The following is a 72,089-nucleotide window of genomic DNA, read 5'->3' as shown; positions in this document are numbered from 1 at the left end:
TCCAGCCCCACTAAACAAAGAAATGGTCTCTTTCCTGGGAGTATATCCAACATTACTCCTCAATTGACTATTTCAACAAACTACCAATGTTGATCTCAAACTAATATTATTGGAGTCCAAACCTCAGAAATGATTTCTTTCTTGATATTGGGTTTATATTGAAAATAATTTTGTCTTACACTTATAATCTCTTGCTTTCGTAAGCGTTGCTTTTGCAAATTTTCACTTTGCTCCAGAGATCTAGAAAGAAGTGCTTGACTTCTTTTAAATCACTCATTACTTAAGAAATAAAACCTCTTACAAAGGCGTTATGACTATATCTTTTCAGCAATTGTGGCAAGACATATTTTGCTTATATTTTCTGGAAGCATTGCCAAATATATTATCTTCCCAAGTGTATGGCAGGTATTCTATCTTTTCTTCCTTGACCTACATTATATATATGCTATCAATCATTGGCTATTTCACATATATTATAAAGACTTCTTTGAGATTATATAATTTTGGTGAAGACTTTATTTTATACAATCATTTTATACTAGGTAAATCACATCATGTCATTCTCTGTAATAATATCTTCCCATGATTTGCATTAGATTTGTTATCCATGGTACTTTAAAAGCCTTTGTATAACTTTCACTTTTTAGAATTTCCAGTTAGAATGCAACATGCCATACTGGGTACATAATGAAATGAAGGCAGAAATAAAGATGTTTTTGAAACCAACGAGAACAAAGACACAACATACCAGAATCTCTGGGACACATTCAAAGCCGTGTGTAGAGGGAAATTTATAGTACTAAATGCCCACAAGAGAAAGCAGGAAAGATCCAAAATTGACACCCTAACATCACAATTAAAAGAACTAGAAAAGCAAGAGCAAACACATTCAAAAGCTCACAGAAGGCAAGAAATAACTAAAATCAGAGCAGAACTGAAGGAAATAGAGACACAAAAAGCCCTTCCAAAAAATTAGTGAATCCAGGAGCTGATTTTTTGAAAGGAACAACAAAATTGACAGACCGTTAGCAAGACCAATAAAGAAGAAAAGAGAGAAGAATCAAATAGACCCAATAAAAAATGATAAAGAGCATGTCACCACCAATCCCACAGAAATGCAAACTACTGTCAGCGAATACTACAAACACCTCTATGCAAATAAACTAGAAAATCTAGAAGAAATGGATAAATTCCTCAACACATACACCCTCCCAAGACTAAACCAGGAAGAAGTTAACTCTCTGAATAGACCAATAACAGGCTGTGAAATTGTGGCAATAATCAATAGCTTACCAACCAAAAAGGGTCCAGGACCAGATGGATTCACAGCCTAATTCTACCAGAGGTACAAGGAGGGACTGGCACCATTCTTTCTGAAACTAATCCAATCAGTAGAAAGACAGAGAATCCTCCCTAACTCATTTTATGAGGCCAGCATCATCCTGACAACAAAGTCGGGCAGAGACACAACCAAAAAAGAGAATTTTAGACCAATATCCTTGATGAATATTGATGCAAAAATCCTCAATAAAATACTGGCAAACCAAACCCAGCACCACATCAAAAAGCTTACCCACCATGATCAAGTGGGCTTCATCCCTGGGATGCAAGGCTGGCTCAATATATGCAAATCAATAAATGTAATCCAGCATATAAACAGAACCAAAGACAAAAACCACATGATTATCTCAACAGATGCAGAAAAGGCCTTTGACAAAATTCAACAACACTTCATGCTAAAAACTCTCAATAAATTAGGTATTGATGGGATGTATCTCAAAATAATAAGAGATATCTATGACAAATCCACAGCCAATATCATACTGAATGGGCAAAAACTGGAAGCATTCCCTTTGAAAACTGGCACAAGACAAGGATGCCCTCTCTCACCACTCCTATTCAACATAGTGTTGGAAGTTCTGGCCACAGCAATTAGGCAGGAGAAGGAAATAAAGTGTATTCAATTAGGAAAAGAGGAAGCCAAATTGTCCCTGTTTGCAGATGACATGATTGTACATCTAGAAAACCCCATTGTCTCAGCCCAAAATCTCCTTAAGCTGATAAGCAAGTTCAGCAAAGTCTCAGGATACAAAATCAGTGCACAAAAATCACAAGCATTCTGATACACACCAATAACAGACAAACAGAGAGCCAAATCATGAGTGAACGCTCATTCACAATTGCTTCAAAGAGAATAAAATACCTAGGAATCCAACTTACAAGGGACATGAAAGACCTCTTCAAGGAGAACTACAAACCACTGCTCAATGAAATAAAAGAGGATACCAACAAATGGAAGAACATTCCATGCTCATGAGTAGGAAGAATCAATATCGTGAAAATGGCCATACTGCCCAACGTAATTTATAGATTCAATGCCATCCCCATCAAGCTACCAATGACTTCCTTCACAGAACTGGAAAAATCTACTTTAAAGTTCATATGGAACCAAAAAAGAGCCTGCATCACCAAGTCAATGTTAAGCCAAAAGAACAAAGCTGGAGGCATCACGCTACCTGACTTCAAACTATACTACAAGGCTACAGTAACTAAAACAGCATGGTACTGGTACCAAAACAGAGATATAGATCAATGGAACAGAACAGAGCCCTCAGAAATAACACCACATATCTACAACTATCTGATCTTTGACAAACCTGAGAAAAGCAAGCAATGGGGAAAGGATTCCCTATTTAATAAATGGTGCTGAGAAAACTGGCTAGCCATATGTAGAAAGCTGAAACTGGATCCCTTCCTTACACCTTACACAAAAATTAATTCAAGATGGATTAAAGACTTAAACGTTAGACCTAAAACCATAAAAACCCTAGAAGAAAACCTAGGCGTTACCATTCAGGACAGGCATGGGCAACGACTTCATGTCTAAAACACCAAAAGCAATGGCAACAAAACCCAAAATTGAGAAAGGGGATGTAATTAAACTAAAGAGCTTCTGCACAGCAAAAGAAACTTCCATCAGAGTGAACAGGCAACCTACAGAATGGGAGAAAATTTTCACAACCTACTCATCAGACAAAGGGCTAATATCCAGAATCTCCAATGAACTCCAACAAATTTACAAGAAAAAAACAAACAACCCCATCAAAAAGTGGGCAAAGTACATGAACAGACAATTCTCAAAAGCAGATATTTATGCAGCCAAAAAACACATGAAAAAATGCTCACCATCACTGGCCATCAGAGAAATGCAAATCAAAACCACAGTGAGATACCATCTCACACCAGTTAGAATGGCAATCATTAAAAAGTCAGGAAACAACAGGTGCTGGAGAAGATGTGGAGAAATAGGAATACTTTTACACTGTAGGTGGTACTGTAAACTAGTTCAACCCTTGTGGAAGTCAGTGTGGTGATTCCTCAGAGATCTAGAACTAGAAATACCATTTGACCCAGCCATCCCATTACTGGGTATATACCCAAAGGACTATAAATCATGCTGCTATAAGGCACATGCACATGTGTGTTTATTGTGGCACTATTCACAATAGCAAAGACTTGGAACCAACCCAAATGTCCAACAATGACAGACTGGATTAAGAAAATGTGGCACATATACACCATGGAATACTATGCAGCCATAAAAAATGATGAGTTCATGTCCTTTGTAGAGACATGGATGAAATTGGAAATCATCATTCTCAGTAAACTATCACAAGAACAAAAAGACAAACACTGCATATTCTCACTCATAGGTAGGAACTAAACAATGAGAACACATGGACGCAGGAAGGGGAACATCACACTCTGGGGACTGTTGTGGGGTGGGGGGAAGGAGGAGGGATAGCTTTAGGACATATACCTAATGCTAAGTGATGAGTTAATGGGTGCAGCACACCAGCATGGCACATGTATACATATGTAACTAACCTGCACATTGTGCACATGTACCCTAAAACTTAAAGTATAATAATAATAAAATAAAAAATAAAAAATAAAAAAAAAAGAAAACAAAGACAGACTCTGAAACGTAGAAAGAGGAAGACAATTTCTCTCAGGACTTCACGACTTGAAGTGTGATAGTATGATAAATTTACTGGATCCTTTTAGGTCTTCCGTATATCCCAGATGATGGACTGTGGGAGCTTTTAATCGAGAATCTCCAATAGGCAAAGATAAAAAGCGCTTCAAGGAAATCCTGTTCTCTCCCAGTCAAAATACCAGGAGAGTATGACTTTCCCAATACACAAATCCAAAAAACACTTCTAGAAGGAATAATGAAGCTATTCCAGAACAATGGAACCTAAGGGGTTACAGGACTATGCCACGCACAGCATGCTGCTGAACCATGGGAAGGTTTCGGGCCCAAGGAAGGACCCATCCCATAAAGATGGTATGGGAGCCTGATCACCTCCCAGCGTGTGTCTAGTTATCTGACCCAGGAAGCAAGATTTGCTCACTAATTCAAATGAAACCTATACCCCAACCTATGAAGAGGAACTGAGAGTGGGAAAGTGTGTGAATGCGTGTGCAAGAGTAGGGTGATATGTGTGGGGTTGCTGGCCTCTTAGCATAGAACGTACATCCTGAGTGAAGTGTGGGACTGACCAGAACTACTGGCAAATGTCCTCTGGAACTAGCACATATGGTTTAGTGAGGCACCCCACAATTTAGTGATTGTGGTGGTGCAGGGTTTATACAAACCCTCCGTTAAAGTTAAGCAGCACCTGAAATACTCCTGCAAGGGAGCCTGTCTAATAAGTCTGAAGAAAAAGTAAAAGTGTAAGTGCATGGCACCATAACTGCGAGGAAATGGGAGGGAAGTCGTCAAAACCTACCCCATTATAATGTGTGTTAAAAAGTTTAAGAAGGGAATTATAGGATCAAGTTGACTCCCCAGAGATACAAGACTCTTTGTGAAATAGAGTATCCCTCTTTTAGTGTCATGTGGCCAGCTGAAAGAACAATAGATAGGGGAACAATTGGCCATGTACATCGAGTGGTGACTGGGGTCGGAGGACAGCCAGGGCATCTAGACTAATTTTCTTATCTTCACTCATGGCTAAATATCCTCCAAACTCCAGCAGGATGGCTGCGGTCCTGCCTGATGGCTTGTTGCAAAACACTTGTGGCTCGAGCTGAGCCTAAAGTAAAAGAGGAATCAGCTTCACCAGCAGCTATGGAGAAAAAGGAAAAGCCACCAGAAGGGCAAGAAAAACTGGCTTTACAGAAACCACAAGAGGAGACAGAAATCCCTCCTCCCTATACCCCTATCTGCCTCCTTTTACCAAGGCCAATGGCATCTGGGGAGTCAGTTCAGAAGATGACACACCCCAGGTTTCACCCCAAAGGGAGAAATCAGAGCCCCTGCCTCAAGGGGTCAAGGAGGACTGTCGAAATAATCAAGAGAGCTGCCTCTGGTCTGGCCATGCCCTGGTTCTGCAGATGCCTCTCAAGGAGACTTGGGGACCCCTCTACTATGAAGAACATGGCCATATTCAAGGGGGGCAATGGACCTCCATCTACCAGCCTATTTCAAACACTGATCCCCTAAACTGGCAACCCCAGATTCCCTCTTACACGGAGAAGCCCCGGGCCCTCTTAGATCTGATGCAGTCTGTTTTCCAGACACATAGTCCAACTTGGCCAGATAGTGAACAGCTTCTCTTGCTGCTGTTTAACACCAAAGAGCACCGATGGATGGCTCAGTCAACCCTCCACTGGCTAGAAGCCAAAGTGCTATTCCAGGCATATGCTCAGGTCTGGTTCCCGGAAGAAGACCCTCAATGGGACACACATGCTTTGACCCAGTTTCAGCACCTGCAGAGGTACTGAGAAGCACTCCTGCAAAGTCTAAAGGAAGGCAGAAAACAGACAGTCGATATAGGAAAAATCTCAAAAGTGCTTCCGGAAACTGATGAGAGCCCTAGCAAATTTTATTAGAAACTCTGTGAGGCATTCTGGCTTTACACTCCATTTGACCCTGAGGATACTAAGAATCAGCAGTTGGTAAATACAGCATTGGTAGGACAAGCCCAAGGGGATATCAGGTAAAAACTGCAAAAGCTAGATGGTTTTGCAAGAATAAATGCAATCCAGCTTTTAGAAGTGGCCACCAAGGTGTACGTTAATTGTGACCAGGAGGCACAAAGGAGGCTGATTGGAGACTCAGGAAGAAGACCAATCTGCTAGTGGCAGCCCTTATGGAAAGGGATGCTCTCATCACAAGCAGACGCAGATGCAGATGCAGATGTGGAAGGGGCCAAATAGGGCAGAGACTCAAAAGTCAGCTGAGACTAGATAGGAATCAATGATACACAATGCAAAAAGAGGGGACACTGGAAAAATAAGTGTTTAGAGGGCAATAAAAGAAATAACAGTGGACATAAATCTATAAAACGGCCAGCCAAGGACCACCACACCCTAAGGGGGCCAGGCATCAACTCGATCAGGCTGGCAGAGACTGAAATACATGAAGACAATGCAAGACTGGACTCCATCTCCCAAGGACCCCAGGAGCCCATGATCACAGAAGAAGTAGGGGAGCAACGGATGGACTTTATGGTGAACACTAGCGCTAAACACTCAGCAGTGACACAGCCCATAGAGCCACTATCTAAACATGATGCAAATGTTATTGGGGCTACAGAGGTCCCAGAAAAGAGGCCATTTTTCTGGCCAAGGAGGTGTGTCATAGGGGGACAAGAACTCCAACATGAATTCCTATACCTCCCAAATTGTGGAGTTCCCCTACTTGGAAGGGACCTGCTCCAGAAACTGCAAGCACAGATTGCTTTTGGGACACACTAGGATATAACTTTACACCTAACTCACCCAAAGGTCATGGCGTTAACCCTCATCGTTACTCAGGCTGAGGAATAAAGAATATACACATAACAATCACCAGAACTGTCTCATAAGCCAGTTATTTAGGCTACCTAGTAAAACTTTTGGAGTATGGGCTAAGAATAACCCACTGGGGCTGGCCGTAAATCAGGCATCGGTAATAGTAAAGCTAAAACCGGGAGCAACTACACTTGAGGTTTACCAATACCCATTTCCCTGAGAAGACACACGGGCATTCACAAACATTTAAAGTGACTCTTCAAACACAGAATCTTATTCTGGTGCCAGTCAACCTGGAACACTCTACTCCTACCAATACAAAATCCAGGATCTGGTAAACATAAGCCAGTGCAAAACTTACATGACGTGAACCAGGCTACTGTAACCATCCACCTGGTGGTACAAAACCTGTACACACTACTAGGACTCATTCTGGCAAGTGCTGCCTAATTTACTAGCCTAGACTTAAAGAATACTTTTTTCTGTCTTCATCTGGCACCAATTAGTCAGCCCATCTTGGCATTTCAATGGCACGATTCAGTCACAGGCATGGGGGAGCAGCTCACATGGACTAGATTCCCACAGTCTTTGGAAACACACTGGCATCAGACCTCAAGGCCCACACCCCACCAAATGACAACTGCGCCTTGCTACAATATATAAACGACCTTCTCCTGGCAGACCCAACCCCAGGGGACTGCTACCAAGGAACCCAAGTCTTCCTCCACCATGTTTATGGAAAACTGGTTGTAAGGTATTCAGAAAGAAGGCCCAATTTTGCCAAGAAAGCATCCAATATTATCTCGGCTGCATAGTAAGCCAAGGGGAACACTGGCTTAACAGTGAGCAAAAGCAATGGGTTTATGCACTCCCAACTCAGGCCACCCAGTGCCAAATAAGAAAATTCTTGGGGAAAGCAGGGTTCTGCTCTATGTGGATCCCAAATTTCTTACTAATGGCCAAGCCCTTATATAAAGGCACAAAGAGGGGGGAAAGGGAACCCCTCCTTTGGGAGGTTGTCCAGGAGAAGAAGGTGTTTAAACAACCCAAAGAAGCCTTAACTTAGGCCCTAACCATAGGACTGCCAAATATAATCAAGACTTTCTTCCTGAACAAAAGGGATTGGCTATAGGGGTCCTGACTCAAGTCGTGAAATCACAACATCACCCAGTGATGTACTTATCCACACAATTGAACTCCGTGGCCCTAGGGTAGCCTCCTTGCCTTAGGGCACTAGCTGCCACCTCTCTATTGGAACAGGAAGCTAAAAAACTGACTCTAAGACAACAAGTGACCATCCGGGTACCACATTCAGTTCTAACTTTAATGGATTAGACAGGGCACCATTAGTTATCAAGTCTGAGAATGACTCGGTACCAGGTGCTCTTATGCAAAAAATCCCACATAACTTTCAAAATAATAAACACCCTTAACCTGGCTATCCTGTTCCCGATTGAACCTGGAGTCCCCTTTCATGACTCTATGGAAACAGTATACGCGGTACTCTGAATCCAGAGAGGCCTTACAGTGAACCCCTTTGGGACCCAGATGTTAAATACTGTACCTACAGAAGCAGCTTTATACTGAAAGGGGTCCAGCAAGCTGGGTATGCGGTGATGACATTAGACTCAATGGTAGAAGCTCAGCCACTGCCCACCAGAACGTCAGCCCAAAGGGCAGAGCTAATAACCCTAAGGAGAGCATTCTGCTAGCAAAAGGCAAAATGGTCAATGTTTATACAGATTCCAAATATACTTTTGCCACGTTGCATGACAATGGGGCTATATATAAAGAAAAAGGACTCTTAACGGCTGTGGGCAAAAAAATAAAGTACAAAGAAAAAATTCTGCAACTCTTAGGCACTGTATGTGCTTCAAAGAAGATGGCTGTTATGCACTGCAGGGGGCACCAAAAAGCAGGAACAATGGAGGCCAAAAAGAACAAAAAGATAGAGAGAGGCAAGAGGGGCACCAATGACTACCCTGCAGTTTAAGAAGAAAGCCATAGCTATGCCTCTACCTCCAAAGCCTCCCTTCTCAGAGGTTTCAAGTTGCCTCCAAATGAGAAGACTTGCTTTGCCCAAGGGTCTGGAAAATATATAAAATGTTACAGTGAAAATTCTCCAACAGGAGGCTAGCCAACCATGAAATAGTGGCCCTAAAATTTATAGACAATTTCATCAAGGAACCCATAAGGGTAAAACGTCACTGAAAACACTATTAGGACACTATTTTTATGTGCTGCGGCTCCCTGCCATCACTTGATCCATCTGCAAACAATGTCTAACTTGTGTCCAGAACAAGCTATGACAAGGGCCCACTTGGCGCCTGGTAATTTGGGAAATGGGAGCCACACCCTGTGAAAACCTTCTTATAAACTTCACCAAACTGCCCCAATCAGGGGGCTATCAGTACATACTGGTGCTTGTCTGTACATTTTCAGGATGGGTTGAGCCTTTCCCCACACGAACAGAGAAATCGGGAGAAGTAACTGAAGTATGGTTAAGAGATATTATCCCCAGCTTTAGACTGCCTGTAACTCTAAGGTCAGAAAATGGGCTGGAATTTATGGCCGAGATAATTCAGGGACTAACATGGCTGTTCAAAATAAAATGGAAACTAAACACAGCCTGTGTGCCACAAAGCTCAGGAAAAGTAGGATACATGAACTAGACACTCAAACACTCAAACAGCTTCTAAAAAATATTGCCAACAAACCCATCTGGAATGGAATCAAGTCCTGCCCATGGTCCTTCTCTGAGTCAGGTACACCCCCACCAAACAAACTGGATATTTGTCCTATGGAATCTTCTGCCGGCCACCCCCAATCGTAGCTCAAATTAGGGGTGATCTTTGTGAACTAGGGAAATTAAGAAGGAAAATGCAGGCCTTAAAGACAGCCATGCAAGTGGTCCATGGCTGAGTATGGGAAAAATTGCCCATAAGCCTAACAAACCCAGCATACCACTTTAGACCTGGGGACTCTGTGCATGTAAGAAATAAAATCCAACCACTTTAGGACCCACATGGGATGGGCCCCATACTCTAACCTTGTCCACTTCCACTGCAGTTACATTTGCAGAAACTGTGTGTTGGATCCACCACAGTCAGTTGAAACTGGCAGCCAACATGACCCAGATCACTGGAGCCAGCTAATCCTATGACAGGACCAAGTTGCCATGAGAAATGATGACAGCCCTGCTCTGGTCACTCCGAAAGCTGACCAGTCCCTGCTCAGCTAATACTTGAGGAGTCAACAGCCCTGCTCTAGTCATCCTGGAAGCTGACTAGTCTACGTACTATCGAAGCTGGAGTAAAATAATAATAAAATAGTGATAAAAATCTTAAATAAAATTGTTGTTTTACTATTGCTCTGTCGCTTTCTTCACACTCTTCCCTTAGGTAAAAACCTCTTCTTTTCCTCCTGGATATAAACATGTTACTCTTTACTTAGTTCCTACTCCAGGCACAAGGAAAACTAAGCCCACTTGTTTTCCTCCTAACAGTAATACTCCCCTTATTTGTGTCAGAGAAGGAGACCATAGAATAGTGCCCCCACTGCACTCACAATACTCGATCAGGGAGCACCATAACCAAAACCCTGTTATACCACACTTATTAAAAGTGTACAGGGACCCGCCTAGGAACTTGTACTCACAACCAGACAACCTACTCAGTCTGTGATCCAGGAAATGGCCAGAGTTATGCATGTTATAACCCAAAATTCCTACCTGGGACCTCTTTTAAAGTTCACAGGTTAAAAGAAGGAAACCTGCTACACCAAACCAAGGTCTCATCCTCCCACAGGGGAGTTATGTCCTTATCCTTTAATATGTGCCAGTTAACATTGATGGGCACAACCTTTCCCATAATCTCCAGTTCTAAAGAGCACTGTAATAGTTGTCACAAAAAATATATGTGCACCCCTTGCTTGCTTTGCCAGTTTCTCAGACAACTTGCTGGAACTGCATAATTCAGTCCTCTAGCCTACAATCACCAGGGCCAGTCATACTTACCAATATACCTGAAACAAAAATTGTAAGACAAGCTGTTGCAATCTTGTAAATCTCACCATCTTAAAACCGGATCTGCCCATATGGAATACAGGTTTAAATACTCCATTAGGAATACAAGGTAGTGGCCAGAAAACAGACTCAAAAGTCTATTGATATATTATCAAGAAATCTTGGATACATTCCACTCAAAAACTCCAGGTTTTTAAGTCATTCTATAAAAACATCAACCAGAAAATATTTGAGCCCTCTCCCTTAACCAGAACCCTGTTTGTTCAATTGGCTGAAAATAGAGCCCACAGCCTACATATCTCCTCGTGCTATGTTTGACGAGGGACCAACATGGGGCACCAATGGCCACGGGAGGCAAGAAAGCTAATACCCCACGATAACTTCACTCTTACTGTCTCTTCCCCCGAACCTGTGTTCACAAGCCAGAGCATCTGGTTCTTAAAGACCTCCATTATCAGAAAATTCTGCATTGCTCATCAGAGAAAAACCTTTACAGACCCAGCAGGAAAGTCAACTTGCCTAGAACAACAATATTACACTAAAACAATAGGAAAAACTGTCTGTTGGGGTAAACATAATTCCAAACCACCCCAGCCAAGCCCATTTTCCTGATTCCCTTCTCTAAATCATTGTTCGTACCAACTTAATGCTCCCAATACCCAGCAGGTGCCCACTGGCCTCTACTGTATCTGTGGGCCATAGGCATGTTGGCCATTGCTGGCTAAATGGTCAGGGGCCTGGGTACTAGGAACAGTTAGGCTGTCTTCTTTCTAATCCCCTTCAAACAGGGAGAATCTTTAGGGTATCCAGTCTATGATAAAACAAATACAAAACAAACAAACAATCAAAAGGCATAACCATAAGAAATTGGTAAAACAATAAATGGCCCCCTAAAAAAAAATCAAATACTATGGCCCAGCCACCCAGGCAGAAAATGGAATTCGGTGATACTGCACCCCTATTGTATGCTCTACCACATCATAAGGTTACAGGTGGTGCTGAAAATTATTACTAATAACACTGCAAATGCCCTAAATCTGCTGGCCCAACAAGCCACAAAAATGAAGAATGCCAGTCATTAAAATAGACTAGCCTTAAACTACTTCCTAGTCCAGGAAGGAGGGGTATGTGGAAAGTTCAATCTAATGAATTGCTGCTTAGAAATTAATACCAAATTAAAGGTCATCAAGAATATAACTGCCAAAATCCCAAAATTGGCCCATGTTACTGCCTAGACATGGAAAGGGTAGTCTCCAGCTTTCCTCTTCAGGGACTCGTTTCATCCCTTGAACAATTTAAGACCTTAGTAATAATAGTTCTAGCCATACTAGGATATACTAGGATTCTCCCTTGTTCTCTCTTGTCTCTTACCTTCCTTGTTTAAAACATTCAAGCAGCCATGGAGGCTTTTGTGAACAAACACATGACCATTCAACTAATGGCTCTAACAAAATACCAATCTCTGACAAATAGGGAACAACCCCACCTTGAAGAATTAAATGATGATTATATTCTCTATTAAACCTCATTTGAGAAAAGCATCGAAGGTGGAAATGAAGCAGGGAATGTTAAACACCACCACCACCACCAAAAAAAAAAAAAAAAACATTTTCTCTGTGACTCACTCCAACACACAGTGGTAAGCCAGACCATGTTAGGGTTCTAATAGCACTATTAGCAGGGCTAGGGCCTGTAAAGAATGGATTTGAGGAGCAGGAATGAGAAAAACAAGTTCTTCTTATCAATTTCCCCTCTTTAGAACTCTCACTGCACACCAGTATTCTTTGTTCTGCTCTCACAGCTATTTTTATAACTACTTCTGGAGGTTTAGAAAAATTTTGTAAGTTACTGTTTTTCTATCCAAGTATTATTGCTAAGGTCATGAGACATGCATGAGTTACAACACCTGTCACTTAAAAAAAAAAACAAAACTGTCTCTGTTCTGCTTCTATAAGCTTGCTTGCCCGTCTCTGTTCTGCTTCTATAAGCTTGCTTGCCCATCCTGCAGATTTCATGCCACTAGCTGGCCAACACTCTTTGGGTGTTTGTATAAAAGTCAAGCCCTGTGTTTGTTCAGGGCTCAGCCTTTAAATGTTATTCCACTAAGTCAAGCTACACCCAATAAAATCCTCCTGTTCCACTCATTGGTCTCTCCTGTCCCTTAATTCCCATAATAGTAGGAGATTTGTCCTTTATTCTAGGGCTGAGCAAACAGCCAGGCCCTTTTCTTCTGGGAGCATAGTGTTTACTCTTCAAATATGAAAGATATTTTCACAAGTAAGGCCACTTCTTCATCCCTCCCAAATGTTGGAAATACAACATCTTACAAACATTTTCAAAACATCTGGTTAGTAGTTTTCTGGTCAAAGTCATGGCATTCAGAAACATACAGAATTACTTAAAGAGGCAAGGGGTTTTGAGGAGTTTGATTTGCTGATTCAAGAGTAAATGTGCTCTGGAAAAACACTCTGTAAGTCCTGATCTAGAGCCTGTCTCTGCTGGGCAGTTTCCTTGGGGCTGATCATAACAACAGTGAATTAAACTAAGCTCATGTCATCCTGAATTTCTAGACACTGAGGCAGATGGTCAGTAAGCTATTACCCAGTACTGCAGCAGCAGCAGGGGTTGGCTGAAGCAGGTGACTAGGGGCCATGGCCACAAGAGGGAGTTTCTGGCAGGCAGCCATTTGTCACATACCTGGGAAAGGGAGTAAAAATAACACAATAAGATAAGGGAATTCAACTGAATAACTTGGTGTTCTGCCTCTGAGATAGAATGTAGATTATAATATTGGCTTTAAAAATTATTGACCGGGCATGGTGGCTCATGTCTGTAATCATGGCATTTTGGGAGGCTGAGGTGAGTGGATCATGAGGTCAGGAGATCAAGACCATTCTGGTTAACATGGTGAAACTAGATCTCTACTAAAAAAACAAAGATTAGCCATGCGTGGTGGCATGCACCTGTAGTGCCAGCTACTTGGGAGGCTAAAGCAGAAACATCACTTGAACCCAGGAGGCAGAGGTTGCGTTGAGCTGACCACTCAACTGTACTCCAGCCTGGGCGAGTGTGTGAGAGTCTGTGTCAAAAATAATAATAATAATAAAAATAAATTATTAAACAGCATAGTGAGTAGCATTGGTGTTATTGAGAAATTTTTATATTCCTCATTTCACTTGTTCATCTGGGCTCAAAGGAAATCGAAAAGTCTGAAATTTACTGTTTCTGATATAAGGTGCCCAATGGACATACTTCATTTCTTTCCGTTGTGTCCAAAGATCTTTCAGTATTCCACCATGTAGTTACAAAATATACACCAGAGCAAAGAAGTAGTTTTTCTTCCTCTTTCTTTCTTAATAAAGTGGTGCTTAAATAACATTGCTATTTTGAAATTACTATTCCATATAAGAAAGAAATCTCATTTATGAGTAACTTTTTTCTTCTTGTTCTTCTAGCACAGAGGATGTTGCATTTCTGCCTGCAGGAATGATCAGCTGTCTCTTCAGGTATTTTAATTTTATGAGAAGGATTGAGAAGAGATGGCAGGTGTAGATAGAGAAAAACTGTGTTGCTTTTCTCCTATTTTTGAAACTAGCTCAGTCCCTGCTGATGACATTAGAACAAGGCGAGCAAAAAGTTTGGAGTCCTAATGGTGAACCCATATATTTTTCTGCTTATTTACATTGCTAACTTACAAAAAAATAGATTATGGTTAGAACCAGAAGAGAAAGGTCAGCATAGTTGTCTCTGAGAATGAGGTCTATTTTAACATTTGAGATGTAGGCACCCATGCCCAGATGCAGAGGGAAAAGACAATTTGTTAAAATATGGGCCTTCCCTGGAAAAAATAGAAGTAGGAGAAACAAATATGTGTATATTTTCCAGAAGCAGGTACAAGATATTGTGCAAGTAAGGTGCTGGAGTGGTTACTTTTCACTTCAGAAATAAGGAGGAGATGGAATTTCATTTGGGTCTCCAACAGCATATCAGCCTAAAGGCTGATGACAGAATGAGGGTGCCACAGGTTGAGGAGACAGTGAAGGCAAAGGCCAAGCAAGGAAGATACAGCCATAACCCGGCCCCAGCAAGTGGGTTGGTAGAGATGAAACATTTCTAGTACAACCTTGGTGGTGTTATAGGAAATCAATCTGGAAAGAAAAAGGCAGATTATCAGAGCCCAGAATACCATGGCATTGGACTCTACCAGAGCAGAGACACTGCACATGAGATACATATCTTTCCTTCAGGGAATGCCTGGTGCGGATGACCACAGGTATCTGGCAGGCAGGGACTGAATTCAGGGAGATCCTTGACAGGGCTGTTTCAGTATTCCAGGGAGATGGTGAGGAAGACCCCTGTTTCAGTCACAGGACAGGGAGTGTGAATGTGCCAGCGCTGGTTACTGGGTGGATGGAAGATAGAGCATGAGCGAAGAACTGGGACAATTACTCCTGTGATGAAGCTGGTGCTTTGGAATTTCTACACGTGTATGGAGGGAAAGTATCAGAAATGTGGATGTGAGGCTATGTAAAGAGATCAGGAGCAGAATAAAAGATATGGAAAGGGTCCACATCCGAGTAATTGCTAAAACCCTAGTAAGGCTGCCATGCACTTGTAGGACTCTGTTTCAAAACAAAACAAAACAAACAAAAAACAAAAAACATAAACAAAAACCAATTAAACAAACAAAAAAAAAAGAGCTTAAACAAGAGGCTGTCAATGTCAGATAGTAGGCAGTAGAAGAAACCAAGGGCGGAGGTGGCTTCCATTCCAAGGTTGCTTACAGGGGCATACACTGCCTCCATCCTTCCTCTGGACCTCTGCTTCCCTTCGGTGTTCTGAATCTGGCCTAGCAGATAAATTTCTCTGTCCAATTAACACATACTCTAAGTCTTGTTTGAATTACAGCAACATAGGAATGTTCCCTAGATTCTTGGTTAATTCAAATCTAAAGCACAGGACACTTGAGGGAAATTAATTGCTTCCTTCATTGAGATGACCTATTTGCCTTCCATTGATGATAGCAATGACTTCAATTTTAAAAATTAGTTCACTGACATACATGCTGTAATTTAAGAACTGGGGTTATATTACTGCATTTTTAAACACTTAAAATGTTTTACAGATGTATTTGTGTATTTCCTGCTTTGGTGTCCATGTGTTTTAAAGAGGTTGATTCAGGAATAAGTGAACATTGAAAAAAATGAATTAGATTTAAAAAATGAATTAAGAATGAGTAACGAAGAAATGAAAGACAAATCTGCCCTCAGTGAAAATTCTTTAGAGAAATACATAAAAATCTTCCAGTGGAAACAATCTATTGACTTCCAGGAGTCAACAGATAAGTTGCCAATGCCCATGGACAGGGTAATCTGTGGGTGGAAGACATCCAGGGCTTCTGTGGTTTATTTTAACTTCTTGGAATGGGAATCTTTCTTCCCCATTGAAGACAAGAAGGTAAAAGGCATTAAAAATCCCAAGTTTATATGGATCTTTGAGTCTTTTAAATGTTTCACTCTCTTGAGAAAAATTTATAGTTTTTGCTTAAGATAACATATTTAAGAGATTTTGATTTGTCAAAGTTTGTAAAGGTTGAGATGACTTATTATTTTAGGAATAAGAAAGAAAAGACCTATCAATCATCATCATAACAAGTACATCAGTACTGACATCAATATTGTATGTGAGTCTGAAGTATCCTGGTGTTAAAAGCATACCTGATGATTTATTTTGATGTGCTTGCTAAATTTCATTTTTATAAGTCAACACGGTTTTTAGGCTTTTAAATTACATATATGTTCCAATAGTGGTTCTTAGAGCAATGTATTTTATAAAATTAATGCATACCTAATTTCAAAATCATTCCCTTTCCCCCATGTAATCAGTGGTCAAGAAGAATGGTCCAAGAAGTCTCCCTACAGACATGCTTAAATCTAGTGACAAAGTCAAAATGTACCTGGTTTCCCAACACAGCGTGTTCCATACACAAACTGTTAATCGTTCATTTAGTCAGTAAAGAGAAACTATTAGAAATTTGAATTAAAGAATTTATTGAATCTTAATAATTCTGACTACAAAAACCTGTAAACTAAGGCAGAAACTCCCCAGGGAAGAAACTGAGAACATTATGAAGATACCAAATAAACCTGAGACAAACTTTTTGATTTTTTTTTCTATTATAACTGTGGTCTTTCCCTTAATAATTTAACAGGTTAAATAAAATCTTGAGTAACATATTTAGCTCTGCTACTCTAGAGAGTAACTGTTAGAACTAGGTTTCTTTATATTCCTGAGTAAATCTTCCCATACACTTTTGTACCATCCATTTGAAAAAATAACCAACTCCACAGGGGCCCTTATTTTGTACTTTGCCCAAGTTTCAGCCTTGTTAATCTTATAGGTAGATGGATTTAATTTGTTGCAAAACTAATCAGAAAACTTATAACTTTATACAGGTAACTACAAAGTGCTAGTGGCAATTTTATGCCCAATACTACACCAGTGGATTATAATATTTTCTTTAATTGCTGAAGAGATTTTTGCCAGAAATAAAACAAGTAGCATTCACAGACTTGATTTTTATAGCAATGTGAAATCTTTATTATGCACATTATTCAAATGTGACACCATACTGAGGACAAAAAAAAAAGATAGGATTTATATATGGTAAAAAGGCAAGTAAATGAAGCTATAATTCTATTTCATTACTCTTAATACATCCACAACTATTTCCACCTAAATATATGTTTAAAATAAGCATGAATAAGTATTGACTATTATCTACAAATATTTATTGTAGCACTTGATTGGAACTTCAAGAAGCCCTTGGCGCTGATTGAAAATGTTTTCTTTTTCTCTTATTGTATTTATTTATTTATTTATTTATTTTTTAGACAGAGTCTCACTATGTTGCCCAGACTGGAGTGCATTGGTGGGATCTCAGCTCACTGCAAGCTCTGCCACCCAGGTTCATGCCATTCTCTGGCCTCAGCCTTTGGAGTAGCTGGGACTATAGGGGCCCACTACCATGCCTGGCTAATTTTTTGACTTTTTAGTAGAAACTGGGTTTTACCGTGTTAGCCAGGATGGTCTTGATCTCCTGACCTCGTGATCCACCCACCTTGGCCTCCCAAAAATGCTGGGATTCAAGGATTGAAAATGTTGATTCACTTTTAAATTTTGAAAATTTATACATAGCACAATTCAATGCTCTTTACATAAAAAATGTTAAGACTACTTAGACAAAATTTTCAAAAATTCCTGTAGCTACCAGAATTAGAAAAGTAAAATTAGGGTGGAGACACTGCCTCTTCTAGAACACTGGACTCTGATGCACCACGACTGCTGGAAAAAAATAGTTAAATCTGTCATGCAACAGGAAAACAAAACACTGAAATATTTTGAAATAGGCATTCTATACAGAAGAGAGCTTCTCCCAATTAAAAAAAAAATTCCAAATAGACGTTTTTATGGAGCAATTAAAAACAAAAACAAAAACAAAAAAACCTCAACTGATACATGATACTTGATGTTCAAGTTCAATAGAACCCTGATAAATGTGTGCTTCCTTCCTCAATTTTGAATACATTTCTGCACACACATATTATAAAATACAGCAAACAGCCAAATCACAAGTTAATTCTTAACATGAATATAGATAGTTAATCCTAAATTAAGCAGCCCATTTAAAAGCACTGATGTACCCAACAGTTACATACATTATTTCATAATGAAAAACACAAAGTTTACCATCACTAATACCCAGTACCTATAGCAACTTAATGTCTGGAACACAATAATAATGCAAAACGCAAGCTTGTTTTGAAAATGGCTTAAACTCAAGTCGTTTTCTTGCTGAACATCAAAATTTATTATTCCAAGAAACTAAGATTACATTAAAAAATTAAATACTAACCCCAATTATATTATGTCTTCAAGTCTATGAAAGTAAGAGACTAGTGGTCTGTGGTCAGTTTGAAATTAGGTTTTAGAGAGTTGGCATAAAACTGTTTACCCAGACCACAGAAAAATGGTTAAAAATGGTGGTCATTTTAATAAGGTAACACTTTTTAATTAAGAAAAATATTTATGGAACAAAATTCTGTGAAAGATACTTAGGTCTGTGGTTGTGATATAAATTCTTAGAAATTTAAACAAATACTCCTTAAGGTGGAGCTGGCATTTATTTCCCAAGGATAATGAAAACTGGATGAGAATGTTCTTGAAATATAACCTATTATAACATTGGTTTTGGAAAGCTTGTCAATGAGTCAGAATCCAGATCCTTTAGTAGTAGATTATAAAATTGTTTCTGCAAAGCTTATCAATGAGTCACCATCCAAATTCTTTAGTAGTAGACTCAGCATAATTGTAGTTAATTTTTGCATTTTTGAAAAATATTTTCTTACTGGGTGAGGAAATTAAGGGGGCTGGGACTTGGGAAGAAAAGCTAATTTGAAAAGTCAGTTATAAAAATCACATTATCTTTGAGTAAATATTAATAAACGTCAGCTGTAATAATTGAAACTTCCCATCAATTCCATTTTATTTCCTACGTAGATAGCAGTTATTTGAGGAAAGATGGTATATATGTGAATTCGTGGTCTCATCCCTTGATTCTGGCATGTTACAGGTCCCTATCAAGGAATATCACATATTCGAATGAGTGTCTTGGTAGAACTGTGCTAACAATAATTGTGAATATGCCACAGATTTCCAAAGTATGAACAATCATTTTGACAAAGTGTTGCCTTTAAAGCTGGTAACTTAAAACCTCCAATATTTGTTCTAAATAAAAAGACTTACCCAATGGAAAGTTTTCCTCAGTAGTACATCCCAGTAGCTTGAGACAGAAAATGAGGTATTTGAACATCTACATTTGTCTGGTGGAATACGCATCTGTACTGCAGAGCAGCTGTGTGATTATTGGTAAGAGGTGTAAATGCTTCAGACGAAACACTCTGGCAAATATTTATATGTAAGAATTGAGTTAATCATTTTACTACGACTGGGTATCTTGCAGTTTCTGTTCATTCTTTGCTTGGAAATACTGGTAAGCCTGCATTATGCTGGCATCTGAGTAAGCCCTGTTAGAAGACAATATCATGAGGAAGTGGATCTGGAAGAGAAAGGTGAGTATGATATCTAGACAGCATGTGAGAATGCAAAGCGTGGTGCTAGGGAGATTAGCTGGACTTGACATTAAAGGGGACAAAGGTTATTCTGTATTAATACTTGCTCTGTTGCAGAGCTGTGAAATCCTGGAAGTGTGCTATACTACTTGGCTTCACATTTAAAAACTGAAGAAAAGTAAGCACAAAAACATTGCAAACTATTTCTATTAAATATTAAATGTCTGTATAGTCATCAGTCTAGATGAGTTAGATAAGATATATATGTCTTAGATATATATATATAGATAACATATATATATCTTAGATATATATATAAATAAATATATATAAGATATATCTATCTATCTATCTATCTATCTGTCTATCTATCTATCTATATATATATATATATCTTCTCCCACTACAACTGAGACTTGTCTACATAGATATTCATAAAATTTGCCTCAGGTGTGTATTGAGTCAATGCTGCTGAGGAATTTACATATGTGACTGTTATATTATCTTTAATTTTTTCTATATTTTGATATTTCATGTTTTGTCTGTCGTCTTTTAAGTTATCTATAGTCATCTCTCTTTATTCCTTGCATTTTCGCTAAAATTCTCCTTTGCCTTATATAATAACTGTGGCCTAACTTTTTTGATAAATACTTGCTGATTTTCTCCAAATCTCTATTTTCCATATATTAGTGTGGTTATTCCTAGATGAAAGCAAATTTTTATATTTTATATTTTAACACATGACTTTAAACTGCTTACATCTAATGTGATTACTCTCTTATATAAATAACTAATAACTGCTTAGAGAGTTTTTTATTTACCCTGGATTTTCTTTGTCTCTGCCTTGGCCTGCTATCTGACTTTGTTCTTCTCTCCCTCTCCCCACCTGCCACCTGTTTTACTAATTGTATTCATTTACTATTCTTACTCATATTTTTTCTTTTCCTGCTTTTGACATTAATCACCATATTTCTATGCTTTCTGTAGTTAATCAGAAGGACCCAATCGGTTGGCATTTTTTTAAGAAAGTAAAACATATTTCCAACACCGTTAGGAAAACAAACAAACAAAAACAAACAAACAAGAAAACTTTCCTCATATCTCTTTTATTTTGAGATTTGTTTTTCTCTTTGCTAAAATAAAATAGCCTTTATGTTTCTTTTCCTTGGTCTTCTGATAACTCTTTAATATTGGCATAGTCTTTATGAGTTGAAAAATATATTTTTAGTAAATGATAACTTATGTGGATAAATATTTTGTGTAGAGATTATTTTCATAATCTGTGTGTTTCTCTTTCTCTATATTTTTGTCTTCTGTTGTTTCTTGTAAATATATATAAAAGCTTCCACCACTGAGTTCAACTTTCCTAACTCCTGTTTCATCTGTGGTCACCAGATATAATAGAGGATTACCAGTTACATTTTCATTTTAAATAAGCAACAAATAGCATTTTAGTATAATCTCAATATTCTAGTAATTTAGTAATATTCTCAATATCACATGGGACAGGCTCATACTGAAAACAAATTCTTTGTTATATATCAACAAGTAATCATTTTTTTTTTTTTTGAGGTGGAGTCTTGCACTGTCACCCAGGCTGGAGTGCAGTGGCATGATCTCTGCTCACTGCAATTTCTACCTCCTAGGTTCATGCAATTCTCCTGCATCAGCCTTCCGAGTAGATGGGACTGCAGGCCACTGCCACCACGCTCAGCTAATTCTTTGTATTTTTAGTGGAGATGGGGTTTCACCGTGTTAGCCAGGATGGTCTCGATCTCCTGACCTCCTGATCTGCCCACCTTGGCCTCACAAAGCACTGGGATTACAGGCCTGAGCTACCGCGTCTGGCCACAAGTAATCAAATTTAAATTGAAAGGTGACATTTCAAATTTATTATTATCACCCTGCACCTGGCAAACTTCTTTACAGATCTACTTAGGAAAATACTTATTCTTGCTATATTTGTGTGGAATCTACTGCATAAGAAACAAACAAATAAAAAAAATTGAGTTCCTATAATATACGGTTCATGAACCCTCATATATGGTTCATTTTTTAAAAACGTAAAATTGTCTATTTTAAAAATTTATTTTTGTCTTCCTACTGACCTGTTTTTGCTTTTAGATTCCATTTCTTCATCTCAGAGAACACCTAAACTTACTCATTTTTTATTCAAAATGTTATCTTTGAGTATGACCCTTGAGTATGACCTTGTGTCTTCCTTGGCTACCTCCTAGGACATGGAACATCCACCAGTGAATTGTTAATATTGTCTGTAAAGTGGTAAAGCAATCTTTAGTTCTTGAGTGTAAAGTGATCCTTAGGGACGCAATTTTATGTTAATCTTTTCAGGTTTTTAGGAACTTAATTGTGCAATCTAGTATTTTATACCAGTTTCTGCATTGGGGGTAGTTATATTATGTAGGTAACATGAAAAATCTAATCTCAATCTTGCATATCCCACAGGGTAGAGGTTGAGATAAAAATCTTTTCTCATCAATTTCAGTACAAACCTCATTCTGTGTTAGATCCTACTCTCTGCAGGACAAGACATCCTGTACTGACTTAAATATTTTACTTAAATGTCTGAACCACACTTTCTTTCACAAATTATTTAGGCAGGGAGCCCAACCCCATGGAACACAGAAATGGTCTCCTTCCTGGAAATAGATCTAAATTTACTACTCTGTTGACCGTTTCAATGAACTACCAAGTTTAATCTCAAACCAATATTGCTGAAGTCCAAATCTGAGAGATGTTTCTTTTCTTGATAATCAGTGTGATTTTTTAAAAATTTGTCATACAGTTATAATCTTTGGCTTTCAGAAGAGTTGATTTTGCAACTTTTAACTTTGCTCCAGTGAACTAGAAGTAAGTGCTTGATTTCTATTAAATCATTGGTCACTTAACAAATAAAACTTCTGACAAAGGTATTTTTACTATAACCCTTGTGAAGTTGAGGAAGTACATATATTTGGTTATGTTTTCTGGAAGCCTTGCCAACTTTATTACATTTCCAAGTGTAGGAGAGGTATTTTATCATTTCTTCATTGATCTATATTATTAATATGCTATAAATCATTGGCTATTTTACATATATTATAACAAATTTGTTGGGAACAGGCCATGCTCGTGATTGCTATGATGCCCACGCTGAAGGTTTATGATGCCCACGTTACCAGAATGAGGGCAAGGGACAGCTGGCACACCCAGGGCAGAAAACTGCTTAAGGCACTCCTGAAACTGCCTCAAGGACATACTATTGCTGCAGATAAATAGCCAGAGCATATCCTTTGTCTCCCATTTTAGTTAATCTATAATCTATAGAAATAATGCTTATCACTGACCTGCTGTCAATAAATATTTGGGTAAAACTCTGTTCATGGCTCTCGTCTCTGAAGGCTGTCAGTCCCCTGATTCCCACTCTGCACTCTATATTTCTGTGTGTGTGTCTTTAATGACACTAGTGCTACTGGGTTATGGTCTCCATGACTGATATGGCTTCGGCAAGTCGTGACCATACAGGGGAATCAAACCCAGGTCAAAGAGTTGCCAAAGTGATGGTGGGAGAATGTGGAAGTACACTGGAGGACACCTGGGTACTCTTAAGAAATCCCCATGGTGAGTAAGTAGGGGAGCTCAGAAGCATCAGGGTAACAATTGGACAAGTGTGGGCTCTGGTTCTAGATTTGTTGATTTTTTTTTTTCAACTCAGCATTCACCTACTGGTGTTATTGTTCAAGGGCAATATCTTATAGAATGGATTTATTTTCCACATACTCTTCATGGACTTTGACTCCTTATTTGGATCAAATCACTATTATGATAGGAAATGGAAGCACTTAGATCATCAAATTACATGGATATCACCCTGGAAAAATTATTGACCCATTACAAAGGCACAAATACAAAAGACTTTTACAAATAGTCTTACTTGACAAGCACATTTAGCTGACTTTGTATTCTTGATAACCATTTTCCAACAACAAAATTATTTCCATTTTTGAAATTAACTCATTGGATTCTCCCTAAAATAACTAAATTTAAACCTATTCAAAATGCTAAAAATATTCTCACAGATGAGTCTACTAATAGTAAGACTTGTTATTCTGACTCAAAAGGTAAAGTTTTCCGAATGCCCTATACTTCAGCTCAAAAGGCGGAGCTTATAACTGTAATTCAGGAATGGACTGCTTTTAATATGCCCATAAATGTGATTTCTGATTCTTCATATGTGGTTCATTCTACACAGTTAGTTGAAAATGCTCAGCAAGATTCCACAGAGATGAGCAACTGATGAATTTACCCAATTACAAAGAGCAGCTAGGTGTAGAATGCACCCTTTTTACATTATTCATATCAGAGCTCATTCATCTCTTCCAGGACCTTTGACTGCAGGGAATCAAATGGCTCATCAACTATTTGCTGCTACAATATCTAATGCCAAACACTTTCACAGTTTAACCCATATTCATGCCTTTGGTCTCAAATGCAGATACAGCATTACCTGGAAAGAAGCTACAGCTATTATCCAGCAATACCCAACTTGCCAAACGATGCATTCCTCATCTTTTACAGGAAGAGTTAATCCTTGAAGATTGGAATGTAATGATTTTTGGCAGATGGATGTTCCCTCATTTGGGAGACTAACTTATGTACATGTATGTTTAAATACCTTTTCTCACTTTGGGCTACATGCCAATTAGGAGAGTCTTCTGCCTGTGTTAAATGTCACCTTTTGCAGCGTTTTGCGATGATGGGCATTCCAGCTTTTATTAAAATGGACAATGCCCTAGGCTATGCTAGTGAAGCTCTAGCTACATTTTTCTCTATATGGAATATTAAACACATTGCTTGTATCTCATATAATTTTCAAGGACAAGCCATAGTGGAAAGAATGAATCTCTCCCTGAAACAGCAGTTGCAAAAGCAAAAGGGGAAACCAAGGACTACGGGATACCACATAGGAAACTGAATGTAGCATTATTGACTCTAAATTGTTTGAGCCTGTCTAGAGGCCAGATGCTATCAGCAGCTAAACAGCATCTACAGAAACCAGCTGCAAAGACAGAAGCGGTAAAACTGGTTTGGTGGAGAGATCCAATAACAGAAAGTCAGGAAATAGGTAAAATAATAACATGGGGTAGAGGTTATGCTTGTGTTTCTCCAGGACTGAATCTACTGCCAATGTGGGTGCCATTGAGGTACCTAAAGCCCTACTGTGAGCCAGACACCCAGGAAGAGGTGTTAGGAGGATCTCAAAGACCCATCGGTGGCAGCATTGTCTAAGTTGATGCTGAGGAGTACCCCAACTATCATGAGCAACACCCATTGAACACAGCCACCTACCTGGGGACAGATCAAGAAGCTGTCACAGATGGCAGAAGAAAATGTGAGGAAAGTGGGACAACCAGTCCCAATGAGTAATTTAATGATAGCTATGATAGCAGTGATCACCATTGCCATGAGTATTCCTTTAGCAGGGCTGACACAGTTACACATGCTTTCCGGTCTCAGTGTTTATCATAATAAATCTGCTCCTATAATTAAGGCATACTGCCTTCAAGAATCTAACTGTAAACAGAAATGGACATGGCCAGAAAAAAATGAATGTACTTGTTTCAGAAAATTGCATTGCAGAACATGCAGAGGTGCTGTGCAATGATTCCTATGGCATATTTATTGATTCGTCCCCTAAGGGGATGTTTAGCTTAAATTGCACCTCTCAGTCTGTGTGCCAAGGCCACACTATGTTCAGCTTGTCTGACCAAAAATGGTCAGATGGTAGAAATGGTAAGAGATACGGCAAGAGATCCTCTGGAAACATGGAGGTAAAATGGCACCTCAAGATCAAATGATATGGCCTGTTCTAGGAGCTAAACATTAGGATTTGTGGAAACTATTATTGGCTCTTAATAAGATCAAAATTTGGGAAAGAATAAAAAAGCATCTAGAAGGACAATCCACAAATATGTCTTTGGATATTGCAAAATTAAAAAGAGCAAATATTTAAATTATGCCAGGCACACTTGATCTTAATGCCAGGAACAGGAGTGTGCTTGAAAGAGCTGCAGATGGATTAGCCACTATTAACCCATTAAAATGGAGAAAAACACTTGGAGACTCTGTGATTTAAATGATGATTGTGCTTTTAATCTGTGTTGTTTGTCTTTGTATAATCTGCAGATGCAGATCCCAACTCCTGTGAGACATAGCTTACCATAATAAAGTCACCTTTGCTTTTATCGTCTTGGAAAAACAAAAAAGAGGAATATGTAGGGAATAGACCCCCAAATCTGGCCATAGACAGGCCCCCAAACTGGCCATAAACAAAATCTCTGAAGCACTATGACATGCTCATGATGGGTATGACACTCACACTGAGGGTTGTGGGTTTACTGGAATGAGGGCAAGGAACATCTGGCCCACCCAGGGCAGAAAACTGCTTAAGGCACTCCTGAACCACAAACAATATCATGAGTGATCTGTGCCTCAAGGACCTGTTCCTGCTGCAGATAACTAGTGAGAACCCAACCCTTTGTCTTCCTTTTTACTGAATCTACAATCTACAGAAGCAATGCTTATTACTGGCTTACTGTCAATAAATATGTGGGTAAAACTCTGTTCATGGCTGTCAGCTCTGAAGGTTGTCAGCCCACTGATTCCCATTCTGTGCTTCATAATTCTGTGTGTGTGTCTTTAATTCCTCTAGCACAACTGGGTTAGGGTCTCCATGACCAAGCTGATCTCAGCGGAATTCTATGAGGTTATTTAAATTTGGTGAAGACTTTGTTTTATAAAAATCACTTTATTTTAGGTAAATTATATCATGTCATTCTCTGTAGTCATATCTTCCCATGTTTTGCATTATGAGATTTGGTTTGCATGGTACTTTAAAAGCCATTCTCAAACTTTAACTTCCTAGGATTTCTAGTTACAATGCAACACCCCATTGTTTCCTCTGAACAACTGAAACACCACAGATGTAATGACAAAAGCAAGGACAGGATCTGAAACATAGAAAAAGGAAGACAGTTTGTCTAGGGACATCAGGACTTGCAGAGTGATATCATGGTCACTTCACTTGGTTTTCGTAGTGTCTTCCATGTATCACAGATGATGGACTGTAGAAGTTTCCAATCCAGAATCTCCAATAGGCACAGAAGAAAAGGACTTCAAGGAAGTCCTCTTCTCTCTCAACCAAAGGACAAGGAGGGATGACCTAACCACACACAATAGCATAAAAGACTTCTAAAGTTAATAACCAAGCTATTCCAGATAAATACTAGCAGAAAAAAATAAATAAAATAAAATAAAGTAGTATTGCCATTTCTGTGGAGTCATGTACAGAGACAATCTTCTCAACATGTCAGTGATGCTCTGATTCCCCACTGAGTCCCCATAAAGTCAAACTAGGCGCAAATCTTTTTTTTTTTCTTTTCTTTTCTTTTTTTTTTCTTTTTGAGATGGAGTTGCTCTTTGTTGCCCAGGCTGAAGTGCAATGAATGATACACAATCTCAGCTCTCTGCAAGCTTCACCTCCCTGGTTCAAATGATTCTGCTGCCTCATCATCCCAAGTAGTTGGGATTACAGGCATGTGGCACCACGCCTAGCTGATTTTCTATTTTTAGTAGAGATGGTGTTTCTCCATTTTGGTCAGGCTGGTCTCGAACTCCTGACCTCAGGTGATCCACCCACTTTGGCCTCCCAAAGTGCTGGGATTGCAGGCATGAGCCACTGTGCCTGACCAGAGAGAATCTTCTATCACCCTCCTGGAGAAAGCAGAGGAGAGCATTCCAATTCCCTTATGTCAGCAGACTCTTGTAGCAAGCTGACCATACAGGTCGACCCAACAACCACAGTTTTTAAAGAGCCAGAGCTGAGTAGGACAGATTGCACTGTGTGTCTTGCCTGCTGTCCCCACTACCCTCCTCTACCCTATCCTGTCAGAAGGCTTCAGTGGGGAGTTAACTATCTACCACCACCCACCCTCCTAGGAACTGAACAGTCGAAGTAAATCTAAACTAGTTAGCACTCTGCTATTTCCCCAAATTAGCAACTGTACCATCTACAACTGCTCCAAAGAAGATCAAATGTTTTGATATGCATTTAAACAAAAGAAAACAGGTGTGAGATCTCTATGCTGATACCTATAAAATACTGGTGAAAGAAATCAAATAGAAACAATAAGAGATACACTGTGTTCATGGATATAAAGATATAATATATCATGTTAATTTTCCCCAGCTTGATGTATATATTTGACGCAATTCCTATCAATATCTCAGCAAGAATTTTTGCAGACAATGCAAACTTACTAGGATAGCTAAGACAATTATTAGTATTTAAGTATATAGTGGGAGAAATCCACCAACAATATTTCAAAGACTTATTAAACAGCTAAAGTGATCATGACGGTTTAGCATTGGCATAGAGATAGATGCGTGTAAAAATGGAGGAAAAGAGAAAGCCCAGGAATAGAGCCACACTAGTGTGGATATGACCAAGTAATATGACATAAATCTGGCAAGCAAAAATCAGTGGAGGAAAAACAGCCTTTCAACAAATGGTGCTATGGCATGTGGACATCCAACAATTTAAGAAATAAAGCCTTAACATAAACCTTACTCTACAGAAATTAACTCAAAATGGCTCATGAACTTGAATGTAATATAAAATTATAACACGTATTATAAAACATTTTCAGAAAAAAAGAATCATAAGAAAATTGAAGCCTCTTAGTTGTAGCAAAGTGTTACTACATTTGATACCAAAAGCATAAGCCATAAAAGGAAAACTGATAAACTGGATCAAATCAAAATTAAAAACTATTGCTCTGTGACAGTTCTTATGAAGACACTAAAAAGCCAGTCTTCTGCAGAAAGGGGTACCCTTCCTGCTGATCACAGCAGACCATGGGAGGAGAGCAGCACTCTCTCCACTGAGAGCAGCACTCTCTCCACTGAGAGCAGCAGCTGCAGCAGAGAGCTTCAGAGACCTGCAGAGACATCTGAATGACCTGCCTACAGAGAGGAGCCTCCCTCTCTATAGAGGGACACCATGGGAAGACCTGCCTATAGAGAAGAGCTACCCACTCCTTTGTGAGGTATTGCTCCCCACGAGAGGGCACTAGCTGTAGGGGTCTGCCTTCAGACCCTGACCCAAAAGATGGATGAATAAAGCATAAACTGACAAATATTCTGCTTTGCCAGTACAGCAGGGTGTCCAAGCGCCTGCACATCAAGAAATGTTTTTTGCTGTGACCGGCCCTGAGAAGCTTGCACTCCAGTCATTTATTTAGTATACGATTAACAACACAAGCTCTGAGTCAGCACACTTGTGCATAATTAACATGGTTGAGAGAGTAGTTCTATGAATGATTAAAGCTCAGGTACCGTGGTCTAAAGTAAATTCCATTAAAGGGCAATATCCTTGGTCAACCTCCCTCCAAGAGGGCAATCTGGCTTAAAGGTTAGTTAATGGAGGTAAGGTAAATAAGCTTAACTGGGGAAGCCTCTATTGTCCCTATTATTTATCCTATGACCTAATAATGCTCTAAGGTAAGAACTGGCTGCCTTCAGCCTGTTCAATTATTACAAGCTATGAAACCTTTCAGCCTTCCAAAAGGTTTGTGACTATTCCCTATATCTTTCCCTAATATTTCCCTTTAATATTTCTGCCACCATCCTGAGTGAACCTCAACACTTTGAACCATTTTAACACTAAATAGAACTCTTCTTCTTCTTTACCCTTCACTTTTCTCTGTATCTCGTTCTCCCTGCACACAGGACAAGAACTCAAGGAAAGGCATCATGGTCACAGAGGTTTCTGGTAAGTAAAATTGACACCACAGTGATCCCATAACAGTAGTACTAGAATTTCTGTCTCAGATTTTTATTTGAAAGTTAAACATTTGGGGGACTGTAGCTGGCTTTGTCTGATACCACCCTAACAGAGGAAAGTGTATACTTGTCAAGTAGGGGCACAATTCCAACTTCCCTTCTTCACTTCCTTTGATACCCAAGGCAGTTCTCCTCATTACTGATAAAGAAATATGCAGATTCCAGCTTCAACCTAGGCGTTACTTGTACCTTTCTGGCTAGAAGTAGAAGGGTGTCTTGTTACCACATGGCAGGGTTGAAAACTCTAGCTCTCTACTTTACCTTCCCTGATTCCACTCCAGCAGAGGGTTGGGGTGCTTCATTAAAGCCTAGTGCTCTCTATGTTCCAACTTAAACTTTGTTGTCCTGGCTAGATTTTTTGAGTTTCTTTGTTTTGTATTGTAATATTTGACTAAAGTAGGATGGCTATTGTAAAAAGATTTTTATCTTAATAAGGTGTCCCTTTCCTAGCCCTGTGTCTTTAGAAGCTGGAGCTTTTGGGGTACATTTTTGTCTATACCTACTTACATTTTTGGGTACCAGCTCCTTCAGGATCAAGTCTGTGATAACACCAGGCAAAAAGAATTCAGGGAACTCAACCATCTTATCACTTGTTGCATCTTGAATTTCCTCACCAGTTTATCTTCTTGCTCCATCCTTCAGTCTTATGTTTGCTTTATATATATCACACGGGGATATTAATTGTATTTATGTGAGGGAGAAAGTACATCTTCTCCACCTACTTTATTACTCAAGTGATGACTCAAGATGAATAACGTCCATGATGTTCCTTTTGGGCAGAAAATTCAAAGTAATTTTTGTTGTTGAAACAGTTTAAGCTAGTGTAACCTAGAGAGAGAATACTTAAGAAGGTACAATGTCTTTCTATGAATCCTAGAAGAAGTTAGGATATTTTCTGGGTTAGACTGCTCTGTGATTGGTTACATTAAAATCTTGTAAGGATATTCCTCAAAATACAAAGAATTTGCAGAGGGTGGGAATGGACAGATATTCGAATCATGCTGATCACTTTATGTTCTGCATTTGCTTACTCTTTTTCCTCCTTCACACTCCCTCTCCTCCTCTCTGTGCTTGTTTTATTGTTGCTTTTGTTGTTTGTTTGACACTTGTCTTATTCTGGACTTAAACTTACAATAATGTATTCCACATGTTAACCTGTCTCCATCTTTCATTATTTTATCCTCCCTTTCTACACTGTCATTTTCTTTTTTGTTTTTTGCCTTCCTGTTCACCCAAGTTATTCTTTTCATTTTTTATTGTATCTAGCATTAGCCTTTTTATTGTTGTGGATTCTTTTGAGATGAAGTCTTTCTCTGTCACTCAGGCTGGAGTGCAAAAGGAGGATCTCAGCTTATTGCAACCTCTGCCTCCTGGGTTCAAGCAATTCTCCTGCCTCAGCTTCCTAACTAGCTTGGATTACAGGCACCCATCACAATGATTCACAATATTTGAATTTTGAAAATGATGGGGTTTCACCATGTTGGGCAGGTTGGTCTCAATCCCTTGACCTTAGGTCTTCTACCCATCTTGGCCTCCCAAAATGCTGTGATTACAAGCCTGAGCCACCACCCCTAGCCGGGATATTTTTTTAAACATTCTTCATGTTAACCATTTAACCATGGCTATCACACTACCCTCTGAAAACCCCGTTTGAGAACTAAAAAGTTAATAGCATGTGGATATAGGTGAAATGACATTTGTCTTGTGTCATGGTCTGCCAGGAAAGGAAATCAGGATTCCCTTTTTAGGTGGTGGATTCTAAACTTTTTCTACTTGTGCACAACTTGAAAATATATGCATATGGTTAGATGGCCCCACTAGGTTTGCATCCTGAGGAATCTGGCTGTCCAACTCCATACTCATTTTCAGCTATCCCAGAAAACTGAGTGATGAATCTTGTCAGACCTTAGCCTGTGACACCAAAAGCTGCATAATATACCAAATCCACAGTGAATGCTGCTTCTGAAAAGTTGTGCACCTGGATCCCCAGTGTATTCCATTTCAGCACAACAACCACGAATCTCTACTGCAAATAAAGGAAGGAATGGTAAGGATACAGCTAGTTCTTTCAGGCAAGGACCTGCTATTCAAAGCACAAGATGAAAAATAATTTTTAGAAGAAGCAGGGAAAAATCATAACTAGATGTAAAAAGAAACCATGATAGTCGAAGGGATAAGCAGGGACACTAGCTAGCCTCAGTAAGTCAAAATTATTGCATCTCTAGTGAAGGATACTGTGACGTACCCTTTTACAAAAAGTTGTGGTGAGGAACGAAGAATAACAAGTAATGCCACAACACAAAGAGTGTTTGTTTTTGACAATGAAAATAGATTTTATGGTTGTAAGTCCACAGTCAACATCGACTAATTTACATACGTATGTGTGTATATATTTGTATGTATATATATATATATATATATATATACACACACACACACATAAATATATGTATCAGATACTGTATTACATCAGTGCTGGTTGTCCAAGACAGACAGACAGACAAGAAAAGTAATGTGATAAATAAGAAGCACTTCCTAGGAGTGATGTCTGTGTTGTATGAGTCTTAAGTAGGCAAACAGGGAGAGAGCCTTTTACCTCCAAGTAAAAATGGGACCCAAGTTACCAGATGGTAAAGGGCATGACTGAAAGTGATGTTCTCTGAATGTCGCTCCAATTGGACTGTGGTGAAACACAAAGACATGAAGCTGAAAGGAAAACAAATGTCAGGTCTGGAAGGGATTTGTTCAGCCATGCTCATGATCTGGACTCAGAATCTAAAAGTTAATAAATCCTGACAAAAGCAATTAAATCTGAGTTTGTATGGAGCATGAAATCAATGTGTTGAAAATCGGCATTAGAGGTGGGCTTTGGTGGCTCAAGCTTGTAATCCTAGTACTTCTGGGGGCCATGGTAGGTGGATCACCTGAGGCCAGGAGTTCAAGACAATCCTGGCCAACATGGTGAAACCCCATTTGTACTAAAAGTACAAAGACTAGCCCAGCATGTTGGGCATATGTAATTTTACCTACTCAAAAGATTGAGGCACAAGAATTGCTTGAACCCAGAGGCTGAGGTATCAGTGAGCTCAGATAATGCCACTGCTCTCCAGCTGGGGTAACACAGCAAGACTGTCACAGAGAAAAAAAAACAGAAGCAAGGAAATGTGCATGAGAAAACATGAAAAGTGGACTCTAAAAGGAGGTAATTAAAGGCACAAACAGGCTGCAATGCTTTGATGTAAGATCAGAAAGATGTACTGTTAATGCCAGCTGTAAAATTCCACAATGTTCTGACAGTGATGCAATCCATGAGCATAATATGATGTAAACTTTATTCAAGTGATGACACAAATAATTGTGATCATGGTCCCTGAGTTCACTAGGGATGAATGGCAATGAAGACAATCTTTGCCAACTAGAATCCAAGTTTAAAATAACTGGGGAAATGTAATTGAGAAAATACTGAAGTATATAGTATGTGTTAACCATTCTCTAAATTTTCTCTGTGTGTTTGTGTGTTCGTGTGTGTTTATGTGTGCATTTATTCCCTTTGTGCCACCCAAATTTATGCCCTCATTTGATTTATGCCAGACTACTTGAGAAGTCACTTACTATTTTTTCCTAACTCCAGTTGCTTCTTCTCCCTTGCCTGCTGTCATTGTTTGGTATGTCCCCTCCAAATTTCACATTGAAATTCTGTGTCCATTGTGCTAGTGTAGGATTTTTAAGAGGTGATTAGCCATGTGGGTGCAACCTCATGACTGACTTGATGGTATCATATGGAGAACAAGTTAGTTATTTTGTGAGTGGGCTTTGGATCAAAGGATGAGTCTGGCCCCGATTTTCTGTTCATAGCCTGCCCTTCACCGTAGGAGGCCAACCTGCCATGTTGTAACATGGAAAGAAGATCTCACCAGATGCAGCCCCTTGGACTTCCCTGCCTCCAGAATAATGAGCAAAATAAGTTTTCTTTACAAATTACCCAGGCAGTGGCGTTGTGTTGTTTCAGCAGAAAATGGACTCAAAGACTTTATTATTTCTTCCTCTTTAGAGAAATAAATTAGTTAACTTACAAAGGCACATGTCAAATTTCCTTTCAAATGATCAAAAAGCCTATATATATTTTTGGTAAAAAGTAGTACAATAGCCTGCCACTGAAACAAAATGCCATTTTATTCTTAACCATACTTTTAGAAATAAAGGAAAAGCAAACATGTAAGTAAACATGCAATTTTATTGTTCAATAAGACAATTGCAGACATTTTTAGGGTTTTTTTGTCAATATAAATGTTAGTCTCTGTTGTCATGCATAATCTGATCCTCCTTTAATGGCAGATCAGTTGTAATTAGGGTGATATTTGTCCAGTGGTGATGGTTGAAGAGCTGGCCTGGAACGAGCGGCAGCTGATCTATCAGCTATCGTAGGCATTTGCAACCACGGGTTGCCTGCTGGTAGCATGTTACAATATGGAGCCTGATTGACTGGTACCACAGGATATTGTGTGGGAACAGCAGATGGTTCCACTACCAGCCCAAAATAACCGTTTTTTAAGGGAGATATGATGTGATATTGAGAAGTTGTGGTTGTAATAAAATTCACAGTGTGGCCCCTTGCTTGCATGTAGGTGCTGTAGGTGCTATGAGAGTGCATATGAATAGTGGTCAACTGATTTAAAATAGCATGTTGATCTGTTGCAATTTGTTCTGATGGTCCAACTGAGGTTGAAGGTGAAGGAGGAGGGAAACCACTTCTAATTGGGACAGATGAATTTGCAATTATCTGTCTCACAGAAGATTCCCTGGTTAGAGGCATATTTAAATTTTTAGAGGCTGAAAATAAACTTTCTTCAGTAGCTTCAGCAGCTAAGGCAGAGTTATGATTCTCCATGTTAGCCCCTGCTCTAAAATGCTTCTTGTTGAAATCTTCATTAAATAAAGTAGATATAGGTGAAGTATTTTTAACACCAATTCTTCTCTTCACTCTTACTAAAAGTTGGGGATAGCCACGCTTGAAATTTGGATTATAGTAGAACTTTAACTAAAACCAAAGAAAAAGGTAATTCAGTGCCATTTTAATCCAAGAGACAAGTGAAAATAACAAACGCAACACATAAAATATCAGATTTCTGTTTTGCCACACAAACTTAATGTCATCAAATAACTCATAAACATTGTTTATTATTTTTAAGAACATGCTTGTTGGGAAAAACCACTCAAGTTGTTAAGCCCTCAAGTGAAAACATGTTATATATTAATAGTAATATTTCATTAAGTGGCTTTGGTACACTGATTTGGAGTTCACTGGTAAGATTCAAAGTTGTTAGCAAAATTTCTTAAAACACTAAAAGGTTAATGCTCAAGCTGAACACAATAATTTCAAAAAAAATTCTACCTTAATATTTTATATAATTTTCAAAATATGGTCTTATTGCATGTATTAACATATTTACTGATGTACAAAGTAAAATTACATATATACTTTACATAAAGTGGTAACTGAAATATGTTAAATACCTTGCTTAAGACAGAGGATTCTTTCTCTTCTGCCAGAAAGGTGGCTAGAGAGGCAGATCTCTGAAAATTCTGTTGAATTTTACTAAATCCATAAAGGTTGAGCTGTCGAAGAAAACTTTTGATAGTATCAGTTTGAAATATTCTGTAAGGAGCCTTTTTTCCCAAAATTTCTTTCTTGAAAAGCTCTTCATTAATCACTATGCAAGTTCCATTCTCAGCCCATGAAATAGACTTGAATTGGTCACTTTCAACTATTTTCCAAAGTTTCCTGGGAAAGTTCAGAGAAAGAAAATCATCATCTTTATCTGGCTCAGAGACACAAACTGTGTAACGTGGCCTTTTTAACAAGGATCCTTGTGACAAAACCTGAAAAGCATTTTCTTCAATCATTGACCGTAAGTCTGAGTCCCCAGGGAAGGTGTGTTCACACACTGGAGAACTAGTGGAGGCTTCTGAACCAGTTAATTCATCTTTGGGAGAAACATCTTGAGTTTCTGAAGAAACATGTGCCATCTCAAATAAATATTTCTTTAGATACTCTTCCAGCCTGCATGGTTTTCAAGACTGCAGCTTCAAATGATGCCTCAGAAGGCCTAGGCAGGTAAAGTAATCTAGACCATCACAGTGGTTCCCAAGCTGAGTAACAATGACATCACAAGAGGACTTTGGTCTCCTAGCAACCAACAAAATCTAGCCCAAATGGTTTCCTTCCCAGTCTGAGAAATGTATCCAGTGAAAATAAAGTATAGACTGCTGACTTACACAATGTAAGCTGCAATAATCTCTTCCCTGCAGCATTATTTAAATAAATAAGAAAATAATGTCCTCAATCCCTGAAATAAATCCAGTGTTCTTCCTGACACACACACTATAACTACATTAATGTGACAGCATAGGGCCTAGTAATTGCAAAAAAAAAAAAAAAGGAAAGAAAAAGAAAAAGAAATATGAACGATTTTAAAACCAGTGTGGCATGTTGGATTGAAAACTGATGGAGTGCAAAACCTATGTGGTAAAAAGACACGGCCATAGAGATAAAATGGTGGGTTATGGGTTGTCAGGGGCTGGGAAATAAAAAGAACTGTTTAGCAGATATGGAGTTTCTGGTGGGGCTATAGAAATGTTTAAGAACTAGTGATAGATGATGATTGTACGACATCATAAACATATTAAATTCCTTTCAATTGTACACTCAAATGTAATTTTATATTATTTGGAACTTACCTTCAAAAATTAAGGTGAAGACAAATATGAATAAAACTAACTGATTATATTTCAGAATGAAAAGCTTTTTTTATGCATATCTCTTCAAAACATGTTTCAGTCATATCAGAAGAATATTTAATGGTTTAATTTGGTATGTCTGTAAATATCTGACAAATGTTAATGATGAAAGAGATTTTAAAAGCAGGTGACTTACTTGTAAGGGGATCCCTAAGAGTGGGAGATTAAAAAAATAATAATAAAAATAATAACAACAAGAAAATGTTTTAAGAAAAGTAAATATGTATGTGTGTCTAAGCAGCATTTTTTTTAAATTTGGCTCCAAGAACCAAATCTCTATTAAAGAATAGATTTTGTAAGGAATAATCTTTGTGCCATGAAAATAATGGCATCATTATAAAACGGGACTTGAATTTGCGAAGTAATTTTAGTATTGAATAAAATAACCATGCCTCATTTACAGTAAGAATTTTTATATGTTCATGGTTGACAGTTGATATATTAAAATTCAAATTCCTTAGCATTGGTAAGTGTTGAATATGTGTGGAAGAAGGAAATATAGTATTGATATTTATCATACTATAGGAGGCAGTTCTCTCATACTAGAAAGAGATGTCATTGTTAGAAGATTGTCTTGGTTTAATATAGTTTAGGTTTTGTGTTTTGTGTGTGTGCTTGTTTAATTCAGAATTTTCCGTGTTCACATTATGTAACAAAAATGTTCACATCGGTAAACTCTGTGAAGATGAAACAGGTGCCCCTACCAGATGCCTGTGGTTTCTCAATTTTGACAGTTTTTTTAAATTAAAAAAGTGCAAACTTAAAATATTTTTTAATTTTTTTGCTTTTCTCAGGAATTTTCATGTTGCTCTAGCTGAAGGGAGTACCGACTTCTTTTGTGATGCGAGAGGATGAATGATTACAGACAGCAGCAAAAGACAGGACATGGATGTAGAGGAAAGAGGGAGTTAATAATAGGAGGATCAGAAGACAAAATCACATTAAATGTAGGACCATCTAAGTCAAATTGTGGCTGAGCATTTTGGGGAGCTAAGATGGGTGACAGTTTAGGGAGGAAGAATGCCGTGGTGTATTCAGGGGGAGATGGCTCAGCTAAAGTTGTCCGCTGACTCCAAACTGGAAGCTTACCTTTAGCCATCAAAAGGCAAGAAAATAAGCAATTTTATATGAAAAACATAAATGTAAAGTAGGCTGTATCCACTTATCTATGTAAAAGAATAAGATGTCTGTCTGATCTTCTTAGTGACAGCCTCTGATACCCATGTTCTTGCTGCTTCAGCCTCCCATTAGTTGGTTCTCCAGGAAAAGCCTAGTAGGCTCAGATAATTATTCAATTTATTTAATTATTTTAATTTTTTTTAGAGACAGAATCTTGCTATGTTGTTCAGGCTGGCCTCAAATTATAGGCCTGAAGCGATCCACCCACCTTGGACTTCCAAATTGCCAAGGGTACCAGTGTGAGCCATGATATCTTCCTATTTTCTAAAAAGCTTTTTTGGAGATAGTGTTTCACATTTTGCCAAACCAGGTTCAAAACTCCTGGCCTCAAGCGTTCTTTCTGCCTTGGCCTTCCAAATTATTGGAATTACAAATATGAGGAAAAAATATCATCTAAAATATGCTGTATCTTTTTAATTATCACTTAATATTTTATCTAGTAAAGGTAAAGCTTCATACTTAATGACAAAGTGGAAAAGGGTGTAATATAAATGTACTAGAGCAGGAGCCAATTTTTACATAATAAACACACATTTAGGTTAGACAATTTTAATTGTGCTAAGAATTCTCTCACAATTACTGAAAAAATGTTTATTGTATATTTACAATTTGAAATAATATTTTTATGGTTAGAAAAATGTAAAGCAGTATAATAGACAACCAAACCAATTATAAGTTCCCTATGAATAAAATCCAAAGCCATATACCAGTCACTGGCAGGACCACAAACTATTTTTTTTAATGTAAAATCCAGTGGTAATGAGGAATACTGGCTAGCCATATGTAGAAAGCTGAAACTGGATCCCTTCCTTACACCTTATACAAAAATCAATTCAAGATGGTTTAAAGACTTCAACGTTAAACCTAAACCCATAAAAACCCTAGAAGAAAACCTAGGCATTACCATTCAGGACATAGGCATGGATAAAGACTTCATGTCTAAAATACCAAAAGCAACGTCAACTAAAGCCAAAATTGACAAATGGGATCTAATTAAACTAAAGAGCTTCTGCACAGCAAAAGAAACTACCATCAGAGTGAACAGGCAACCTACAAAATAGGAGAAAATTTTTGCAACCTACTTATCTGACAAAGGGCTAATATCCAGAATCTACAATGAACTCTAACAAATTTACAAGAAAAAAAAAGCAACCCCATCAAAAAGTGGGCGAAGGACATGAACAGACACTTCTCAAAAGAAGACATTTATGCAGCCAAAAAACACATGAAAAAATGCTCACCATCACTGGCCATCAGAGAAATGCAAATCAAAACCACAATGAGATACCATCTCACACCAGTTAGAATGGCGATCATTGAAAAGTCAGGAAACAACAGGGACTGGAGAGGATGTGGAGAAATAGGCACACATTTTCGCTGTTGGTGGGACTGTAAACTAGTTCAACCCTTGTGGAAGTCAGTGTGGCGATTCCTCAGGGATCTAGAACTAGAAATTCCATTTGACCCAGCCATCCCATTACTGGGTATATACCCAAAGGACTATAAATCATGCTGCTATAAAGACACGTGCACACGTATGTTTACTGCGGCACTATTCACAGTAGCAAAGACTTGGAACCAACCCAAATGTCCAACAATGATAGACTGGATTAAGAAAATGTGGCACATATACACCATGGAATACTATGCAGCCATAAAAAATGATGAGTTCATGTCCTTTGTAGGGACATGGATGAAATTGGAAATCATCATTCTCAGTAAACTATCTCAAGGACAAAAAACCAAACACCGCATGTTCTCACTCATAGATGGGAATGGAACAATGAGAACACATGGACACAGGAAGGGGAACATCACACTCTGGGGACTGTTGTGGGGTGTGGGGAGGGGGGAGGGATAGCATTAGGAGATATACCTAATGCTAAATGACGAGTTAATGGGTGCCCAGCATGGCACATGTATACATATGTAACTAACCTGCACATTGTGCACATGTACCCTAAAACTTAAAGTAGAATAATAATAAAATTAAAAAAAGAAAAAGTTAAAAAGCTCATACATAGCTTCCTCAGTTGGAACAAAAAAAAATAAAAAATAAAAAATAAAAAATAAAGTAAATAAAATAAAATCCAGTGGTAATGAGGAATATAGGTGCAAACTGTATACCAATTATAGTCATTTATTTTGACACAGACAGAAAAATAATTCTGTTCTAAATTAAAAGTATATATACAGTCAAAAACATTTGTATTTTCAAGCTCTTTCTTAATAAATATTTTGTTAGGTAAGAACAATTTTCTGTGATTATCTTGCCACTTCACTAACCCGCATTTCAAGCTCATGCTTGAGTAAAAAATAATAATTCATGTAATAAATAAAAGCTTTTCATATTTCCATACATTAAGGTCCACTATTTTAAGGTACAGATATCTTAGTTTTTTTTTACTTTAAAATAAGTAAAATAGAAAGGCTACACATTCACATAAATTAAGGCTAATGATTCCATGAAAAAAGCTAAAACAAAACGGAAGAAAAGTATTAAACACATGTCAATGCCTTGTAAAGAATCCTACAAGCCAAGCATACATTATTTTTATTGCTAAGAAGGTAATCTAAAAGCTTACCATGACCAGGGTTTAAATAAACATCATTATATATAAGCAGTTCTTTCACAAACTGCAAATACTCTCACCTTCATTGCTTTCATTTATGCATAAATGTCACATTTTGTTACTACACACTTTTCTCAAAGGCTGGTGACATGATGCTGTGATGAGTTATATAAGATGATTAGATAATATATATCTTATCATCTGATCATCTTCATCTCTCATGTCCATTTGTTTATTGTTTGAAAAGTATATAAGCATTTTACCACCTCTTCTGCCATCTATATGACATGCAATTCAGGATGTGATCAAATATATTTATGTACTCTCCATCCAAACACTGATTTTTAAAATTTCTTGATCATCATCCATTTTAAATCCTGCTAAATCTTCATCATCAAATTTATATCAGGAATCTTAGTCATCATCCTATTGTTTGAATAATATAAGAATAATAATACCCACTGCTTGCTTGACCACTGTGTACAGGCACATCTACAAGTCTGCATTTTGTGATCTTTGTAGTTTTATTTTCAGGTTACTCTTTCTGTTGAATCAACTGATTTTCTGATTTGACATTATTCTGTTCCAGCTTTGCAATGCCTGTGGCTGTATAAGGTCCCATATCCAGCTCACAAGGAAATTCAAAATAATCACTGAATGTAATTGCACATTATTTTAGTCATACTCAAATCATTTGTGTTGGCCACAGAAACAAAAGAAAGTTATTTAAATAGCAAGTGCTTAATTGTGTTAACATACCATTAACAGAGAACAGGTACAAATGTTCTCATTTCCTGAGCAAATATTAAAACAATTTAATGACAATTTTAAAGTTTATAATCTTTTTAATTTATTTTAAAAAGTAAATAATCATTAACATCATTAGGGTAATTATGCCATAACTAACTTAAGCAATACTTTCTTACCAAAGCTTAAAATATTTATATATAGTAATCCTTTGGTATCTGTAGGGGATTGGCTCCAGAACCCTCTCAAATACTATAATTTGTGTCTGCTCAAGCTTCTGATTTACAATGGTGTAGTATGTAAATATGATGCACACACATCCTCCTGTGTAGTTCACTTTATCTTTGCATAAATCATTAATAAAATATAAATGTTATGTAGACAGTTATAATCTAATAGCTTTTAAATTTGTTACCTTTTACTGTAGTATTGTTTTTGTTTTCAAACATTTTACTATAAGTTTAGAGAAATCTCTGTTTGAAGAACCTGTGTATGTAAAGTCTCTTAATTGTTGCACATCAGAAAACATTACTGACACAGACACTGATGGCTATGTGGTTCCATATAGCCACTACTACCTGTGTTGCCTCTCTAATGTTTTCTTTTATGTGATTAAGCAGAATTTGGTGTGAATAAACTAAAGAATATAGTAAGCAATAATAATAGCAGCTAATACTTATAGTGCTTAAAGACAAGGTAATACATTAAAGAGCTGCACACATATTAATAAGTTTAATCCTCAGTGTCCATTTTGTGTGACAGAGTTTCACTCTCTTCACCTAGGCTATAGTGCAATGGCAGAATCTCGGCTCCCTGCAACCTCCACCTCCCAGATTCAAGCTACACCTCCCATATTCAAGCGATTCACTTGTCTCAGCCTCTCCAGTAGCTAGCATTACAGGCATCTGCCACCATGCCTGGCTAATTTTCATATTTATAGTAGAGATGGGGCTTTACCCTGTTGGCAAGGCTGTTCTGTCTGTCTTATAAAAAGGTAAAACCTATACATAATTAATTTAAAAGGTGTGGATTGAGTGGCAGGTAGGGTGAAAAGCAATTGTTCCAAGTCTCATAGGTGTAAATAGCAAGGAGTGTGATGTTAAAAATAAACCACAATTTAAATGGCAGGTAAGTGCAAAATAATACAGGCAGCTTAGTGGTGAGATGTTATGAAGGTCAAGAAAGACATACATGCTATTTAACATATAATATCTTCAAATATATTTTACCATTACATCTCCCGATCAAATTGCAGAGAAATACAATTAACTGGTTAGGCCTAAAGAAAGAAATCTGTTTGTGAAACAACAAGTAGTTGTTAAAATTTATTGTAACTCCATAAAATTAAGGAACTTTTTTGCTTCAAGACATATCTATAGTAGAAAAGAAAAATGCTTTCTTCTGTCAACTCTTCAAGATTCAACCGTTAAATCGCAATTTATTTTAGAGTAGGGATGAAAACAATCTGGGAGATTATTTTACATCCAAAATTATTAACCTAATAAGAATCACTTTTTTTTCCTAGTCAGTCACTCTATTTTGTCAGTAACATTTCCCTTTAAACAAGTTATCATCTTGACTACCTCTCTGATACCACTAAAAGAATAAAGAGAAAGCAGGAGTTAATTTTGTGGATGAGCACAAACACTTCTAATGTCTTCTGGTTGTGTTCAATGAGATAATTTTTTTTTCAAAACGGAACAAAACATACTTTTTATCACATTTTACAATGATATGCATTTGCACCTGCCATTTGATATCCTACTCCCAAGAATCAAGAACATTTTGATGACTGTTAATGTCCACATTTAAAGTTGTAAAAGATTTCTCATGTTTGTATCAAAAGATATTATTTAAAATACAAATTATAAAATGTATTCTTTACTTCTTTTTCCTGTGAAGACAGGTTCTTTCTTTGTCACTGAAGCTAAAATGTGTGGCACAATTCCAGTTCACTGTGGTCTCAAACTCTTTGGCTTGAGTTGGGGTTTCCCCAACCAGTATTCATCTGTGTCTTGTTAGGAACTGGGCTACACATCCGCAGGTGAGCGGTGAACAAGTACGGAAGCTGTATCTCTATTTAAACCACTATGTATGGTGCCCATTACTGCCTGAGGTCCACTTTCTGTAAGACCAGTGGCAGCATCAGACTTTTATAGAAGCGAGAGCCCAACTATTAACTGCACATGCAAGAAATTTAGCTTTTTTACTCTTTATAAGAATCAAAAAACTGATCACCCATAACTGTCTCCCATCACCTACAGAGAAAACCATCTAGCTGCAGGAAAATAAGTTCAGGGCTCCCACTGATTCTACATTATGGTGAGTTGTATAATTATTTCATTAAATATTATAATGTAATAATAAGAGCAATAAAGTGAAAAAATAATGTAGGGCACTTGAATCTTTCCAAAACTGTCTCCACAACCCCAGGTCATGAGAAATCTTGTCTTTCACAAAACCGGTTGCTGGTGCCAAATGGTTGCAAATAATCACACAGAGATGTACACAGACATAAATTTTTGACTGAAAGTTTTGAAAACAGAAGCTCAAAGTATTATAATAATTTCAAAGAACAAGAACAGAAATATTAACTAGCTTGCAGAAAAAGAAATGTTTTGAGTAGAGAAAGGTAATGAAAATAAATTGTTGACAAGAAAAAACAAGAGTGAGGGATATGTGAGGATAAAGAACTGAAATAGGTAAATTAGAATTATATATGCAAATCATACTCATAACATAGGCTTACAGTTTAGCTATGAAATTTAGAAACTTATACTGAAAGATATAATGGGAAGTCAGTGTATTACTGGTGCACTAAGACTTTTAAAAGAAATCTAAGTAATATTCTAATACATAGAAGGGTAACTGCTGTGAGTGAAACAGAAGGCAGCCCAGAAATCAGAAGATCCCTTTTTTTTCCTGTCTCTGAGCTATCTAAGAACTACCTTCTTGAAAGAACAGTAAAGTCTTATGAAGGGGTGCAGCTTCTTCTACAAACTAGAAAGAGCTATGTACTACATTATATAATAAAAAGTTGTGTGACAGTGTTTTATTACCATACATGCCACAAATGTGGCCTTGATAAAATGAGTGAAACAAAGGAAAAAAATCAAGATGTTATTAAGCCATTTTTTTCCTCTCTCTGTGTGTGTATGTGTATGGTTGTGTGTGCATGTTTTGTGTGTGTGTGTGTGTGTGGCATGTGTTCTCTTCATTACTCAGTCTGCAAAGCAGCAACACAATTCCAGCTCAGGGGATGTTTTCAGCTCAGGGGTTGTTTTCACCTCAGTGTCCCAGGTAGACAAGACTACTTGTGTAGACCATTACATTCAGCCATTCTACCGCATCTTAGTAATGATGGGATATCAGCATGTTCCTCAGGCTTTTTTTTTAACTCCTGAGATCAGGTAATCTACCTGCCTTGGCTTCCCAAAGTGCTAAGGCTATCAGTGTGCATGACAAGGCCTGGCCTAACTGAACATTTTCAAATCTAAAAACGGACCAAGTGTTATTGATCACTTTTGTAAGAGACTCAAAAATTATAAGATTACATTCAGGCTTGCAAAAAAATATATGTATATTATATAAAGTTATATATTATGTATTTGTATATAAGTATATCATATAAATATATTTTCTTGTGGGAATAGGAAGCAGTACTTTTTTGTCTGTGATTCAAATATTCATTTGATAATAAAAATGTTTATTTGATGATGAAAATTGTTGATTTTTGCAGTGATTATTATACAAAATCTCAAGGATAAAGGTTACTCTACAAACTAAAAGACATCATCGATGCACTACTCTAACTTGAACAATATAATGAAGAAAGTGTAAACAAATATCAAACGTTAATAAATGAAATGGTATTTTATCTTTCCAAGTAGCTGATACTACAGGCTGATATCATGACACCTGAATAATTTTTGTATTTTTTTTGTAAAGACAGGGTTCTGCCCCTTTTCCCAAGCTTGTACAATAATTTGTATTATGTGTGATAACAGTGCCCTTGTCATATTTTTTAAAAAAATCTTTAGAGTTGCCTTAAAATATCCATAAGGATAAAAATATGTACTTGACAATTGCTTCGTTCGAGAACTTTTAAATCAAAGAGATGACTTCACTTTTATATTTTGATTATAGAGATTATAGATCTTCTTATATTAAGAAGTTAGTGACACCTTAAGAGATCAAAGAATACAGTGCCTCTCTTTGCTGTGACAATTTTAACCTTTTCCTGTTAGGATAATAATAACAAAAATGACCAAGAAAGACAGGTAGAATATTACTATTGTTTAAAAATTACACACCAAATAAATTGTGTATTTTAAAGATATATTTTGAAAATTTAGTGTACATATGATTTTATCAAAATTAAATTGATAAATCAACCATAATTTACCTGAACCTCTTCTATCTCTTTTTGTTTTATCCCTGTAACCAAGAATGTGGTAAGTGTGGGTTTGTGTGTTTCAGCCCTGTTTCTGTTAGTAATCTTTCAGGTTCACCATTAAGTGGGTCCTGAGTTCTTGACACATATCCAGGCACAATGAGGTATGTGAAGAACAGGAGAATAATCAAGGTAAATAGATGCTTCATTGAGTTGAAAGTACAGTTCTCAGGAGAAAGAAAGCAGGTAACTCCATTTCAAAAACAGGACATACCTGCATCTGTGTAACACTCAGTGAAGACAGGACCAATAGTGACCATCTTCAGTGGAAAAGTAGGTTGTTAAAACATCTCTGAAGCCCTCAGTGGACAGAAGTTTCAGAGTGGGTAGCTTCTATCTGCAGGAATGCTGTTGAAATGTATCTGTAGCTTTAAGTTTGGAGGAGACCTATCTATTTGCAGCTGTGCAATCCCAATAAGTGTACACCTCACAGTGGAGAGGTGACACGCAGTTGGTAGATCTCCGTTAAGTCAGGTTATTTCAAAATCTGATACTGGGGATAGTGGCTCACGTCTGTAATCCCAGCACTTTGGGAGGCCAAGGCAGATGAATCACTTGAGGTTGAAAGTTCAAGACCGCCTGACAAACATGGAGAAATGCCGTCTCTAATAAAAATACAAAATTAGACAGCTGTGATGATGCATGCCTTTAGTCCTGGCTACTCAGCAGCTGAGGCAAGACAATTGCTTAAACCTGGGAGACAGAGGTTGCGGTGAGCTGAGGTCACATCATAGTACTCCAGCCACGGCAACAAGACTGAAACTCCATCCCTAAAAAAATAAAAATAAAAATAAACAAATACAAATACAAATAAATAAATACAAATATAAATAAATACATATGTAATTAAATAAATAATCTAAATAAGTGTGGAATGCATATGGACCTCAGAATGCATATGGGCAGAGAGAGTGGGCTGGTTGGTCCATGGGTGGAGATGGTTGAAAAAGAAAAAGACATCTAACCCTAAAAATGTCCCCTAATACTTATACTGAAACACGAACAATAACCCTCAAGCCCTAACCCTAATCCTCACATAAACCCAACCTGCACCATTAAAAAAGCATATCCCTAACCCTAGGTGTAACCCTACCCCTACTTATAATCCTAACATACCCCTACCACTAACCCTAAACCTACTAAAACCCTAAATCTACCCTAAACCATAACACTCACCAAAACCCTAACCTAAATACCAAACCAAACCCTAAATCTAACAGTAACTGTAAACTCTGAACACTAATCCCAACTCTAAATCTAACCCCTAAAGCTACCTTCAAAGCTAACCCTAAAAGCAACCTTAATTGTAACCATAAAGCTAAAACTCTAACCTTAAAAATGTAAGTCAAACACCTAACCAATATCCCTAATCCAAACTTCTACCCCCTACCCCTAATTCTAACCATTCATTGACCATAACCCTATCCTTAAAACACTGACACTAACACTAACCATAACTCTAACCCACAGCGTCAAACGCAACCCCAACCATAACCCCAACTTTAACCCCAATGCCAAAACCAACCCAGACCTTAAGCCATAACACTAAACCCAACTCTAACCCATAACCCTAAACCTGACACTGACACTGATGCTGAAAATAATGCTGAGCCAACCTTAACCAAAACACAAAAAAACTGGAACCCTAACACAAAAACCCTAACTCTAAAGCTAAACTATAACCCTATCACTACCACTACCTCTCACCCAAACCCTAACCCTGAAACTAGCCCTATAATTCTAACCCTAACACTAGAAAACTGACCAAAACACTAAACTTAACCCAAAGTCAGATACACTAACGTGAACCCTAGTAATAAATCAGTGTGCGGAGATTGTGCCACTGCACTCCAATCTTGGTGACACAGCAAGACTCTTTCTCAATAAATAAATAAAGGAAGAGATGTGTCTTGTTCTGGAGAAGTACACATCTATTATTATTTCAGTCATATCCCAGTCAAATTCCAGGCAAATATATCAACAATCTCTTCCTAAACCTAGAATAGATGAAATAAGACTGAAGAAGAACAAAGCTAAGGGACTTACACATATGGACATGAATACTTACACTAAAGCTAGCTTAACAAACAAGAGTGTGGCACTGATGATTTAACAGACAAGTAGATAACTGGACAGAATAGACAGCCCACACACAGGCCCAAGTCAACTGATTTTGTCAGAAATGTAAAAAATATTCTTTGGAAACCATAAGTCTGTTCCACAAGTGGCAAGAAAACAGCTGGAAACTATATGGAAACAAATGGACATAGACACGAATTTCATAGCTAAAAAAGTAGTCAGAAATAGCCACACATTAAGATTTTTCAATGCAAAGTTGTAATTGGAAAATATCTTCATGGGCTTGGGTTTGGTAATGAGTTATTAGCAAGTCCGTGTTAAAAAAAAAGGTAATGGGGCTTTATTGAAAGCTGAAATGTCTACTCTGTGAAATACCCTTTTACAGTTGGGTATGGCAGTTCAAGCCTGTAATCTCAGCACTTTTGGAAGTCGAAGCAGCCAGGTCACCTGAGGTCAGGAGTTCCAGATCAGCATGGAAAACATGGTGAAAACCCATCTCTACTAAAAATACAAAAAATTAACTGGAATTTCTGGCAGCTGCTCAGGAGTCTGAGCCAGGAGAATCCCTTGAACTTGGGAGATAGGTGTTGCAGTGAGCCTAGATTGGGTCATTGCACTCCAGCCTTGGCAACAGAATGAAACTCTGCCTCAAAAAAAAAAAAAAAAAAAAAAAAAATCTGGTTAAGAGAACCAAAAAACCAGCCACAGATAGAAAAATGTAGCAAACTTACCTGAAAAGTGACTTGTATGCACAAAGTTCACAGAAACTCTAAAACTGAAAAAAGCAACCTAATTCCAGGGTAAAAACCTGAGTAGATACATCACATAGAGATGGAAAACAGGCAGGCACACCAAACACTGCTTGCTGAAAGCCTGCTGCTTCTGCTGAAGGCTGAGACTCCAACCTGTCCCATGGGTAGCCGCAGTGGCTCCAAAGACCACCCTCACCTATCCCACCTCCGCCCTTCTTGCAGGGTCCAGGGGTCCCCAAGTTACTGGACATGCTCTCCCAGAAAGAGCCGGAGGCTGGATACTTTATTTCTTGGCTTTTCTTAAAGTTCTAGAGGCTGCCAAGTGTCCTTAGTTTGGAAGTTTTATTTTTATCCTAAGCACCTTGAGGCACTGACAAGCATTAGGAGAGTTGGTTTTTAACCCGCGCTTGTTTTCATAAAGAGATAAAAGAATTGGCTCTAATTGCTTTTTAGTAAGTTCTTTTAAAATGTTTGGTACAATGCATTGTTATTTTGCTTTCTTGGAGACACAAAACACAGAAAAAGTATTTAGTAAATACCAAATAGGGAGTCATCATAAATTCATGGATACTATTTGATTTGTTATTTATTCTGACTTCTTTTATTAATTATACTTTAAGTTCTAGGATACATGTGCAGATCAGGCAGATTTGTTACATTGGTGTACATGTGACACGGTGGTTTGCTGCACCCATCAACCCATCATCTAAGTTTTAAGCCCTGCATGCATTAGGTATTTGTCCTAATGATCTCCTTCCACTTGCCCCCTACTCCCTGACAGGCCCCATTGTGTGATATTTCCCTCCCTGTATTCCCATTGTTCAATTCCCACTTATGAGTGAGAACACATAGTGTTTGCTTTTCTGTTCCTGTGTTAGCTTGCTGAGAATGATGGTTTCCAGAATCATTCATGTCCCTGAAAAAGACATGAACTTATTCTTTTTAATGGCTGCATAGTATTCCATGGTGTATATGTGCTACATTTTCTTTATCCAGTCTATCATTGGTGGGCATTTGGGTTTGTTCCATGTCTTTTTCGTCTGCGAGTAGTGCCATAAGAAACATACATGTGCATGTTTCCTTATAGCAGAATGGTTTATAATCCTCTGGGTGTATACGACATAATGTGATTCCTGGGTCAAATGGTATTTCTGGTTGTAGATCCTTGAGGAATCACCACACTGTCTTCCAAAATGATTGAACTAATTTACATTCCCACCAGCAATATAGAGCATTCTTATTTCTTTACAACTTCAATAGCATCTGTTGTTTCCTCACTTTTTAATGGTCACCATCCTGACTGCTGTGAGGTGATATCTCATTGCAGTTTTAATGTGCATTTCTCTAATGACCAGTGACGCTGGCTTTTTTTATGTATGTTTGTTGGCTGATTAAATGCCTTCTTTTGAGAAGTGTCTGTTCATATGCTTTGCCCACTTTTTGATGGGGTTTGTCTGTTTTTTATTTTCTTGTAATTTTTTTTAAGTTTCTTGTAGATTTTGGATATTAGATCTTTGTCAGATGGATAGGTTGAAAAAATGTTCTCACATTCTGTATGTCACCTGCTCACTCTGACAATATTTTCCTTTGCTGTGGAGAAGCTCTTTAATTTAAGTAGGTCCCATTTGTCAATTTTGGATTCTGTTGCCATTGTTTTTGGTGTTTTTGTCATGAGGCCTTTGTCCATACCTATATCCTGAATGGTATTGTTTAGGTTTTCTTCTAGGGCTTTATGGTTTTAGATTTAAGGTTTAAGATTTTTTTAAAATTATACTTTAAGTTTTAGGGTACATGTGCACAATGTGCAGGTTAGTTACATATGTATACATGTGCCATGCTGGTGTGCTGCACCCACTAACTCGTCATTTAGCATTAGGTATATCTCCTAATGCTATCCCTTCCCCCTACCCTACCCCACAACTGTCCCCAGAGTGTGATGTTCCCCTTCCTGTGTCCATGTGTTCTCATTGTTCCATTCCCATCTATGAGTAAGAACATGTGGTGTTTGGTTTTTTGTCCTTGCGATGGTTTACTGAGAATGATGATTTCCAATTTCATCCATGTCACTACAAAGGACATGAACTCATCCTTTTTTATGGCTGCATAGTATTCCATGGTGTATATGTGCCACATTTTCTTAATTCAGTCTATCATTGTTGGACATTTGGGTTGGTTCCAAGTCTTTGCTATTGTGAATAGTGCCACAATAAACATACGTGTGCATGTGTCTTTATAGAAGCATGATTTATAGTCCTTTGGGTATATACCCAGTAATGGGATGGCTGGGTCAAATGGTATTTCTAGTTCTAGATCCCTGAGGAATCGCCACACTGACTTCCACAATGGTTGAACTAGTTTACAGTCCCACCAACAGTGTAAAAGTGTTCCTATTTCTCCAAATCCTCTCCAGCACCTGTTGTTTCCTGACTTTTTAATGATTGCCATTCTAACTGGTTTTGATTTGCCACTCATTGTGGTTTTGATTTGCATTTCTCTGATGGCCAGTGATGGTGAGCATTTTTTCATGTGTCTTTTGGCTGCATAAATGACTTCTTTTGAGAAGTGTCTGTTCATATCCTTTGTCCACTTTTTGATGGGGTTGTTTGTTTTTTTCTTGTAAATTTGTTGGAGTTCATTGGAGATTCTGGATATTAGCCCTCTGTCAGATGAGTAAGTTGTGAAAATTTTCTCCCATTTTGTAGGTTGCCTGTTCACTCTGATGGTAGTTTCTTTTGCTGTGCAGAAGCTCTTTAGTTTAATTAGATCCCCTTTGTCAATTTTGGCTTTTGTTGCTATTGCTTTTGGTGTTTTAGACATGAAGTCTTTGCCCATGCCTATGTCCTGAATGGTAATGCCTAGGTTTTCTTCTAGGGTTTTTATGGTTTTAGGTCTAATGTTTAAGTCTTTAATCCAACTTGAATTAATTTTTATATAAGGTGTAAGGAAGGGATCCAGTTTCAGCTTTCTCCATATGGCTAGCCAGTTTTCCCAGCACCATTTATTAAATAGGGAATCCTTTCCCCATTGCTTGTTTTTCTCAGGTTTGTCAAAGATCAGATAGTTGTAGATATGCGACATTATTTCTGAGGGCTCTGTTCTGTCCCATTGATCTATGTCTCTGTTTTGGTAGCAGTACCATGCTGTTTTGGTTACTGTAGCATTGTAGTATAGTTTGAAGTCAGGTAGCGTGATGCCTCCAGCTTTGTTCTTTTGGCTTAACATTGACTTGGCGATGAGGGCTCTTTTTTGGTTCCATATGAACTTTAAAGTAGTTTTTTCGAATTGTGTGAAGAAAGTCATTGGTAGCTTGATGGGGATGGCATTGCATCTATAAATTACCTTGGGTAGTATGGCCAATTTCACGATATTGATTCTTCCTACCCATGAGCATGGAATGTTCTTCCATTTGTTTGTATCCTCTTTTAATTTCATTGAGCAGTGGTTAGTAGTTCTCCTTGAAGAGGTCCTTCACGTCCCTTTTAAGTTGGATTCCTAATTATTTTATTCTCTTTGAAGCAATTGTGAATGGGAGTTCACTCATGATTTGGCTCTCTGTTTGTCTGTTATTGGTGTACAAGAATGCTTGTGATTTTTGTACATTGATTTTGTATCCTGAGACTTTGCTGAAGTTGCTTATCAGCTTAAGGAGATTTTAGGCTGAGACAATGGGGTTTTCTAGATATACAATCATGTCGTCTGCAAACAGGGACAATTTGACTTCCTCTTTTCCTAATTGAATACAATTTATTTCCTTCTTCTGCCTAATTGCCATGGCCACAACTTCCAACACTATGTTGAATAGGAGTGGTGAGAGAGGGCATCCCTGTCTCATGCCAGTTTTCAAAGGGAATGCTTCCAGTTTTTGCCCATTCAGTATGATATTAGCTGTGGGTTTGTCATAGATAGCTCTTATCATTTTGAGATATGTCCCATCAATACCTAATTTATTGAGAGTTTTTAGCATGAAGTGTTGTTGAATTTTGTCAAAGGGCTTTTCTGCATCTATTGAGATAATCATATGGTTTTTGTCTTTGGTTCTGTGTATATGCTGGATTACATTTATTGATTTGTGTATATTGAACCAGCCTTGCATCCCAGGGATGAAGCCCACTTGATCATGGTGGATAAGCTTTTTGATGTGCTGCTGGATTCAGTTTGCTAATATTTTATTGAGGATTTTCGCATCAATATTCATCAAGGATAATGGTCTAAAATTCTCTTTTCCGATTGTGTCTTTGCCCGGCTTTGGTATCAGGATGATGCTGGCCTCATAAAATGAGTTAGGGAGGATTCCCTCTTTTTCTATTGATTGGAATAGTTTCAGAAGGAATGGTACCATTTCCTCCTTGTACCTCTGGTAGTATTCAGCTGTGAATCCTTCTGGTCCTGGACTCTTTTTGGTTGGTAAGCTATTGATTATTGCCACAATTTCAGATCCTGTTATTGGTCTATTCAGAGATTCAACTTCTTCCTGGTTTAGTCTTGGGAGAGTGTATGTGTCAAGGAATTTACCCATTTCTTCTAGATTTTCTAGTTTATTTGCTTAGAGGTGTTTGTAGTATTCTCTGATGGTAGTTTGTATTTCTGTGGGATTGGTGGTGATTCATCTTGCATTAATTTTTGTATGAGGTATAGGAAAGGGATCCAGTTTCAGCTTTCTGCATATAGCTATCCAGTTTTCCCAGTACCAGGGAATCCTTCCCCCATTGCTTGCTTTTTTTAGGCCTGTCGAAGATCAGATCATTGTAGATGTGTGAATTACTTTAAGCAGTATGGTCATTTTCACGATATTGATTCTTCTTGTCCATGAACATAAATTTTTTTCCATATTTTTGTGTCCTCTGTTATTTCCTTGAGCAGCGGTTTGTAGCTCTCCATAAAGAAGTCCTTCCCATGCTTTGTAAGTTGCGTTTCTAGTAATTTTATTTTATTTGGAGCAATTGTGAATTTGAGTTTGCTCATGATTTGGCTCTCGTGTGTCTATTATTGGTTTATAGAAATGCTTGTGATTTTTGCACATTGATTTTTTAGCCTGACATTGCTGGTGTTCTTTACAAGCTTAAGAAACTTATACAATAGACAAGTTAAGGAGTATTGGAGCTGAGAAAACGGGATATTATAAATATACAGCTGTGTCATCTGCAAACAGGGATAATTTGATTTCTTTTATTTTTATTTGAATACCCTTTATTTCTTTCTCTTGCCTGATTGTCCTGGCCAGAACCTTCAATATTATGTTTAATAGGAGTGGTGAGAAAGGCCATGCTTGTCTGGTGCCTTTGTTTTATGTTTTCAAAGGGAATGTTTCCAGGTTTTGCCCATTCGGTATAATATTGCCTATGGGTTTGTCACAATCAGCTCTCATTAGTTTCTGATACATTCCATCAATACCCAGTTTATTGAGTGTTTTTAGCAAAAAGTGATGTTGAATTTTATCAAAGGCCTTTTCTGCATCTATAGAGATAATTATGTGTTTTTTGTCATCAGTTCTCTTTATGTGCTGGATTATGTTTATTGATTTGCATATGTTGAAACCAGACTAGCCATCTAAGGATGGAGCTGACTTTATTTTGATGGATAAGCTTTTTGATGTGTTGCTGGATTCAGTTTGCCAGTATTTTATAGTGGATATTCACTTCAATGTTCATCAGGGATATGGGTCTGAAATTTCCTTTTTTTGTTGCATCTCTGACAGGCTTTGGTAGTAGGATGATGCTGGCCTCATAAAATGAGTTCAGGAGGAGTCCCTCTTTTTCTACTGTTTGGAATAGTTTCAGAAGGAAATGGCACCAGCTTTTCTTTGTATGTCTGGTCGAAGCCAGCTGTGAATCTCTCTGGTCTGATGATTTTTTGTTTGGTAGGCTATTAATTACTGCCTCAATTTTGGAATGTGTTAGTCTCTTCAGGGATTCTACTTTTTTTCTGATTTAGTCTTCGAAAGGTGTATGTGTCCAGGAATTAATTTATTTCTTCTAGATTTTTTAGTTTATTTGAGGTGTTTACAGTATTCTCTTATGGTAGTTTGTGTGTCTAGAGATCAGTGGTTACATCCCCATGGTCATTTTTTTACTGTGTCTAATTGATTCTTCTCTCTTTTTTCTTTATTAGTCTGGCTAGCAGTCTATCTATTTTGTTAATCTTTACAGCAACAACAAAAATGCTCTTGGATTCATGGATTTTTGGAAGGATTTTCCTGTTTCTATCACCTTCAGTTACGCTCTGAACTCAGTTATTTCTTTTTTGTGTCAGGTTTTGAATTTGTTTGTACTTGCTTCTCTAATTCTTTTCCTTTCTTTCTTTTTTTTTAAGGTGTCTCATCGTGTCACCCACGCTGGAGTAGAGTGGTGCCACCTCAGCTTACTGTGACTTTTATCTTTTGGGTTCAAGAGATTATCCCACTTCACCCTCCCGAGTATCTGGGATTAAAATTGTGTGCCATTTTGACAGGCTACTTTTTTGTATTTTCTGTAGAGATGGAGATTCGTCATGTTGGTTGGCTAGGCTGGTCTTGGAGTCATGAACTCAGGCTACCTGCCTGGCTCAACTTCCCAAGTGCTGAAATAATAGGCATGAGCTACCATGCCCATCCCTCTAGTTCTTTTCATTCTGATTTTAGGGTGTTGATTTAAATCTGTCCCACTTTCTGACGTGGGCATTTAGTGCTATTAATTTCCCTCTTAACACTGCTTTAGCTGTGTCCCGGAGATTCTGGTAGGTTGTGTCTTTGTTCTCATTGGTTTCAAGCAACTTCTTTCTTTCTTTCTTAATGTTGTTATTTACCCAGTGGTCATTCAAGAGCAGGTTTTACAGTTTCCATGTAGTTGTGCAGTTCTGAATGAGTTTCTCAATCCTGAGCTCTAATTTTATTCCACCCTGGTTTGAGAGATGGTTTGTTTTGATTTCTGTTCTTTTGCATTTGATGAGAAGTGTTTTACCTCCAATTATGTTCTCTATTTTAGAATAAGTGCTATATGGTGCTGAGAATAATGTGTATTATGTTGATTTGGGGTGGAGAGTTCTGTAGATATCTATTAGCTCTGCTTGATCAAGAGCTGAGTTCAAGTCCAGAGTATTCGTGTTAATATTCTGTCTCATTTATCTGTGTAATATTGATAGTGGGGTGTTAAAATCTCCCACTATTATTGTGTGGGAGTCTAGGCTGTGTAAGTCTCTAAGAACTTGCTTTATAAATCTGGGTGCTCCTGTACTAGGTTCATATATATTTAGGATCATTATCTGTTTACCATTATGCAACTACTTTCTTTGTCTTTTTTGATCTATGTTGGTTTACAGTTTGTCTTAGGAGAGACTAGAATTACAATCCCTGCTTTTTTTTTTTTTTTTTTTTTTACTTTCCATTTGCTTGGAAAATATTCCTTCATCCTTTTAGTTTGAGCCTATATGTGTCTTCACTCATGAGATGGGTTTCCTGAATATAGCATAACAAAGTGTCTTTACTCTTCATCCAATTTGCCAGTCTGTGTACTTTAATTGGCAAACTTAGTTCATTTACATTGAAGGTTAATATTGTTATGTGTCAATTTGATCCTGGCATAGCAATGCTAGCTGGTCATTTTGCATACTAGTTGATCCACTTTTTTCATAGTGTTGTTGGTCTTTATATTTTGATATTTTTTTCAGTGGTGAGTACAGGTTTTTTCTTTCCATATTTAGTGTTTTCTTCAGGAGCTCTTCTAAGGCAGGCATGGTGGTGACGAAAACCATCTACATTTGATTGTCTGTAACAATTATATTTTTCTTTTACTTATGAAGATTTGTTTGCCTGAATATAAAATGCTAGGTTGAATTTTTTTTTTCTTTAAGGATGATGAATATTGGCCCCTACTCTCTTCTGGCTTGTAAGGTTTCTGCAGGGAGAGCCACTGTTATTCTGATGGGCTTCCTTTTGTAGGTAACCCTGACCTTTCTCTCTGGCTGTCCTTAAAGTTTTTTCTTTTTGTTCAACCTTGGAGAATCTGACAGATATAGGTCTTGATGTTGCTCTTCTCGAGGAGTGTCTTAGTGGTGTTATCTGTATTTCCTGAAATTGAATGTTGGCCTGTCTTGCTGGGTTGCGGAAGTTCTACTGGATAATGCTTTGAAGTGTGTTTTCAAACTTGGTTCCATTTTCCCCATCACTTACAGGTACACCAATCAATTGTAGGTTTGGCCTTTTGACATGGTCCCATATTTCTTGGAGGCTAGTTTGTTCCTTTTTATTCATTTTTCTCTAATCTTGTCTTCACACTTTATTTCATTAAGTTGATCTTCCTTCTCTAATATCCTTTCTTCATCTTCATCGATTCAGCTACTGATACCTGTTTTTGCTTCACAATGTTTCTTGCACTGTTTTTCATCTCCATGAGGTCATACATGTTCTCCTCTAAACTGGTTATTTTTGTTAGCAGTTCCTGTAACGACTTATCAAGGTTCTTAGCTTCCTTGAATTGGGTTAGAACATACTCCTTTAGCTCAGAGAATTTTGTTATTACCGACCTTCTCAACTTTACTTCTGTCAATTCATCAACCTCATTCTCCATCCACTTTTGTGCGCTTGCTGCAGAGTGCTTGGAATCATTTGGGGGAGAAGAGGCATTCTAGTATTTTTGAATTTTTAGCACTTTTGTGCTGGATATTCCTCATTTTTTGCGGATTTATCTACCTGGGATCTTTGATGCTGATGGTCTTTGGATTGGGTTTTTGTGTGTATGTACTTTTTGTTGATGTTGATGTGACTGATTTCTGTTTGTTACTTTTTCTTCTAACAGTCAGGCATCTCTTCTGCAAGTCTGCTAGAGTTTGCGGGCGATATACTTTAGATGCTGTTTGCCTGGGTGTCATCATCTGAAGTTGCAGAACAACAATAATTGGAAGATTTGTTCCCGAATTGTACCTGACTGGTGCCAGCCAGAGCTCTCCTGTAGAAGTATCTGTTGAGCCCTGCTGGGAGGTGTCTCCTAGTCAGGAGGCACATGAGTCAGGGGCACATTTGAAAAGGCAGTCTGTCCCTGAGCAGAGCTTGAGCACGCTTCTGGGAGATACCCTGCTCTCTTCAGAGCAGGCAGGCAAGAATGTTTAAGTCTGCTGAAGTTGCACTCACAGCCATCCCCTTTCTCACAGGTTCTGTCCCAGGGAGATGGGAGTTTTACATATAAGCCCCTGAATGGAGCTGCTGCCTTTCTTTCAGAGATGCCCTTCTTAGTGAGGAGGAATCTAGAGAGCCAATCTGGCCACATCTGCTTTGCTTGCTTCTGTGAGTTCCATGTAGGCCAAACTTCCTGGCAGCTTTCTTAACACTGTGAGGGGAAATCCTTATACTCAAGTCTCAGTAATGGTGATCAATCGCCTCGCCACCAAGCTTGATCATTCCAGGTTGACTTCAGACTTCTAGGTGGATAGTGAGAATTTGAAGCCAGTGGATCTCTGCTTGTCGTGCTGCATGGGAGTGGGACCTGATGAGTGAGACCACTTGGTTACCTGGCTTTAGCCCCCTTTGCAGGGGTGTGAATGGTTCTTTGTCACTGGGGTTCCAGGTGCCACTGCAGTACAAATTTTTTTTTTTTGCAGCTATCTCAGCCTCTGCCCAAACAGGCACCCAATTTTGTGCTTGAAACCTAAGCCTGTGGTTGCATAGGCACACTAGGGAATCTCCTGGTCTGTCAGTTGCAAAACCTGTGAGAAATGTGCAGAATGTGGGCTTGATAGCACAGCCCCTGATGGCTTTCCTTGGCTGGGGAGGAAATCCCCAGCCCCTCACACTTCCTTGGTGAGGCAACACTCACCGTGTATCTGCTGCCATTTGTGGGCTGCACTCAATGTCTAACCAGTCCCAGTGAGATGAACTGGGTACCTTAGGTGGAAATGCAGAAATTACTGGTCTTTTGTTGGTCTCTCTGGGAGCTGCCAACAAGAACTGTTCCTTTTCAACCATCTTGGCAGATGCCCACTGGCTTTTATTCTTATTTAAAGTGTGCACTCTTGAAATTACCAGAAGTTTCACTTGTATTTTTTAAAAGCAAAAAGGAAAAGAACAGGGAGAATTATTTTAATAAATTAGTCTCTGTCTTCAAATGTCAATCAAAATCAGTGCCATGTTGTGAAAGGTGAAGGAAAAACTAATAGACCAAAAACATGTGATTTCACACTTTGGCTCACTTTGAAAAAGCAGATTTGAGAAGGAAAACCTGAGAGTTCTATTCTGTATCAAGTATTTAGCATTGCAAAGTATGTACTGAAATTGAAATCAATGTTTTTTTTCAGTTCCCAAAGAAACTAATTTGTACTGTAGAAATTCATGTTGCTGCTTTGACATCTGTGGGTGTTCAGTTAGGATGGTGGGGAAAATTACTGGATGCAAACCTGACTGAGGGATTGGCATCAGCTCCAGTGATAAACTTGGATGAAGGCAGCCTTTTCCCTTTAGTTAAATATATTAGAGTAGAAACAAAGGAATGTGGGGTGTTTATGCAACTAGCTTGCTTAGTCATGAGGTCCTAAGACTATCCTTTGACTTTCCATGGGTGCTTAGTTGCTTTCTAATCAGAAGTCCACACTGACAATTACCCTTTAGTGGTGTAGACTCAAGCTTTTGTCAATTAGTCGTTACTGAATAAATGCAAGTCTCACTAGCTGGTCAGGGCCACAGTCAAAACTGTTTACAACACTCTGCCTGGAGTCTGTAAGCAGCCCAGATGCTCAGCTGGACTGGCAAAGCAGAGTATCTGTGTTTCAGAGTACTTTATTCCCCCATTATTGAGTCAGGGTCTGTGGGACAGACCCCTGCAGACACCTGTAAAGGAGTCACTTTGTTGAATGAGATCTCTACATAGCGAAGTATCACACTAATTCAGCACATTGTCTTATTAGCTACAGCTTACTAACTCATTGTAGAAATCATGAATTAAAAAACAGGATAAATGCCACAATATGTACTAGCATATATTTTTTTAAAAATTTTTACTAAGTAGGGCTCAGAGTACAATCAATTTTCTGTGGCAAAACACATGCATGCTTCTTTTGGAAGCAATTGTGGAATAATGAGAAAACAATAATAACAAAAAGCGCCAGTCTGAAGATGTCATGTACTGTATGATTGCATTTCTATGACATTATAGAAAAGTCTACAGAGAAGGTAAACAGACCTGTGATGTACAGTGGTTTGTAGGGGGCAGGGCATGAGTTGAAAAGGGGAATAGGTTGTTGGAAAGAGGTACAAATGGGCCAGTTAGAATTAGCCTCCCTCTGGTTGGTGAGATTGTGCTATGTGTTTGGAAGAGCCAGTAGTGTGTAGTACCAGCATGAATAAAAAGGCTCCTACTCTGCCAGGCGTGGTGGATCATGTCTGTAATCCCAGCACTTTGGGAGACTGAGGTGTGTGGATCATGAGGTTAGGAGATAGACACCATCCTGGTTAACATGATGGAGCCCCATCTCTACTAAAAAATACAAAAAGTTAAGCCAGGCATGGTGGTGGGTGACTGTAGTTCCAGTTACTCAGGAGGCTGAGGCAGGAGAATGGCATGAACCCATGAGGTGGAATTTGCAGTGAGCGGAGACTGCGCCACTGCACTCCTGGCTGGGTGACAGAGTGAGACTCTGTCTCAAAAAAAAAAAAAAAAGACTGCAACTCACTCTAGAAGAGAATGCTCTTCTTTCACTACACATTGAACTATTTCAGGACCAATTCTTAGGAAGCCTTTCTTGTATGGGGTAAAGAATCATAAAATAAAATTCACCAATCTAAACATTTGTAGGTGTATAGGTAAGTGGCATTAAGTATGTTTGTGTTATTGTGCAACCACCACCACCATTTCACATTCTCACCAGCAATGCACAAGGGTTCCATTTGCTCCACATACTCTCTAACTCTCCTTTTTTCCAAAAAAAAAAAAAAAAAAAAGGCATTCTAGTGGGTATAAAGTGGTAATCTCATTGTGGTTTAGATATTTGTTTACCTAATGGCTGATGGTGTGGAACATATTTTTATGTGCTTATTGGCATTGAATTTGACAATGGTTTCCTGGGTATGACAGAGAATGCACAGAAAACAAAAGAAAAAATAGATAAATTAAACTTCATTAAAACTAAAATATTTCATGCTTCAAAAGACACTATCAGGTTAGTCAATAGAAAACCAACAGCATAGGACAAAATATTTGCAAGCCATATATAAGAATAAGGTCTACTATCCAGGATATAGAAAGAATTCTTACAACTCAAGAACAAAAAGACAAACAATTCAATTAAAAAAATAAATAGAGAAATTGAAAATACTTTTCTCCAAAGATACACAAAAAAACACATAAAAATTAGCTCAACATCACTCACCTCAGGGAAATGCAAATCAAAGCCACAATAAGATAGCACTTCACACTCATTATAATTATTACTATTTAAAAACCATAAACTAAAAAGTGTTGACATGGAAATGGAGAAACACAAAGGTAAAATCGTTCCTCTGCCTTGGAAAATAGTTTGGTATTTCTGCAAAAAGTTAAACATAGAATTATCATAGAAACCAGCAAATCCACTCCCAGGTACATTCACAAAACAACGTAAAGCAGGTATTAAAAAAAGTGTGCACATATATTGATAGCAGAATTATTCACAATAACTAAAACATGGAAAAAAAACAAATGTCCATCAACAAATAATAGAGAAAGAAAGCAGATTGCTAATTGTCAGGAGTCAGAAAGAGGACAGAAAGAGGACAGATTGGAAGTAGCTCCTTAATAGGTAGGGGATTTCCTTTTGGGATGATGAAAATAATTTGGAATTAAGAAGTGGTAGAACATGCACATTCCTGTGTCACTGAATTATACATTAAAAAACAGTTAACATTATTATGGGAATTATACCTCAATAAAAAAACAATCCTATCTCCAGTATTCCATCAGCGGGCTGAAGTCTCTTTCCATGGTGACCCCTTAGCCCGGGGTTCAAGTCCCTTCACAGTCCAGGACTGCTTGGGGCCTGGGCAGAAACATTCTGGACACATACTTCAGCCACCATGTCCACAAGCTCCTAGATCTGTTACTGGTGGAAAATATCTGATTTACTGGCAGCAAATCCATCTGCGTCTTTAGCAATGTCTGTTCTTGCCTCCTCAGGTGAAAGAATTCAACTGATGGGCATAAAGAAGGAAAAAAAAAAAAACCTGAGGCAAGTTTCACAGCAGGAGTGGACATTTACTAAAAAGCTTTAGAGCAGGAAAGAATGAAAAGTGCACTGGGAAGCGATACAAATGGGTGACTTGAAGAAGAAGTGTGGCCATTTCCCTTCATTCTGGGACTTTATAGGCTGGCCTAACTTGAGCATCTGGTGCCCCTTTTTCCATGATTCTTTCCTAAGCATCGGCTGCCAACAGGCACAGTGCCCTCCTTACCCTTGGGAAGTGAACATAGGCAGTGTGTTTGAGCATGTATATGCATGCCCATCTGAAGCTTCCTTCCTTTCTTTGGTGGAGTGATCCCAGAAAGTCATGCTGTGCCATTGTGTCTCTTAATGTGCATGCCTCAGTTCACTCACCCAGTATCTGAAATTTTATTGGAAGCCCTTGTTCCTCCTCCCTGGAGTGTGAGTTTAATTAACACTTTAATATTACCAGCTGTGTATCAGTAGGAACTTGTCTATCCCTTGCTCCCCTGCCAAATTATCATTTTTAGAGAAGCAATGTGATAACTGTCCAACCATTACCCAATGGCCTGACATTCCTGGCAGGTGGATGGCGAGAACCCTCTTCTGCCCCACCCATGCATGTTTAACTTCCTGTAACAGACCCATTGGCCATTTCCAGCTCCAGGTCACTTTTTCTCTGCTGCCTTTCCAGACTCCCAGTGATCAGTGATGCCTCCTCAGGGTTGTTCTGCATCTTGCTCAGGGTATCTTGCTCAGATCTGTATCTTGCTCAAGAACATTTCCTCAGGGTTCTTCTGTATCTTGCTCAATTGTAATCCAGACCTCAGCACATAATACCCATGGGTTGTTCCATTTCAATAAAGGAAAATTAACATTTTCTGAGCACCACCATGTGCAGGTGTCTTGCTCAGGTGAACTCACAGCAACGCTGCAAGGTATGAGTAGTCCCACATGTAGAGGAAAAGGCCGGGATCAGGTGACTGAGTGACTGACTTTCAATCACACAGCTTCCAAGTAACTTCAAGATTATTGATTTCATTTTTTAAATAATTTGTATGTCTTTATTGGTATTTTCAATTTTGAATCACTGTTCTCCTGGGTTCCCTTAGGTCTCTGAGAATAGTAAAATGAAGTAAATTGAAATATTGGATATTATTGAGCGTATTTGGATAACAAATTCTTAACCTCCACTATTCCTTAGTTTGTGGGTTATTTACTTGTTTAGCAACCCTCCAGAGCTATTTTTGTGGTCTGTGTTATTTGTGTTGTATATCCACTTAACCTGTGTTCTGTCACCCTTTTGATCATCTACTGTTCTCGACATATTTTTAAAAAACAATCCAAGAGAAAAAAGGAAAAGAAAGAAAAGAAAAACTGCCCAGACTTTGTATATGGACTCTTTGAGGAACTCTAGTGTTTAGCCCAAAGTCAGGGAAAAGTGAAAAGCTTTGGGGTCTTCTCCATGCATGCATCCAAAAATGGGCATGCTTACATCCTTCTAAATATACCAGTAGGAGTCTGAGTGTCGTGGTTCATATATGTAATCCCACCAATTTGGAAGGCTTAGGAGAACAAATCACTTGAGCCAGAAGTACGAGACCAGCCTTGACAACATGGTAAGATCTCTTCTGTTTAAAAAAATACAAAAATAAGCTGTTTCTGGTGGCCCATAATCTGAGATGCTGAGGGGGGAGGATAGGTGGAGTCCAGAGAGGTGAGATGCTCAGGAGGCTAACGTGGGAAGATCATTTGAACCCAAAGAAGTTGAGGCTGCAGTGGATCATGATCATGCCACAGGACTCCAACGTGGGCCACAGGGCAAGTTCTGTCCCTATTTAAAACCTAATCCAAAACAAACAACAACAAACTGTGAGAGTTTTTTGAAGCTGATTTTCCACATCAATTTTATTCCCAGACTCTTCCTTGCTGGCATTTTGTTTGTGTACTGCTTGACCTGACTCTTTTTCCTTGCTACAAGTGGCTCTGACCAGTATATTTCCTTTCCATAAATGCCTCCTGGGAGTCACCTTCTGCCCACAAGAAAGCTCTGAGGTGGGCTAAAGAAAAGCCTATGAGCTAATAATCTCCAAGGGAACCTGAGACATTTTAAATCACACAACCACAATTCTTTGAGATAAGCTCTCTATTTTCCCCATATGCATCAAAAAGCTATATCTAGAATTTAATCTTCTTCACAGTTGCCATGAAGCCATGGAGTAGGTGATGATGGGAAGTTAAAATGCCACATACTGTCTTGCCCAAACTCAGAGGTCAGGTCTTTCTTCATTAAACGATCCCCTGAGTTATGTTATTAGATTCCAGAGCTCCAAAAATCAAGTCTGAGGTCTTCTTCTCTTCCTTATATCTCTTCACTTTTAACCCAATGAACTCTAATGACAGCATAAAATAGAAACTTGATTAAATTTACCTTTCTTTTTAATGTTCAGAGAGGTTTTTTTGAGATGGAGTCTCACTCTCTCATACAGGCTAGAGTGCAGTGGTCCAATCTCGGTTCCCAGCAGCCTCTGCCTTCCAGGTTCAAGGGATTCTCTTGTCTCAGCTTCCTGAGTAGCTGGGATTACAGACATGCACCCCTGTGCCTGGCTAATGTTCTAATTTTTAGTAGAGAGGGGGTTTCACCATTTTGGCCAGGCTAGTCTCAAATTCTTGACCTGAAGTCATCCACCTGCCTCAGCCTCCTAAAGTGCTGGGATTACAAGCATGAGCCATCATGTCCAGACTGTTCTGTTAGATTTTATTTCAGGCTGCTTCCATCATTATCATGACAGCTATTCTGTCTTTCATATAATATGAAATAGTTAAGAAATATACGTTTTTGTTAGTAATTTTAATAGATATAAATTTATTATTTTCCAAATTATTAAGAGTTCAGTTAATTCATTTCACCACAGTATGGTAGTTGTTACAAAAAATTAAGTTCCATCTTGGGCCAGTTTAATCTCACAGTCTCTAACTCAACTATTTGAGTGTAAAAATTGACTCAATAATTAGACTATGTAATGTACAGCTCATTTATTATTATTGCATTAGTGGTATTTTATATAATTAAATGTAAAGGTGATATTTTAGGACATTATCATATTCATCTTGCAGAATTATACCCTCCTAAGAAGACAGAGTTACACTGGGTAGTTGTAGGCATTTCGCTACAGAGTTCAAAGCACACTCCTCAGATTTCACTGGGAAATGAAAAGTGAAATGTTATGATGGTTCTGGATAATATGGCCCTAACCAGTAAGGAGATGGCTTGTGTCTTCTGTGATAAAAAGGACAATAAATAATGAATTACTTGAGATTTCCCCACATGTTTGTTTCCTGCATTGTTTGAGTTTTAAATAATAAAAAGTCCAAATAATAACTGTCATAATAAATTTAAGTAATAAAAACATTTCAATAAATTTAAATATAAAATATTTATATGTGTTAGATGAATTAAATGGTCAGTGTACATTTCTCTATTCATGTAGCTTCAACAGGCTCTCAAGTACAGGGAAGAATATGCCAAGTTCCCACCTCTAAATGTCTTATAGCTAGGATGGATAGAAATGGAAGGAGTTAATAAAAAATTAACATAAGCTTATCTGCAACTCAACTGAAATCTTGTTTCATAAATAATCTATAGATGTGGTATTGAAACATTTAACACTGAAATTACAAAGTTGTATTTTTTACTATAATATTAAACACTTACAGAGAAGTTATTACATCTCAGAATTTTAGCTTAAAATGGTGGATATAATAGTAAATAACATTGAAATAGCTCCTCGCTGTACACAATAACAGTTAATAGTGAAGCAGAAAGGAAGAAGAATAGAAAGAAAAAGAAAAGAGATGTGTTTTATTCATCAAAAAGAAGAATAATTCTAGACCCTCAGTGAAAAATCAGTTGAATAGGGTGACACAGAAGCAGGAAATAAATGAAGATGTTGATACTATCATTTAGGGAATGATGAATGATGACCTCAACATTTGTAAGTGGTAGATAATAGAAAAGTTAATGTAGATAAAATATGAAAGAGATGAGGGAAAATAATATATTTGGAATACCTCAGTTTTTATGTTATATAGATGATGTATTTTTAGACAAAATAATGATGGAAGAGAGAGGCATGTAGAAAGTGTAAAGAAGTTCAGAGGAAGTTATCAATTTAGCTATCTTAATCTTGGGGTGCTTGTAAAAAAAGAAAAGCACAACATATAGGAATCCAGAGGTCATAACACTGATTGAATTCCTTAGAACTACAGGTTTAAAACAGAAGAGGCTTTTGTCTCAAAACAACATAAATAAAAAGCCGGGTGTGGTGGTGTGCATCTGTAGTCTCAGCGACTGTGGAGACTAATGCAGGAAGATTTCTTGAGCCCAGGAGTTTGAGGCTGTAGTCAGTCAAGGTCTCACTACTGCTCTCCAGGCTGGGTGAACATTTTCTTAAGGAAAGAAAAGAAAAAAGGAAAGGAAAAGGAAATGAGAAAGGGAAGGAAGAAGAGGTGTTCTGTGTAGTTACATTAGTGGTCTCACGAACAGACATCTGTGAGATAAAATGAAACAAAGGGCACTTAAAATTAAATAGAGAAATCAGAGGAAAGTTGAATCATATAATCCAAAGCAAAATAGTATTTCAGGAATGAGGGTGTGAATCAGTTGTGTAGATACACATGACTGCTTGAGTAATACGCAACAGACAAGTGAAATATGGGATTTAGTGACAAGTATAAGATATGATTCTGAAAAACAGGGTAAATGCCCGAAGAAAGGAGGGTTAAGAGAAATAAAATTAAACCTTGTCATGGCAAACTCTTTCCATGAGTCTTTCTATCATGGAAAATAAACAAATGAGTTGACAGTGCCATATCAAGGACTAAGACAAGCAGCATGTTGATCTAGTAAAGAAAATGATCAAGCCTGGTTTGGTGGCTCACACCTGTACTTCCAGTACTTTGGGAAGCTAAGGTGGCGGGTCACTTGAGGTTTGTTCGAGACCAGCCTTGGCAACAGAGTGAAACCCCATCACAATTAAAAATTCAAAATTTAGCCAAGCATTGGTAGTACATGCCTCTAACATCAGATACTCAGGATGCTGAGTCAGGAGAATCACCTGCATCTGGAAGGCTATGGTTGCAGTGAGCTGAGATTGTGCCAGAGACTCCGTCTCAAAAAAAATTAAACTAAAATAAAATAAAAAGTAAAGAAAATGATCCTGTAGGTAGAGTGAAGAAGTAATGGTACAGAGAGATAACAAATAATAAGTAAATCAGTGTTTTAAGAAGCTCTGAAATCCAAAGCACAGGTGAAGAGAGTCATAGATAGGAGCAGAAAAATAATACACACATCTACAGGAGCTTTGTTTTTGGTGGTGATTTCTCATGAAAAAGAAACACAAAAGAAAGTGTCAATAAGAAAGTTGTCTCCAGTGGTTGGTAGAAAAATAATGGAGAAAACAACAACAACAAAATAATGTAAATTATATAACATTAAGCTTTAGCGTTCTTCATCCCTTCCCATCATGATTGTTTCCCCAAGAAATAACAGAATCCAAATAGTCAAAACAGAAGAAAACATTAGCATATATTGCTCTCTATGTATATTAAGCCAATTTTATTTTAATTGTAATTTGTTCTTTCAAAATTTTTATTTTAAATTAACAAATGTAAATATTTATGGGACACAAACTGATTTTTATAATGTATGTATATATTGCAAAAGAATTAAATTGGGCTAGTTACCATATCTATCATCTCACATAGTTATGATTACTTTCTTGTGGTAGGAATATATAAATTCTACTTTTTAAACAATCTGTTTATCTGAGATAGAATTCAACCTCTGCCTCCCTAGTTCAAGTTTTTCTCTTGCTCAGCCACTCGAGTAGCTAGGATGACATGCGCATGCCACCAAACCTGGCTAATTCTTGTATGTTCAGTAGAGGCAGTGTTTCATCATTTTGGCCAGGATGGTCTCAAACTCCTGGCCTCTAATGATCTTCCCACCATAGGCGTTCAAAGTGCTTGGATTTCAGACATGAGCCAACATGCCTGCCCTTTGTTTTTATTAATCAATTTTGAAGTTGACTTTTATTAACTGTGGTCACCATTCAGTGCAATGGATTTCCAGAATGCCTTCCTTTCTCACTGAAATATTTTACCCTTTGATGAACATCTCCCCTTTCTCTATCCACTCCTATCACCACCATCCACTCCAATCTCTGACTCTTTTCTTCTGTGTTTCTTTAAAGTGTCAGGGCCTTGCTGCATTGCCCAGGCTGGAGTACAGTGGCACAAGTATGGCTCACTGGGTCCTAAAACTTCTGACCCCAAGTGATCCAACCACCTCATCCTCCCAAAATGCTGGAGTTACAGGCATGAGCCACCACATCTGACATATTCACTGTTTGAATGAGTTCAACTTTTTAGAGTTTATATATAATTGTGATCACCCTATACTTGTCTTTCTGTGCCTCTCTTATTACACTGAGCATAATATCTTCTATTTCCATTCACTTGGTCACAAATAAATAACAGGACTTCCTCCTGTTTTTAAGGCTGTATAGTATATCTCATTGTATGTATGTACCACACTTTATCTGTTGATCTGTTGATGAGCACTTGGGTTGTTACTGTATCTTGGCTATTATGAATAACGCTGAGATGAATATAGGACTGCAGATATCTCTTTGATATACTAATTTTATATGCTTTGAGCACATATTTTGAAGTAGAGTAGCTGGATCATGTGGTAATTCTATTTTTAATTTAACTTTATTTTTGAAACCTCAATTCTATGACCCCAAAAGCACAGGCTACAAAAGCACAACAAAAAAACAATTGGATCACATTACATCAAACTAAAATGTTTCTGCACTGCAAAGGGAAAAAGGAAACAAATAACAGATTGAAGAGACAACTGAAACGCTTAGAGAAAATATCTGCAAACCATATATATGATAAACGGTGAATAATAAATACATACAAGGAACTCAAGCCACTTAACAACAACAACAACAAAAATTAAGCCTATGAAATATGTTCAAAGGACCTGAATTTACATTTCTCAAAAGAAGACATACAACTAGCCAACAACTCTAAATTTAATATTGATTAATTGATTGATTTGAGATGGATTCTCACTCTGTGATCCAGGCTGGAGTACAGTGATATGATCTCAGCTCACTGAATCCTCCACCCACTGGTTTCCAGCAATTCTGCCTCAGCCTCCCTAGTAGCTGGGATTACAGGTATGTGCTACTTCTCCCAGCTAATTTCTGAACAACTGTATATTTAAAGATGCTCACCACCACCATCAGGGAAATGTAAATTAAAACCATCAACGAGACCTCCTTTCACACATGTTGGAATGGCCATTACTGTTAAGATGAAAAATGACAAGTGTTTTTGAGAATGCAGAGCACAGAGAATCCTTGTGCACTATTGGTAGGAATGTAAATATTAATTTAATGTAAATATATTAATATTATATTATTAACCTGATGATTTCTTTTTAATAGAACAGGTTTTGTGCTTTAAGATGCATTAATATGAATTGTTTTCTGTTCGCCAGTTTAATGAGAAAGACTTTAGTTACCTTAAATTAATATAAATAGGAGCATGCTCATAAGACTTCTCTTTCAGGTTCTCCTTAAGTACAGAATGAAAACTATAGGAAGTACTGTTTCTGAAAAGAAAATATTCGCTGATAATGTACATGCTAGATTACAAGCACTTGTTAAATTAAAGGCATACGTTCCAAAAATGTACTAGGTGAAAAATGCATTATGAGTTATTATTTTTTTTTTCTGCTCAGATTTTGGACACAGATGGATTTTTGATTTCGTTTTGTTTAAAAAGTTGTACAATTATATTGAAGAAAATAAAAATTACTAATGCATAGTAACAGGAGAAAAATCAATTTTATTAGAAACTACTTTCAAGACTTGCTGTTTATATTTTTATGAGTATCTTTATAAAGTCATATTCAGCCTCTTTACTCTTTGTTCTGTGAAAGTATATATGGATATTGCATACTTTTTATCGAAAATATCCAACCCTTCTCCATGAATGATAGTAATTCCTCAGCTGCTTATTTTTATTCTTTTAATTGAGTTTTCTCTAGATGTTTACACAATATCACAGTGCTTCTGGATGATTTTCTGTATGTCCTGGCAATACTTTCTCTGATCACCTTGGATGCAGACACTGACAGAAGAGGAGCATAAAGTCAATGGCTAATAGGTAGGTTATGATGAGCTATACGGCAATTAATGAGTCGCAAGACTTCAGTAAAATTTTCCCTCCAAAGAACTGAAATACCAATATTATTATCACATTTTCTAAAACCGGAAAGCTGCAGTGTTGGATTCTATGGCCCACCTCTGTCTCTTGTCAATTATTTTCTCATTTGACAGCTGCAGTTTCACTGATGACCAGCAGAGAAGTTGATGGCAGCATATAGTAGCATGATTAAGATATTATTAAGATAATAAGATCCATACTGTACCCACCATGCTGGAATTATTTTCTGTGTTGCTATGAAAATGAACTCCACTTTTCCAAAACTGCAGCCACGGTGCCAAAACTAATACAAAATATATGATTAATAGAAAGGGTAGGGTCCTCACTTTCAGAGATGCAGGGAAAAATTCCAGAGTCACTACACGTGAGATAATCACCAAGGAATGCCATATCATGACAAAGATGAATTTTATTACCCATAGCTTAATGGCAGCAAAGTCATTGCAGGTGTGGATTGCTAGTATGTTGCAGTGAATGGCCCCATACACAACTGATAAGAGAGAACATGTAATCAGCAATGCTATTAATGGTAAACATGAAAATGTTAGAGAATAATTTTTATTAGTAATGGCCACTTTCTCTTTTAAACTTGCCATGTTAACATATACGCCTTCCAACCCACCTCCTTCAGAAAATAATTTACTTAAAAGAAACAAACAAAAAAAAAGTGCTAACTTTCAATTATCAGGGATTTATTAAATTTATGCATACAAAATATATATTACTTCTGGGAAAAACAAATAATAAGAGAATACACATATACTCATATTTATAAACTTAAATACACATTCCCTCAAAGGAAATAACTGGAACAGATGAAATTGGATAGATACATTCATATCTGATGCTATAAGGTGTAACAGCACATACAAAGAATTCTCAATTAAGAAAAAATAAAATTACCTGAATTAGATCTTGAAAATGTAGTTTCTTTTTTGTAGAAAGTTAGAGTGTAAAGTAGGAAATTACAGTGTAAAATAGGAGGCAAATGTAATATAAACTGTGTTTTAGACTATGTTGATAACAGAAAATAGCAAATAAGCTGTGGAGTTAAAGTAAATCCTGGAAGTAGAACTTAACAGATTTTGCTGAGTGATGGAATACAAGGTACTAGAGAAGCAGAAAAACTGTAAGTTTTAGAAATTAAGTGGTATATGTGTACGTGCTTTTGTTTGTGTGTATTTATGTAATTTTATCAGAAAAACTTTTCATAAGCAAATTAATTTAATTTTGACATTGTTCTCCAAATAATTAGACTACTACGCACAAGAAAGAAAACCAAAATTATAAAGTAGTTGAATAACCAGTTTAAACAATTCTGTACTACATTCAGTTGAAAGAGTAAAAATTCATTTCACATATACAGGCGGATTAAAAAAAACACTCTTCATACATAACGAAATGAAGCCAGAAAACAAAAAGAGGCCAAATAGTCATCGCTCATCTAAAGTAATTACTCATTTTATAACACCATTTAGAAAATGAATATCAAGAGTCCATTTATTCCTTCAGGAATACCCAAAGAGAAACTCTAAAGCAATAACAGTCTGAACTGCATTTATGAGAAATAAGACTGAATAAAAATAAATGACCTAAAAATTAAATATTAGAAAGTAATTTTAGCTGGGTGTAGTGACTCATACTGTAATCCTAGCACTTTAGGAGGCTGAGGTGAGTAGATCACTTGAGCCCAACAAAACAACAATGACATCAACAACAACAACAACAGCAACAAGAAAACACACAAAAAAATGTTAGCCAGGCATGGAGGCACATGCCTGTAATCTCAACTATTCAGGAGGCAGAGGTGGGAGGATTGCTTGGACAAAGGAAGTAGGCATATAACTTTTTTGCCTTGGGACTTTTATATCCCTTTCCCCTGAGCCCAGCACTTTAGGAGGCTGATACTCAGGGTTAATCTTATAGACCAACCCAGGCAACAGATCAGAAACTATGATCTCAGCAGAACGGACTTCAGTTCCAGTCAATATTCCTGTTGATTGACTACAGTAACCTCAGGTACCAAATAAAAGACACAGGGCAGACCATGGAAGCTACAGGCCTTGAGTGCGCCCATTGCTGAACTGTGTGCTACGGGTGCAATCTGGCCCTGAGTCAGATTTGCTGGTCACATTACTCCAACCATGAAAGTCTGCTCATTAGTGTTTCCCCTAGTGCTACCAGGGCTGAAGCTGTCTTCGACTT

The 72,089-nt window shown here is 37.8% G+C and overlaps 1 protein-coding gene and 1 pseudogene across 3 annotated transcripts; both read right to left on the bottom strand.

Moving 5' to 3' along the window:
* Positions 1 to 34,076: 34,076 nt before the first annotated feature.
* Positions 34,077 to 45,917, bottom strand: LOC129025904 (heat shock transcription factor, Y-linked). Of its 3 annotated transcripts, none has more exons than NM_001425361.1 (3): positions 35,743 to 35,957; positions 35,377 to 35,644; positions 34,077 to 34,900 (listed from the first exon to the last, which is right to left on the bottom strand). In NM_001425361.1, the coding sequence occupies exons 1-3, from the start codon at positions 35,751 to 35,753 to the stop codon at positions 34,199 to 34,201; spliced, it is 981 nt and encodes a 326-aa protein (NP_001412290.1). In that variant the 5' UTR covers positions 35,754 to 35,957; the 3' UTR covers positions 34,077 to 34,198. The 3 variants fall into 3 exon arrangements, with proteins under 3 accessions (NP_001412290.1, NP_001412289.1, XP_063516996.1); XM_063660926.1 differs by lacking the exon at positions 35,743 to 35,957 and adding an exon at positions 45,827 to 45,917 and having other exon boundaries at positions 34,079 to 34,900; NM_001425360.1 differs by having other exon boundaries at positions 35,377 to 35,957.
* Positions 45,918 to 69,922: 24,005 nt separating this feature from the next.
* Positions 69,923 to 70,421, bottom strand: LOC129025726 (testis-specific XK-related protein, Y-linked 2-like; annotated as a pseudogene).
* Positions 70,422 to 72,089: the final 1,668 nt, after the last annotated feature.

This window comes from Pongo pygmaeus, chromosome Y (genome assembly GCF_028885625.2).
Source record: "Pongo pygmaeus isolate AG05252 chromosome Y, NHGRI_mPonPyg2-v2.0_pri, whole genome shotgun sequence".
Lineage (NCBI taxonomy): Eukaryota > Metazoa > Chordata > Mammalia > Primates > Hominidae > Pongo > Pongo pygmaeus.
The sequence above is the reverse complement of the archived record's forward strand: the minus strand, read 5'-3'. Positions and strand labels throughout refer to the sequence as shown.

Coding starts and splice junctions, on each gene's coding strand:
- LOC129025904 (NM_001425360.1), bottom strand. CDS start 35,889: ATGGCACATGTTTCTTCAGAAACTCAAGATGTTTCTCCCAAAGATGAA. Junction 34,901..35,376: donor AATCCTCTGTCTTAAGCAAG/GTATTTAACATA, acceptor CTTTGGTTTTAG/TTAAAGTTCTACTATAATCC.